This window comes from Cynoglossus semilaevis, chromosome 18, assembly GCF_000523025.1.
Source record: "Cynoglossus semilaevis isolate Cse_v1.0 chromosome 18, Cse_v1.0, whole genome shotgun sequence".
Lineage (NCBI taxonomy): Eukaryota > Metazoa > Chordata > Actinopteri > Pleuronectiformes > Cynoglossidae > Cynoglossus > Cynoglossus semilaevis.
Window position 1 is genome coordinate 13245078 of NC_024324.1, and position 71326 is coordinate 13316403.

At 41.2% G+C, this 71326-nt stretch overlaps 4 protein-coding genes and 1 long non-coding RNA gene across 8 annotated transcripts in view; 2 read left to right on the forward strand and 3 right to left on the reverse strand.

The window, feature by feature from the left end:
- Positions 1 to 8741, reverse strand: part of elp2 (elongator acetyltransferase complex subunit 2) — a 17550-nt gene extending 8809 nt beyond the window's left edge. Inside the window, exons 1-11 of the mRNA XM_008331984.3 lie at positions 8431 to 8741; positions 8237 to 8318; positions 7863 to 7939; positions 7627 to 7771; positions 7075 to 7152; positions 6706 to 6770; positions 6294 to 6360; positions 5706 to 5852; positions 5487 to 5582; positions 4726 to 4826; positions 533 to 664 (exon numbers count right to left, since the gene is read on the reverse strand). Coding sequence (XP_008330206.1) covers positions 533 to 664; positions 4726 to 4826; positions 5487 to 5582; positions 5706 to 5852; positions 6294 to 6360; positions 6706 to 6770; positions 7075 to 7152; positions 7627 to 7771; positions 7863 to 7939; positions 8237 to 8318; positions 8431 to 8562 — 1122 coding nt within the window. The 5' untranslated portion in view covers positions 8563 to 8741. The remainder of the gene's footprint in view (positions 1 to 532; positions 665 to 4725; positions 4827 to 5486; positions 5583 to 5705; positions 5853 to 6293; positions 6361 to 6705; positions 6771 to 7074; positions 7153 to 7626; positions 7772 to 7862; positions 7940 to 8236; positions 8319 to 8430) is intronic.
- A 5454-nt stretch (positions 8742 to 14195) lies between these two features.
- Positions 14196 to 58374, forward strand: ctnnal1 (catenin (cadherin-associated protein), alpha-like 1). The gene is made up of 19 exons (XM_008331989.3): positions 14196 to 14613; positions 38653 to 38842; positions 42314 to 42501; positions 43479 to 43598; positions 45351 to 45440; positions 45693 to 45863; positions 47014 to 47214; positions 48028 to 48114; positions 48422 to 48580; positions 48830 to 48922; positions 50743 to 50893; positions 51745 to 51782; positions 51874 to 51924; positions 52248 to 52402; positions 53251 to 53299; positions 53821 to 53877; positions 55726 to 55845; positions 56444 to 56527; positions 56855 to 58374. The coding sequence occupies exons 1-19, from the start codon at positions 14518 to 14520 to the stop codon at positions 57023 to 57025; spliced, it is 2271 nt and encodes a 756-aa protein (XP_008330211.1). The 5' UTR covers positions 14196 to 14517; the 3' UTR covers positions 57026 to 58374.
- Positions 58181 to 60111, reverse strand: abitram (actin binding transcription modulator). Its single transcript, XM_008331988.3, has 6 exons — positions 59910 to 60111; positions 59693 to 59744; positions 59376 to 59505; positions 59003 to 59079; positions 58837 to 58906; positions 58181 to 58714 (listed from the first exon to the last, which is right to left on the reverse strand). The coding sequence occupies exons 1-6, from the start codon at positions 59989 to 59991 to the stop codon at positions 58577 to 58579; spliced, it is 549 nt and encodes a 182-aa protein (XP_008330210.1). The 5' UTR covers positions 59992 to 60111; the 3' UTR covers positions 58181 to 58576.
- Positions 60112 to 61726: 1615 nt separating this feature from the next.
- sla1a (Src like adaptor 1a) overlaps positions 61727 to 71326 on the reverse strand; it is a 10944-nt gene continuing 1344 nt past the window's right edge. For 2 of the 4 annotated variants that reach the window (XM_008331992.3, XM_008331991.3), the window contains 6 exons: positions 71060 to 71162; positions 70847 to 70933; positions 70549 to 70652; positions 70024 to 70155; positions 69491 to 69620; positions 68749 to 69036 (listed from right to left, as the gene is read on the reverse strand). In XM_008331992.3, the coding sequence (XP_008330214.1) occupies positions 68847 to 69036; positions 69491 to 69620; positions 70024 to 70155; positions 70549 to 70652; positions 70847 to 70933; positions 71060 to 71162 (746 nt within the window). In that variant the 3' untranslated portion in view covers positions 68749 to 68846. Of the gene's footprint in view, positions 66037 to 66409; positions 69037 to 69490; positions 69621 to 70023; positions 70156 to 70548; positions 70653 to 70846; positions 70934 to 71059; positions 71163 to 71326 lie in introns of those variants that run through there. The other 2 variants (XR_003052725.1, XM_017041400.2) reach the window with 2 other exon arrangements.
- The window catches only part of LOC112488545 (uncharacterized), a 1598-nt gene continuing 132 nt past the window's right edge, over positions 69861 to 71326 (forward strand). The window contains exons 1-2 of the long non-coding RNA XR_003052731.1: positions 69861 to 70143; positions 71096 to 71326. The exon at positions 71096 to 71326 is cut by the window's right edge and continues 132 nt beyond it. This is a non-coding gene — a long non-coding RNA (uncharacterized LOC112488545). The remainder of the gene's footprint in view (positions 70144 to 71095) is intronic.

Here is a 71326-nt window from a genome sequence, read left to right on the forward strand (position 1 = left end):
GGTGACGTAGCCATAAATAATAATGATAATAATATGTTTATTCATTCAATTCATTCTGTGCCAACAAAATCAGTGCATCTTTATATGGAGTCAGAGAAGAATGACTGGCCCTGTTGGTACGACATGGACTGTGGTATAATGGTTGGCTCCATTTGAAGCATTTGGTGTTTGAAAAGTCTAAATTAGTGAACAAGATCGCAGGGTTTGCTGTCACTATTAGATTTGCTTGTTGGAGGATAATTGCGCTGCACTTATCTCCGAAGCCGGTTGTGACTCCAGATCTCAGCGCTCGGGTGAGACAACCAACAAAGACACATTGTGAGCCAGTCAAATTGAGTTTCATGGCAGGCAGGAGACTCGGCGCAGATAATTAAACTAATCACTTTCTCACTTACTTACTCTTATGTTGCCAGACAACGGCACTGAATCTATCTTGTGGGTAAACGCCGAGGCTTTTGAGGCGGTGGTACACGTGTTTCCTTTTTAACCCAATTATTTTGTTGATATTAATATTCAAGAATAGGACTCGAACCTCTTTTTCTTGGTCCTTGCACCAGAGATGCAGTGCACCATGAAAAGCATGAGCCAGAATCATGGAACCATCCGGGCTCATCTGGCAACCATAGAAACCCAGCGTGTTGCCCCCGACTTCTCCTACACGCACCTGGTGGAAATGGAAAGAAAACCGTTACTAACTAGAACAATTAACTTAACCACTTTTCCACAACACATTTGTGTCTGCAGACAGACAAGTGAACATCATTAGCTCTGCAGGGAAAAGTCACTCATGTGGCAAAGACAAAAAACAAATGTAGAAATGCATGAACGGCTGCATACAGAGGAAAATCAACAGTGGTTTTTCTTCTGCTACTTCTAGGAGATGACTGTAGCACCTGTCATCACGTCACATGACGCAGCATAAAGCCCATTTGGTTTTCCTCCTGGGTTTTATTTAAAGACAAAAAGCTTGTCTTTAAATAAAAGAAAAAAAGCTTGTCTTTAAATAAAAGACAAGCTTTTTGTTGAAAAAGACAGAAGAAAAAAAACATCCAATTTTTTCTAAACCCCCGACTAACGACGAACGTTACTCAAATGTCAGGGAAGGAAAAAAAAACAGCCAATCAAGATGACAAGTCGGATGAGAAAATTATGCAAAATGGGACTTATTAGAGATAAATAAAGTGTTTTTCCTCAGAAAAGTACATTTGTCTAATACAAAGAAAAACGCGAGCAATTACAGCAGAGCTTAATAGGCCGATGAAAACCCGCAACGCTTGAGAACACACAGGGATTTACATAAATTGGATCAGGGTGAGAGCCTGTGACCCCTGAGTCACATTCACAGTCAGATCACACAGACACAATAAAATGGACTCAGTTCTACTTGTCTGAAAATACACAATAGTATCAGAGATTGTTTCGCTTATGCTACGGAAAACTTTTGATGAATGAGCCGTCGCCTCTGAAGCTGAAACTCTTACACGTGAGGGGAAAAAAAACGCTTTGCAAACAAAATACAACAGACTGAATATCAGAGTTAATCTCTATGTCCGCGAGAAGAAACATTTTTAGTCATCGTTATCACTTTGACTTGCTTCGGAATTTCTGTCTTTATCTCGTTCGTCTCAGCTCTCCTATGATGGTGGTTTTACAGCAAACGAAAAGAGAACAACTGACTGGACCAACTTTCAGAGGGTTTTGTGGACCGCTGCACATTTTGACTGCCATGAGAATCGTCAGACAATTAAAAGCTTTATCAGGCCCCTGAGGTCTGGCAGGTAAACTGGGCCAAAAACTGAGATCTATTTAAATCGTCTGCAGGAAAACAGTTTGAGCTCTGGAGAGTGCTTGGCCGCTCCCACAGCACCACTGTGGTCTTTACCCAGATATGGCTGTGTCATATCTCATCCATCTTTAATTAGCTGTTTTCTTAGACAGTGTTGAGGAAATGTAAAAAGTGCTAAATTTACACTCATTAAAAATCTCAAATGATGTGGATCCTGGTCTTTTATCACGAACAAGAGGAGGCAGATTTGCTGGAGCGTCCAGAGCTGGGAACGTGAGAAAAGCGGCCATAAAGATGTGGGCATCCATTACATGATGCAGCAACAAGTCAGGAGGCCACACGTGAATTCACCAGAGCAGACACACACACACACACACACACACACACACACACACACACACATTTGCAGTCTGTCTAAGGGGAAGTGGTGTCCGCACACATGCATACCATTAATGACCTTCAAACAACGGCCTGGTCTGCTAAGTGATCCACTGACACTGATAAAGTCACGGCTTCACGTTGAATATCAGAGGTGGTCAGGTGAGAAGAGCGCCGGTGAGATTGAGAGAAAAAGAAATGCAACATTAAGCAGATTGATTTTAAAATTCCACACACAAGAGCCGGCTGTAAATCATGTGAAAACTCACAGAGGCAAAGAGCCGTCATCTGTCTTGTTTACGAGAGGAGGAACAATATGGATGCAAAGCGTGCCTTATCACTGGCCGGTGGCAATACGAGGGAGGAATAAAACAAGGACAGCGAGGTAGAGATGACATACATCATTCTCAGAGGAGAGGAAAGAGGTGACGAGCACTCAGAAAAAACCCAGACAGGCCAGAAAAGCCCACACTTTATGGATTTGGAATGAAAATGTTCTGGGTGAAAAGCTCTGTATTGGATTGTGCAAACATTTCTGTGTGAAATTGACATTAGAAAAAAAAATAACCAGACTAAAATTGAATCTCAATTTGAAGGCATTGGTTTTTAACATAAATCAAGGACGTGAATGTATCATTTATTCAAATGTTTTGATCATGTGACTCGTGTCACATTTTTAGTAGAACGTTTATTTGCTCAATAAACTAATCAACCCTTTAAATATTAGTTTTTTGAGTCATAATAGATTAAAACATTAAAAGAATCCAGATGGACCACAAGAAGAAGTGAAGAGGAAACACTAGAAGTTTCACTACTATCTGCCTTTGTGAAAGAACTTATTGATGGGGAAAAGTATCTTGGTGGGTGTCATAGCCCCTACTGGCCAGCAGTAGTACTACAACTAGAACTGATTCTGTTGTCTGTCTATGTTCTACAGTTCTTCCTTGTTTTGTCCAGCTACAAACAGATGACATTCAAAGACATTTTCTCCCCAACTCTCCTAACTCTTAACCATGAACCATGGAAATAGGTTATCTCTCAAACACACACAGAGTGACAGCCCCTCCAGGCACTGTGGTTGCCCGCTGTGGTCAGTCTAGATGTGTAATTACCAGTGAGTCTCGTTAGTAAGATGTTCTTTACGGCGCAGTGGGCCCTGGCCACCCCACTGCTCACCCCACTATCTATTAAATCTCACCAATTACTCTAATCAGTCTGAGGAAGTGGAGCACTACTTTGTAAAAATCAACTAATTAAGACACACAAGGCTGGACATTTTTGTGAGAAAAGCTTTTGTGAAGACCGTCCAGAAAACACATTTTAGAAGAACCAAAGAGAAAAGGGCGTGAATAGAACGTTCTTCCTCTCTGTGTAATTCCAGCGACGCAGGTTGAACAGTAGAGTTGACTGAGAAGCTGTCAGTTCAAAGGCTTTGGCTCCAGTTTGAGGAAGAATAAATTGAGACAAAAGGAACAGAAGTAGAGAGAAAAGAAATTAATATTCAGTACCCTTCCAAAAAGATTTTAAAGATTTTTTTTTTTTGGGACTAATAAGCTGTGGAGGGACTTCAGCTGCCCCTGACTTTAATCCAAACGTCTACTGCTACCTTTCTTTTTCATCTGCCTGCTTTGTCTAATCACACAAAGAAGAATAGAAGACATTAGGACTGGCTTCAGGCCCTAATCACGGTCCCTTTGTCAGAGAGGAGGACACTCCAACGGCCGCTCCTTTCTCTTTTCTCTGCTCTTTGTTGCCCGTCAATGTGGATGTGAATGATGACATCAAAGGTACAAAAACGTCTCTGATCAACTGTGAAATCTTTTTCATCACCTGGGAGCGTGATCACAGTCAAGGTGCCTGCCGTCGCCACGCGAGTGGCATTTTGTTGAATGGGACACGGCGCCGTGTGGGACACGAGTCCCAGCGAGTGAGTGAGTGTGCCTGAGTCAGCAGTTTGAGTCTGGAGAAGTGCACTTCAAGTACATGAAGAAGTAATATGGAGCCATCTGAGATTTTGACAGTCGTATTTAACGGGGGGAAAAATGTGCAGTGCAGCTGGGTGGAAGATTATTTTTCTGCCTTTGCCATCCACACTTGGTGTTAAATTTAGCCCCACTCTGGCACAACAGCAGCTGTTTGGAGCTTTGGGAGGTGAGGTGGAGAGAGAGGGAGAAGTGACAGAAGAGGGGCGAGCAAAGCTGGAGGTGCGGGCAAACAGTAGCACAGAGAACTATAGAATGTAGGTCTAGGATGTGAAAAGAACAGGGGCAGCATAAGGGGGGGGGGGAATCACAGGGAGAAATGTGCTGAGAAGTAGACCATAGAAAAGGAGGACTGTGAGAGACAAAAGGGAAGGTGGGGGAGGACGACATCAGTTGGAATTCATAGTAGTACTGTCCATTTGACAACAACTATACAACACTGGACGAGAAGGACTTCAAATAAAGAGACAATCAAACTAGTAAACGTGTGTGTGTTCCTGTGTGTGTGTCCACAATAGTTCCTTTCACAGAGTGACTGATGCCCATCCCTGTCAACTTTGTATTCCACCCAACACTGACCTGCTCCACCCAGACTCCAGATCCCTCCTCAGGAGCCCAGAGGATCATGGTCTTATCCATGGAACCAGAGAGGAGGCTGAGAGTTTGATGCAGCCTGTCACCTGTAGAGGGAGACAAATTAACAATTAAATATTGCCAAAATTAAAAAGGACTAAATAAAACTAAACAAAACAAAATAAATATCCACATGCTGGCAGCAGTAGTTAAATATCACTGGTCGATGGTCTGATCCTGTGTCCTCAGTATGAATGAGACTGTGATGGTTGTTAATGTGGTCCTGTGATGGACTGAGGAGTTGTCCTGACTGTAGCAGTTGAAGATTAGACTACATTAGCTTACGCTGCATCAGTGGTGGACATTTCCTCAGAGGATCTAAACAAAACAATGTGTGAGGAACAACAACCACGAGGGTGGATGCGACGTGACCTTGATGTTTTTGAGCTTCGAAGGGAACCACAGTTTCAAGAGAATATTTAGCACATCTGCAAGTCGTTCCCCTGAGACCTTATTAAGACGATAACATTTCACACCATTTGTTTTGTGTGTGTGTGTGTGTGTGTGTGACGATGGGAGAAAAACACATTCTGAATGAAACAGAAAAGTGATTGAAGTGGGAATACCTTGAAATTCTAGAAGGAATGATTGTGTTTTGAACAAATGCTGGAAACAAATTGCAGCCCAGGTGTCAAACTGTCAAATGCTGTTCTAAGAACGTAGTGGACGAGGGAAAAGTCTATAGTATGTAGTTAGGAAAAAAGGACCTTGGTGTAGAGGAGGCTGCCAGTGGATCCCATACACCCAGTTCTCATGACCAGCCAGAACTGTCTCAAGAGTCACAGCAAATTTTGTGGTAATGTCTGAAACAGAAAAAAAGGACAGAAAGAAAGAAAACAGAGATTAGTTTGAGTCCACGTTAGACGTCTTGTTTTGTTGTAATTTATGAACAAACTTTCCTAACGTCTGGAGTCTAGACAGCTCACCTGCTTCCGTCACTTCAAAAACGTCCTCTTTCATTCTGATGACGGTGTGATCGTCCTCTGTGTGGGTGTCTGTCCCAGACTTGGCACAGAGTCTCCACACTCTGATGAGACAGTCCTGTGAACAGCTGGCTAATAACAGCTCCTCACCTGAGTGAGTCACAAACAGTACTTCAGAGACTTTCTGAGGAGGAGACAATTCCTGACAAACCTCCAAATAGAACAAGGATGAATTCATCAAAAAATATCACTCAGATTTCTCTACTTAGGTTCTTTTTAGCATCTTAACCACTGTGTTATTCCTTAATGCAGTAGTTCGCGACGTGAAGAACTGCCCCCCCTCCAGGAAGAAGGGGCTCACTGCAATATTATTGTAATTTTATTTTATTTTGTCTGTTGGAATTACTTATTATTTTAGATCAAGTTTCATGGAGTTTTGAAGCATACGCATTACAAAAGGGGGGATGCTGCAGAAAATGGCGGGGGACTCTGATTTACTTAAAGAGAAAAACACCTGTCATCATGACAAAATGACGGCAGATGACGATAAAAACAATAATAAAAAATAATAATAATAATGTTGAAGCCCACCTGAAGTTGTCCATTCCACTCCACGAACCCAGTCCTCGTGTCCTTGCAGTGACATAGCCTTCTTGAACTGATGTGAAGAAATGTAAATGTTTCAAGGTGGAGTTTGAAAAATGAATTAAATATAAGTGAAGCCTTAAAACATGTGTCAAACTCAAAGCCCACGGGCCAAATCCAGGCCGTCCTGTCATGTTATACAGCCCACTAGAGCTTCTTATGTGTAGGGTTGTTTTAAGGTCTGTACTAATGTCTACTGGATCAACCAGTTCAAATTCTTCATTTCTGATTAAATTATTGCCAGTTCTAGACTGTTCTAGAAATATTGATCCTGAACAAGAACTTGGGTTTTAAATTTCAGACCCTTAAGTGATTGAGTTTGTCACATTTTTTAAAGTGTGTATACATCCAACTTTACCTGTCCATTGGACCGGATGTAGAGGTGTACCCTAGAGTCATCACCCCCACAGGCTAGTATGGGAACTGCAACACATAAAGTTTATGTAATGTTTTCCTTATAAATTAATTTCAAACAAAAACAACACGTTCACATCTAATTAATTTCTTAATTAAAAAAACAGCACCATTGTGATACAAAGACACGTCTAACAGACATGGAAGCGTCGGTAAGGAAAATGACATGAAACACTTCAAACCCAAAATGTTCTGTGACTGTGACAGGAGGAGGGCAGATTGAATTGGGAGACATGAGGTGAAAAATCTGTACGTGCCGGTGTGTGTGACACAGGGCTTCAAAGACGCCTGTGTAGGAACATCACAGACTTACCTCTGCTGCCTGGCAACAGCGCCAGAGAGACATCCATCATGAAACCACTGCCAAATGATATGACATGGAGGCTCTCAGCTGAGGAACACACATGGACGTGGGATTAAACTTTCTCATCCACTACAAATGACATTTCACAATTAATTAGGCTCAAATGCGTGGCTTTCTGTCTTGGCGCAAACAGAGTTTTGTTTTTGACGTCTTTCTGAGTGACACATTGGGGTAAAAATTTACAGTCAAATTCATCATTTTGATACAATGTGGACCAAGGCAACAACTCAGATCTCAGAATTATTATGAGGAAAAACTACAGGTACATTAACAGTCTGTAAGCAGCTTGAACATCCAAGTTGACATGGCAGACACTAAGGAGCTCATTTAATATTTAACTACACAATAAGAGTAAAACAACTAATATAATAATATAAAATATAAACTATCCATCGTATCTGATTTTGTTAACAATGCAGACCCTCTTACCAGCCACTAGAGGGCGAATAGTCACCAGTACTGCTTTTTTTGTCAGAATACGTGTCTTTTTTTTTTTTTTACCTTGTTTGTCCTCATGACATAGCCACAGTCTGACTGAGGAGTCAGATGATGAGGAGGCCACCAGAATGTCTGAGTCCTCTGTGTAGACGGCATCCACAGCAATAACAGGACCAGTGTGGCCTTTACACTCCACTGACTGACTGATCTGTAATTAGGGCATGACATTAAAAAAAATATTAATAATTCTTAACAAAGTAAACTTTAGTCGAAACAAGTAAATTTTTTTCTTGACCTACGTTCTCATTCTGAGTTTCCCAGAGGATAAGTCTATTGTCGGAGCCTCCGGAGACCAGATGACTCTTCAGAGCTGAAACTGTAAAAATACAGACAAGCAAAGATTGGTCAAGTAATGAAAAAACAGGTTTGAGAATCTTAAGAGCAAATGTATGTATATATTTAAATCAATGTACAAAAGTTTTTTGTGGCAGGGTCTTTTCAACAAGAAAAACTTTAAACAGATTGGCCATAAAAGATGCAAACTGACAATAAGTCATAATTTCAACTAATAGTTTTTATTAACAATCTGAAAGAAAAAAAACCCGTATAGCTGTTGATGTCTGTGTTGTTTTGACACCTCCACCTCACCACTTTACTTCCTCACTGTACTCACTACTGTCTTCTTCTCCTTTGACCCATTGGACTGCATTCACTCTGCCTGTGTGTCCATTTAGCACAGCGATGTTTTTTCTTTCCTGCAAATGAAGAAACAATATACATTTTTAAGGAAAATACGGTTATTCACTAAAGTTACTCGTCGTTAACAGCAGCTAGCTCTCAAGGAGACATTTCAACAGACATTATTACCCGCGGGTGATACAGAGCCACAGAGTTACATGTCCCGAAGGCAATGATACCGTTTCGACTCCAAGAAACAACGTTTGGTGTCCTGTTGGCACAACAAGCAACATGGCATGTTTCTATCACAGGTGCCGCCATCTTGGAAACTGATGTTGTGGCGTTCCTCGAAAAAGGGCTGTAGTTAAAACACGATACCTTAACTTTGGTTCCGTATCAAGCCACGTCCAAAATTGAATTCCAAAATTGTATTTAATTAATTTTTCCATACAATAATTCATCCCCATCATCATCAATATAAAAAAATATATATTTAGTGTTTTGTTATAAACCATACAAACAACTCCCTCTGCAGGTTATACAAACTAAAAGGTCTTGCTGTGTAATATCCACAAGATGGCAGCAAATGATCACAAATAAGCATAACAGGTTTCTCATGATCTTTATGTCAGTCAAAAAAAAAAAACTATTTTGAACGAACTAATGTAGTTTGTATTTTGTTACTATATTACTAGGTGTAGGTGGTACCAATACCTTTTCCACTATTCTGAACTAACAACACACAAAAACAAAACATAAATAATTTATTAACTTGTCATTTATCAGGACAGCATGTAAAATGGCAGATTAAACCAGTGCTAAAATGGTATCTGATTGTCAAATGCAAACCTGTCATTTGGCTTTGATTTAAAACCACCAACATACCACAGTGTAGACAAAGTCTTTTGTCACATTTTGTTTGTCACTTTTTGAAAGTGTTGACTGGTCACAGCTGAGCTATCTGCCAGCCGACAAGACACAGACGAGATTACTTACAACGAAAGCTGCAGGACATGGTGGATTTCAAAGAACCAGGCAAGAGTCTGTCACAAGGACTTTGTAAGCACCTACTTGACGTGCACATGGGGGAACGTGTGGTGGCATCTGCAAGCCCTTGAGATAATATGATAAATGACAATGTAGCAAAGACAAATAGCAGCAGAACCAATGAGGAGGTGGAAAGAGACGAACAGCTGGGTATTATTTGGCTTTCCACTGAATACGCTGCCCTTTGGTGTATGTGCACAACGAAAGAGTAAACAGATGCACTGTCACCCACACTTGTGTGGAAAATTGATTGTATTTGTCCTGCTGTTGCTCACTTGGTTTTTGTTAGTGAGACAGAATTTAGGGCTGACTTGGCAGGGCAAGACGACCTCTCTGAGCTGCGGCCGATGCCTCCGTGGATCTGATCTCCAGAGAGGCAGCTAGATGATAGCTGGAATGGAGCCAAACAGCTGTGTTTCTCTGGGAGGAAAAAAATAGACTATTATCTTTGTTCTGCCTTGACGAGGCATTCATCATGCTCTTGTGGTGGCGACGGCGGTACCTGCTCGTATAACGGAGAATTAATTTCATCAAATGTAACAGGGCTTTGTTGCGAAGGTGGGTTCTTTCAGAAGGGATCTTGATTATTCTTTTTCTCAAACAAAAGAAAATAGCAGTGTGGATTTGTGTGAGATGTTTTGTGAACATGTCTTTCAGTCGGAGTGATTAATGTCACACTAGTCCCAGTTTAACAGCCTGTGGTAAAGCCTTGTTTTTCTGGGTCATCAAACTCAAAAACTACCCAGAGTAAAACTGCCAATGCATTATGTCATTGTCAACAAGTTCATGCTGAATGTGTGAGGAGCACAGAGGATGGACATTTTGCAAATCATTGTAATTAACATCATAATTAACAAAATTCACTGAAGTTATCACTCTGTTGAAACTTCATTCCATTTAAATATTCTTCAGCAGTCTTGAGCCGTCGTTTAATATTGGGGTGGGGGGGGGGGGGGGGTTTCACCTGTAGGAGAAAATCACACTCTAACACTGGTTGAGACAGGCAGTGTAATTACTGTGATTATACTATTAAACTTTCACAGACAAAGACTATATTTTTACTTGGGCATTTTTGCTCTTTGTAAGACTGAGGGGTGTTTGGCAGTCTGTGGTCATCGTGGGCTAATGTTACTCTTTTTGATGCACGAGATGTTTTGGATTAGGAGAGAAATCTGTGCTGCAGAACTAGAGCGGAATAACATCAGGTTGTCCTGCTTATAAAAAAAAATCAATAGCAGTTCTGGTAAAAAAAAAAGTATTTTTGTTGGAATAAATGAATGGGAATAAACAGACGATGACGGACTGAGGGAATTAATTATGTAATGTTTTTTACATACTATGTCTATATATTTTGTGTACCTTATTTAGTGTTTAAATTTTTACACATAAATTTGTATTTTTTGTCTTTGTATGTATGTGTTATAAATCAAAACACTTGACTGTATTCTCTTGTAAATTACATTGAACATCTCTTACAAACCATGTGGCCTTCACACAAATGAAATGAGCTGGGCAGAGAGGTAGTGATAATGAGTCATGGTGAGGAGTTCATGATTATATAACAACACACTCACTGGTTAAAATTCCTGCCTGGCACTTTGTGGCTGTGCTGTTTGCTTTATGTGAAATTCAATTAGTCTGGTCCCTGAGGAGGACGCCTTGACAGGATGATAGACGGATGACCTGCTTCTTATTGCCAAAGTTTTCTCTTCATATTAAAACTTTTCCTAATACACCGTTTGTAGCTCCGTCGTAGACAACTCGTTCCCTCAAGGCAGCGTGTTCCTTTCACAAGACTCACACAGCGCCCAGAGAATGAAGCTCAGCCAACATTTTATTATCCATTCAGGCTTCCAACTGTAAAACTGTAATTCAGGATCAGTCAGGCCACTTCACCTCAGATTGACCTCCTCTGCCTCTGCGGTCAGTGCTTCATCACTGAGGCAGAGGTCAGCTGCAGGTCTCTGCCAAAGCCACAGGAACTGCACGTGTTGGTTTAAGACTGACCCGCAGGTGTGAGATCAGGATATCCATAGGAAGAGATATAAGGAAAGACGACACAGTGTATGCCATACAAACAGTCAGGTAGGATCAGTGTTTCTCACTCCCACCGCAAATTATCTTTTGAATCCCAAACTTTCAATCTGCTTATCCAATGGGGAAATATGACTGAGTATATTCATGGTTCATGGTGTAGAGTGCAGAATCGCTATCTTTTTAGCTTCAGCAGTTCCTGTCCCAGGAGCGCTACAGCCAGAGGGAAGGATCTAGAAAAAGAGAGGACTAGTCAGCACCTCCAAATCAAGGAGAGAATCAGCAGCAGCTGTTAACAACACAGACACACACACACCGCGCATGAACATCTTTTATTAAAATGAATAATACACTCGGAGTGTGAGGAGAACTTTCTAAAGAAGAGACGTCCAGTTTATGAAGGCATTTTGGCCAAAGAAAACACATTTTTCCACAAAAAATGGAGCGTCCCTATTGGAGGGATCAAGATGACAAGCTTATATTGAATCTTCCAGGACAAATGAGACGCCATTTAGAAAAACTGCTTCACAGCATGGGCTATTGCACAGAATAACAGAGTGAGAATGCGTGCACTATCGTTTCGTTGGGGCCTGTGGATCAGACGCTATTTGTCTCCATGATAACTAAACTATTTCCTTTGAAAAGTTACAGGATATATCGTATTTCTTATCTCACTCTGCCCCTTGCTGCAGCCACAGGTCGATGCAGCGGCATGTGAATATTCACAGCACGACTCCATATCATCTCATCACTTGGAAAAGAGCATCGGAACAGATCAAGAAAAACATGCAGATCTTATCTAGTAACCAGAACAGCCATTCATCAAAGTGGAACGCACTCATACAGTGGCCAAAATGGCTGCATGCCTCCACAATGATGCCCTGTGTGTGTGTCTATGTGTGTATGTGTGTGTGTGTTAAACCTATATAAACACAGAGGGTGAAATGAAGGCATAGCTCTGGGGTTTTAAATAAATATTGGCCGCGCCTAAAAGTGGCAGGCAGTCTGACGAGGACACACACATTCACACACACACACGTGCACACGTTACCATTGTCTCTAGTGCTGACACAGAGCAAGCTAACCAGCCACATAGTTGATGATAAAGCAGCCAGCACTCCAGTAGCAGCTCCATGGTGCTTATTAAGCCGTATCTGCTGGCGGCCATCTGCTGTGTTTGTAATATGAAGTGTTGCTGCACCACTGTGGCCAGCGGCTGCACTCGCAGAGGTTAGAAGTAGCCGCTGAAGCCACTCGAGGAAACTAAGAGTTTGGCAGGAGTTTTATGCTGGGCCGGGCTCCAGGGTGTAATAAAGTACCGTGAGTCATATCAGGGATCCAAGTCAGTGGGTCACAAACGAGTAAAGCTGCAACAATGCTGAGTTTATCATTGTCAGGAATGAACAATCACCGGATATAGGACTGTGAACACTAGAAAAGTTTTGAAGAAAAAATGTCTCTTGAGAGTTAAATGCTGAAATGTCTTGTTCCAAAATCATCATGTCTGACCTAGAGTGAATCATCTTAGCCCAGATGAGTGAGTTCAGAACAAACAAAACTGTGAACAACTGAAAAATGAACACTGCAATTTGACATCATGAGAAATAAAATCACTACAGGCAGCATCCACAGGTCATGTTTACTTCACCTTTAGATCTGAACAGAACTGACACTCCTCCAATAGGAAGAAGAAACATGAGAACTCCAGCATGGTTGTCTGCTCCACCTGTCTTTTTTATCTGCATGCTACATTTGAAAAGATTATATAGAATTTTTTTTACACTCTGGGGCATACACAATTCTTTGTTTTTCAGGGGATCAAATCAGTGCAGAGCTGCAAGGAGAGACAGAGAGAAAACCAAACACGGCTCCTTCATTTTTAAAAGCACCAGAGTCGAAGGCTTCGAAAATCATCTTGGAAGGAATAATGATAAATAATTGATTCTAATCCCCACATGTGCATGAAATTCCCCTGAAATCCACGTGAATGAATTATGCATTTTTAGATGACACGTGTCATCAAATATTCCCTTTTGCACATGTACATACTTGATGAAGCTCCGCACATCACCGATGTTGTCATTTTAAATATGTTACAAAATGCAGCGTTGGCTACATCCCTACTGCTAGATTTAGTACTGACTTAATGCTATATTTTGGCACCTTTAGGAGTGTCGGAGAGCAGAGCAGAGCAGAGCAGCTTTTACAAAGAATTATGACATCTGAAAATTTAGAAGTACTTTGTTGAAGCCTGGTGAAGTTCTTCAAGGTTGGGTCGTAGCTTTATACATAAAGAACATCTACGCCTGACTGGCCTGCAGAGCACAGATCCATATGTTTATAGAAAACATTGATGAACATGGAGGAGAGTCAGTCAACCAAAGTCTGCTGAGCAGAGTCTGCAAGAGTGGACGTCCACTCCACCAGTTCCAAATTAAAAGTGTTAGTGTTGAACACACACTGTAATGCAGTAATAACAGCAGTTCAGCCTATATTTCTTTTCTTCCCTCTCAGTTTCACTTCAACAAAACACTTACAGAAACTCCCCTGTCGACAACACCACAAATCTCAGCTTCTCATTTTATTTGTATTATTATTTTTCTGCTCTTTGTTGCACTGCATTGTTCCTGACAGGGCATTATATCAAGTAATAGGGTTATAATACAAAACTTTGAATGACAACAAAGATTCAATGACACAAAAGAGACGACATAAAACAGAAAAATACACATAAATAACACGCAAACATGCAGCAACTGTTATATTAGTGGAACCATAGAGACGAGCTGCACATAGTTGAAGCTCTGAGCTGCAGAAGCAGCCTGCAGTGACGCCTCAAGGTGTGTGTGTGTGTGTGTGTGTGTGTGTGAGAGAGAGAGAGAGAGAGTGTGTGTGTGTGTGTGTGCACTCTGAGCTGTAGAGCGCGTGTGTGTGTGGTTGCCCACACTGGTGTGCTGCAGTCCGCTCCCTACCGTAGTTCACTAAACTACACGGACATTAGCGGGCGCAGCGGCGCAACCACCGACCCCACAGTGGCTGAAAGCGCGCCTGTGGACGGAGCCAGTAAACGAGTGTGAAGCCCACCGAGAACATAAAGACCGGTGTTAATCTGCGACTCTTGGAGCAGTTTTGCAGCGGCGGAGCAGCAGCTGTGTGAAGAGTGTTCGTGCGGCAGACAGAGAGCTCTCGGCGGGAATGGCTTCATCTCCGTGCGGCAACACCAACTTTGATTCCGGTCTGGAAATCAAAACTCGCTCCGTGGAGCAGACTCTTATCCCCCTGGTTTCCCAGGTGAGTGCACGGCAATCCCAGTGGCGAGAAAAAAAATCACACAGCACGACTTTCTTTATTATTTGCCCTGTTTTGCATATAAAACGCACTTTTTTAGCTTCATAACAGCAGCGGTGCTGTGGGCCAACTTTGATGGTCGTGTTTACCTGCGAGTACAGACACGGTGTTTGTGTGTGCCACGTGTGGACACTGGAGTGTCTACATCGTCGTAACAACATTAAGACACAGTTATTACCAGTAAGTGTGACCGACTTCGGAGACGACCCCCCGGGCTGCAGCACGGTAACATGGGTCAACGAAACTTCAAACATGTGATGAAGCCACACAGATGTTGGTGTTGTTCTGCAGAAAGTTGTGGGTTACCTCACAATAAGAGTTCGCAAACACGGGACCCACATGTTCATCAGTTCGTATGTCTCCAGCCAAAATCCGGGTCCACTCAAGCGTCCCTTTAAAAAAAAAAAAAAAAAAAAAAAAACAGACAAAAAGGGTTCGTAATGACAAAAAAAGACGTGAGTAATAGCTGTTCATAAAATGTAATAATATTCGAATAGATAATTCGTAGTTAAACTTTTAAGCGTCAAAATGTAATATTAAAGAGGCCATGAAGACTCTACATTAGAAACGGATGGTGCTGCCTCTGCTGCAGGCAAACGTTGCAGAGTAAAGCACCAAGAAAACAGGTAGTTTTTGAATGTGTGGTGAAAGTAAATATTTTATTATCTATTATTGTGAGAGACCTAAGGTTTTAACATATAGTAATTGGTATTTCATTAGTGTCCGATTATACTACGCAGTTTGGTTTCAATCAAAAAAAAAAATCAAATTCTGCGTTTGGTTAACACAGGTACAGTATCTGCATATTTATGTCCTGACAAGTTTTGTTTCAACTTTCCAAAGATACTGTATGTTACTGACGTGACTTTTCAGATCAAGTGACTTCTTGACTTCACGTTTCTTTTGTAGGAACACCTTTCATATTTTCATCAAACTGAAAATAAAGTTGATTTAGAAATGGACCAATAGCCAAATGTTTTAGAAGATGAGGTCCAAACGGTACCAATCTTAACTTCCTGGTTAAGATTGGTACCTTTGTAAAGTACCAAACATGCACTGCTGCTGCGGGCTGTAAACATATAGAGTGAATCTGCTGCATTCTGCTTCAATCTTGGTAATATCTAGATTTCTAGTGTTCTCCTGTCTTCTGAGAGAAGCTGGCCCTGATCCAGCCTATACTGTCGTAGAATGAGCGGTATACTGTAATGGGATTCTGCATATTACAGTCCAGTCCACTGTTGAATAGTGGGCCTCAAGGACAATGTTTCCTAACTTTTTTTTTCCTTTTTTTTTCTGAGTGAGAAACTAGTCCCCATAGCAACAGAGCCCTGCAATGCTGAGAGAACAACATTTCCAAGGTCCGTTACCTCCATGAGGTTTTTGTCGTTGTGATGTCACCAAAAAGAAATGGTCAACTAGTCAGGGATAATCGCAGGTCACACTTGACTTCCTTTGGTCACGTGCACAGAGATGATATCAGCAACAAAGCGAACGTCCAGAGAGTTTAGACCGGATTTGCCAAAGTGACATAAAGGAATAAATGATAACTGGTTCAACAGTAATGACAATTTGTTAAATTATCCAAAGGAAAGGCTGAGATATACTTGCTGTTATTCCACACGTGTAACGGTGCTGATTTTACTGGATAAATGAACTAATCCGTGTTCATGGTGAGTCAAAAGAAACTAGTCAGTGTGTCGGTAGTGGTCAGTGGAACTGATGTTTAACCTGACTGTGGTTGCTGTCATTTCACTGTGAAAAAGATAACCCAGTTAAAGGGCTTTACATGCTGATTCTATAGATGAATATTTGGTTACGTGGTTCTAATTGAATTGTGACAACGTCACGGAGTCGACTGCAGTGAGCAGTGAGGCTGTCCTCACGAAGAACAGTCATGTTTTGTCTCTGTGTACACATGTTTATGTAGTGTAGATGTGTGTGATAGGAATCAAACAGGAAATGAAAAAGCAGTGTCACTGATGAAAGTGTGTCTTTGATAAAGTGTCATACACAACCTCCCCTTTGATAACGCCTCTCCTCCTCATATCTCCTTCCTTTTTTCCTTTCTTCTCCTCTTTTATCTCACCTCGCTTTCTCTTTTCTTCCACCCCTCCCCTCTCCTCTCGTCTTGTTTTTTCTCCTCATCATTCTATAATGTTGATAATGTTGATATCCTCAGGCCTTTGTTATCTGCTGCAGTCCCACCAGGGTGTAATTACAGGCCTGGAAGACTCCTTGTCCTTGCAACACACATAACACAAACACATAAACACACACATGCACACACAAAGATACATGCTCCTGGTTTTGTAAGGGCAGAATATGTATACCATAACTAGTTAGTGTCTGTCTTTAACCTTAAATCATTTTAGTTAAAAATTATTATGTTTCGCCATAAATTGTCTTAAACAGGTAATTAAAATTTGGCAATTTGCTCACACAGGCACACACACACACACACACACAGTTTGTTAATGACTTCTTCCTGGATAACCAGTGTTCTGTTTTAACCCAAATAACAGGCCTCTTACTGCCATTCTTTCCCATTAATGGCTTTGTAGCAGAATAAGCCTAAAAATAATAATTACGTACTGTAGTGGAGCACAGATAAATCAAGTATTTTTAAGGGAAGATGAACCAGACACAGGAAGGGTCACTTGGGTCTTGGGTTTTTACCACAAAGCCTTGAGCCAGAACCAAAGACCTGCAGACTAATAACCCCTCCACAGAATGGTGATTACACACAAGCCCGATCATCTAACGCTTGGTTATTTTTTTAAGGGCTTAGACAGGTCCATTGAAAAGTGGGAATTAGGATTCACTGAGAAACCCATTTATTTTTATATATTTTTGTTCCTGCAAATATTCATTATGTCACCGTATATTTGATGCAGTCACATGAAGACGAACGCCTGGTGTGCCAAGTTGTACTGTGAGAGCTGTGGGAATTATTCTGGTTCACTCGAGATGAATAGTGATAGCAGGTCTGAATGGGACGTAATGTGGGCACCTAAAATTGTTTTCATCACTTTCCTACATTCAAAGATAGAAGGGCCCCCAATCCTACGATTGGTGATTTTCCTGAGACTGGAACTCTCTGTTGTGTGCTTTATTTCATGGCTTCTTCACACCACCATGCATACAAATGGACGTGCATTGTAAGAGCTCGTAGCAAGTGTAATGAATTGCTCCGTGGTGGTCAGAAATGTAATGGGCATCACACTGAGAGGCGGGAAGCATGTCTGCCGTTGTGAGGTCCTACCTGTGATGTGGTCTGCAGCCAGCTGCAGGGCAATTAGCAGTGATCTGCTGCTTTAATGTTGATATTCAATTTCTCTTCTGACGCAGTGATTAGTGAAAAAACAGTTCCCTCCTTCAGTTTTTAATCAGAGGTGTATTTTCCTAGTAAAGTGCAGCAGTCTTGCCTCTACAGACGTGGTGGTCCTTCGGCTGTTGTGTATTTTTTTTTTTAAGTAGAAATATGTGGGAGTGAATAAGGGGATACGGAGTAAAATCTGATACTTTCATCACGCTTGGGAACACATCACTTGTGACACACTGGTCTTGTGATCCTGTTTCCTGCTCAGTCATGTTTTTTTTCAGCAGTGGCCAAAGCAGAAGTTTCTTTAAAGATTTTCTATAATCTAGCTATAATTGGAATAAGAAAATCCGTCTGTGTCAGAGTTAGTAAGTGTTACTGTTGTTAGATGCCAGGTTTTTTTTTTTTTTTTGCATTGCGTTCTTAAGCATAATAATAAAAAAAAATCGGGGGGGTGTTGGGTGGCTGAAAAAGGCTTTTCTTTGTGAATTTTAATCCAAAACAGAATAAAAAGTTATATTTATCACCAATTCAGAGCTGAAATACTGCTTTGCGGATGTGATTTACCTGAAGCATTTGCATTCTGTCACATAAATTCCACATTAAATGAATTTCTGACAAAAGATGACTCCATAAACGCACTCCTTACTTAACAGCTCTGTAAGCAGCGCCATCAGTCACATTTTTGTCCCTATTTCCAAGTAAAATTGGAAATCGACTTTTATTGAGATACAAGGCTCTATTTCCTCCTTAATGTTCAGAGTCCTGTGCTGCCATGACATGAAAAATGTCCAGGTAGTGAAGTTGTTTTTTTTTTAATGTACAGACAGAGAGGCAGTGCTGTTTCCATGAGCCTGAACAAATCTGCTTCCTTCAGCTGTAAGATGATAATGAAGACAAATCGTTCTCTGACATCGGGGTGAAGCCACGTGAGGATTACGCCGTTTCACAAACAGGCATCTGAACAACCTCAGCCCAGAATATGTTCACCTCCTCAGACTGAGACTAATAAAGCCCATTGTAGAGTGGGCTTGAGGGAGAGGGATTTTATGGTGTTTTGTGTGCCGTACTATAAACATTTTTGGATATGTGGTTTGTGTAAAACACAGACAAATCAGTGTTAAATGTGGAGGTGGGTGTTGATGATATAAATAAACAGGGATTTGGCTGACATGAAAGATATTATTTATACAAGCCATGGTAGTGCTTAGTAATGACGCCGTGACCTGCATTAAAACCACAAAGCATTATGTTAGCAGGGAGGAGTGCATGAACCAGGCTTTGCCTTAGAGAAAGAGACTTCTATTATATGGTCTTATTTGGAATCCAATTACAGTTGTTGAATTGGCGGCAGAAAAACACAAGCTGTAAAATTAGGTGAATCTTTGAAGCACCCTAAGATTGGGAAGGCTTAAGAAGGCTTCCTCTTCCTGTGCCTGGACACTGGTGTGGCAGTGTCCAGGCACAGGAAGAGGAAACCATGAAGCAGCACATTAATGACCCAGCACCTTCTGAAGATGATGACATTGACATTACAAATGCAATAACTGTAAGAATGCCAGTTAATTAACGCACATCTGGAGCCTTACGTTGCCATACAATAAAGAGAGGAGTCAACAAATAGATAAGATGGATAGAATATACTCCCCAATGTCCGTGACCTTTAACCCCTTAGGTCAATTGAGGCTCTGAATCATTTTTAAAATTGTTGCTGCTTATCATTTTCCACTGCTCTATCAAAAATGCTTGTTGAAATTTGAAAATGTGCATAAAAAGGCACAATAAAACCACGGGGAAAAATTGAAGTCACCCCAGAGGGACTAGAAGACATTTTTTTTGGACGGATGAGTTGCTTGTTTTTGTCAAAAAATGGAAGTTTGATTCTATGAGCAAAGATAAAAAGATTAAAAAGGTGCAAAAGCCAGCATCTGTACTGGTATTGTGATGAGTCAACCAGACCCAAGATGATACATTTTCCAGTGAACTCCATGGACATGTCAGCAGAACAATGCTATGCCTTATTCTGCAAAAAATGGCAAAGCATGTCTAGTGCAAGTGCATGTGCTTGACTATCCTGCTTGACTAAATCTGTCCCCTGTTAATCATGCCTGACCTACCCCGAAGACAGGAATCAGACAATGTAACCATTGTCTGTTGAACAGTGTAACTAATTTTTGTACAGCAACAACATGTAAATGTTTGAAGAATAAAAAACAGGATTTTACCCTGTGGTAAACTGGACTCTCTGTTTTGTCCTTATTGTGGATTTTAGTGCAATATCCAAATACTGTTTTTTTATTTTTTTAAGTTGACTAAATATTTTTAAGCACTCCTTTGCAATGGCTGTCACCACAATGACTTGTCACCTCAGTTATGCTGGTCAGTCTGACACCATCATTTTATGATGTTTTGTAATCACTGGTGAATGACTTTAAGGGCTAATGTGTACACAAACACACCGACTCCTCACTCATGAACAAAGTATATGTTTTTGTTCTCCTTCTAATGAGGGACAAGCTGAGTGTGCACTTCTGTGTCTAATGCCAGCGCTTCATAAATCCAACACTGTGTGAATGACAATGAGCCAGACTCCCTTTGTTTTTAAAAAAGAGAGAGACTGTGGTTTGTCTGCAGGCACCAGCGTTGCATCATCAACATAAAATGAGATGTAACTTCATCAGCACTTCCTTTTAGTGGCTTCCTGAACCATTTTAATTTTCCACATTTTCGTCATCTAGAGGACTACACGCCGCCCAGTCCTCCACCCCTGTCTTCTTCTCCTCTCATTTAGTTAACTTTTCTGCATGCCAGTAGCACAGGGCTTGCATGACCGCTGTTTCCCCCCTCACCCTTCCTCTCGCACTCTTCCCATGATCCCTGTCAGGGGAGTCGTTACAGATCACTGTTCTCAGTAAGTGCTGATAAAAGGGTCCGTCAGTCATGACGTCCCAATGACCCGACCAGGGCATATATACTTACAGATGACGAAGGTGTAAGGGTGTGTGTGTATGTGTGAACATGCATCAACGCATGCCTTAGAACAGATCCAAATAAACTGGCCCTCAGGAACCAGATCAGCAGAATACCTTAGTGGTGAAACAAACTACCTCATCCTCTGGGCATTTAAGTTTTGGACGGTTGTATGTGTTGGTCTTTACTACGAGAAAGCTGGTGCCTCACACCAGGATGTACTGCTATGGCTGAGAAGTTGATAAAATATTGATTCACCATTCTTCCCATTACCAGAGAGAATCAAATGCCATTATCTGTTCCCTTAACGCTCAAAGTAGTGAACCCAGTGTCACCTAAAACTAAGAAGCAATTTCCCTTAAAAGTAGTGTCAATTTTCCAGACCCAAGTCAGGTATAAGATATAAGTCAGGAAGAAGTTCCAAGCTTTTGGTTAAAACTGTTGCTAAAACACAACTAGCATAAAAACACAACAGCTATGTAAACACTGCAGTAACCTTTTGAGGATGAATCAAGAGTCAGTGTGGCCTGTTGCCAGACTGTAGTTACATCACACTTGGAGTTTATTATGAATAAATACTGATGAGACATGCACACCGCACACAGGAAGAGATCCCTATCACTGTGGATGTGGTGCCTAATGTAGCGTGGTGTTTTGTAATAGCCTGTCGGAATGGTAGCTCCAGGAGGATTAAAACAAATGCAGACCAGGTTGTTCCTTTTGACATCATCAGCACCATCTGTGGACACACATGTATATATATATGTATATATGCAGTGTATATGTATATCCATACATATATTTATAAGAATTGAGTGGATTTTGTAGAAATCAACGACAAATAAATACTTTTAACAGGTTTCCATGTCAAATTTTTTATCCATCAATTGAACATCTGATAATAATGTTATTTTTTACTGAATTCTTAGCTCCATTTTACTAGAACATTCTTTTTTTTTGGGGAGGGGGGTTGAATGTTATCCTGTGGTTGTTTTCTGTCTGTGGTATTTTGGCTGGCAGTAGTTCTGATCACGTGACGTTGCAGAGGACAGTTGCTGGCAGTGTGTGGCCTGGCTTTCTCTCGGGGAAGCGCCGAGAATCATGGCAACAGCAGAAAACTTACTGACTTTTAGGGCTGTCTACTAAAAATTCATGACATGTAGCATAAAGTGCAGCAACAGCAGCAGTGTGTCATCGTGACACAGAGCCGTTCTTTATATTCTTTATATATTTGCCTCCCATCAAATCCTCACTAAAGATATTATGTGTCTGTGACTTATTCTCTGGATACTGTGAGTTTCAGAGAGAAGTTTGAGGATTTCAGCTCCCTCTACTGAGAACCTTGGACAAGCAAACATTGATAACTTTCTTATCTCGGACTCAAAGCACACTGCAATATGGTAAATTGTATTATTCAGATGATTCATTCCTTACTTTGATGGATGCCTCCTGTCATTATACTGCTCAGAATTTAGAATGGCAGTTGCTTTGGTGAGAAGTTAACAGGTAACTTCATCAAATGAAACCCTTCCTGTTTTCTTGAAGGCCCTTTCCTGTGATACAGGGAACTCGTCTGAAGGTTTTCATTGTTAATGACCATTTTAATGTCATCAAACAAATTCTTTGCTTGCATGGACACATGGTCTCTTGCGGGTCTTCAGCAGACAATCAGGACATGGTGGACCAATCCTTTTTTGTTTGTCATAATTTTGCTTATTGCTTTTACTTCTTCCTCTTAGTTCTCTCTTGTTCTTGTTCTTTAAAAAAAGAGGGTTGGCTTGACAACGACGACAATGTGAAGGACACAGACACCATAATATTAAACCATTTTTAACTTATTTCATTTAACATTTACTCGTCTTCAGTGTAAAGGCATTACATCTATTAGGTATTCCTGATTTTTTTTACCTAGACCTGTATATTGTTGAGTTTGTCTAGATGCCCTTTAATCAGGACTTTTCAGGTTTTAACATGTAATTATTACCTTTTTCCACTGTTGCTCCACACAATATGCCAATTGTATTTTCCTGTCACACACATCATTCTCACACTTTTTCATTCTATCTCCAGCCTTGAGCTTAGTTTCGACCAACTCTCTCCACTTACCCTCCTGTTTTCCCACTTTTAATCTTAGTCTCTCCAGAGTCCAGTGTCCCCACATCACCCCATTAATTATGCATCCCACTGAAAACCTGGCCACGGGCTACAGGTAGTGCGCAGAGCTGGAAATCTCTGCCTCGCTGCCTGCCTTTCTCTCTGTTTTCCTTCTGAGTTCTAAACTGTAATATAATCCGTGGTCCCACACCTATTCTGAAGACCAGTAACAGGAACAGCATGTAACCAGCTTTACCAGAATAGGACGTCCCCCTTTTTTTGATAAAGAATAATGGAGGGTGATCAAGATAATGCTATTGTTGTTTTGTTTTTATCTGACCTTAAGGGATTTTATTTTGAAAGCCAGCTATTCCTAAGAATTCTAAGAGTTCTTAGTTTTGGAAATAATTGTCTAGCAAACTTTTCTTCTTCTTCTTAAGTGCATGCATTGCTTGTTTACATGATAGGAGTTCACTTCCATCACTCTTCTTATCCACCCAGTGCTTCACAGTGACATGGAGCCAGTGGGTAACAGTTGGGGGCCAGCCAGTCGGGAAACACAGCACAGTGTGTCTTGGTACTTTAACACACCACCACAGCGCCAACCTCTATAAATAAGTTAAAGTCACTTGCACTCTATAAATAAAGTTCTGGTTGTTGTGGGTGTTCAAGCATCTTTTTGAGGTGCTCAGTGTATAAAAGCAAAGCAAGTGACATTTTTAATTTTATTTTAATGCCTCTAATGTAAGTGCTGTATAGGTCGATGGAATTATGATGATTTGTAATCAGGTCAGGGGTGAAAAATGTATTAAACATTTGTTAGGCCTTGATCTGCCATGCTACACAACAGAGCCCTAGTTTGCCCTAAAACTCAACATGAATGGGGTGGGAAGGACATCTTGACTCAGAACTTAAATTTCAAAACTGCCAAATTTAAATTTCAATCTAAATGAATGGCAATTAATTAATTAAATGTTTTGTAAAATGTCAGTCCCCATTCTGTTCACCCTGTGTTTCAGTTGAGTTTCTGAAAACAAAAATATGTAAACTTACAAAAGCAACAGTCAGACACTTAATTAAATACTCAGCCTTAACATTTATCTGTCTAACCATACTGTGGATTCTATAGATGATGGTTAGAGTAAATGGTATTTAGTCTTTAAATAAACCATTACAGAAATCCCAGGAGTAGAATATGTATCATTAGCTGAGTGTTACCTAAGCCTGTGATGAACGACTTACAGAGCGTCACTGTGTCACAACACAGGGCATTATGCAGTCTGAAGGTTGGGGGCTGCATTCCTTCAAGGGCTCGTGTTTCTAGTCCTTGTGTGTGTGTCAGTGTGAGTGCTGCCTGAATCGCTCTCTATGTATTCTTTAAAGGGCAGTGCAGCAGGGGTCAAAAGTCAACGTCCCAGTGGAGGAGACCTTTATCAACTCTACACCGGCTGCTATGCTTGAGTTAGTGCCTTTCGCCTCCAGGGCCTGAACTTCACCTCGCTTCCTTCAGACAATTCCTTCAATGAATCATTGCTCACAGTAAGGGTTGTCCTCGCTGATGGTTTTGATCTGTGCTATGACACGCTTCATTGATTTATTAATGCATTCGTTCACTTTTTAAAATCCCTTTCTTTTCAAAACCCAAACCGCCCAGACCACAACACCGTTGCCTGCCTCAGGGTTTAGATTTTCTCCACTCACTGTGGGGGCAGTTTGCAGTCATGTTGACATACTGATGTCTTATCTTCCCATCTTCCCCACCTTTCATTTTCAAAGCATTTTCAGGGGCGTAGCAACAAGGGGGAGAGGGGAGTGGTGGTATTTGATTTAAAGTTCTGTGGACTAAGTTTTACTTTACTAGCTGCACAGGGATTGCAATTACTACAATTTACCACGTCTACAGTGGCATGAATCCTGTAATTGTGTAAGTTGGATGATTATTTAAAGGTTATTTAACTCTGTGTTCTATCTTGTTATTAAAGGAACAATACCAGTCGGTATATTTAAATGTACTTACGTCGAGCTATGGTTAAAGTTTAATTAGTATTTCTTCATCCGCTGTGTTTGGTGTTGATATACTTTCAGCTCATTAGTACTTTTAGCTTTTTATTACATGGCTCACTCCAGTTTACCTTTAATTTAGTAGACAAAACAATAGAAGACAAGAAGGCTATCAGCGAGCCACCAAATTTAGCAGAGTATCTACTTGGGTTGATACAAATTTGATGATTTGAAGTGCTTTGTCATTTAGAACATTACTTTTGCATGACTGTCGATGATCACATCTAACATGGCTGCCGTAATGTGACAGGTTTTTTTTTGTAAAGACAAGCAAATCTACTCAATGTGTAAAACAGACACAGTGGCTCAGCCTTCCGGCACAAGGAGTCTTATTTTCTTCCCCTGGGGCAGAACAGTGAGCACCTGATGCAACATAACGTAGTGGACTGGACCAGGAAAGAACAGAGCCCTTCTCTCTGAGGTGGCTGAGGTCGGTCAACTTGTGCACGAGTCTGCAGTGACAAGTGCTGCACTTGTGGCATTGAAACTTGTTGTGCCAACAATCCATGCTGACTGTAGAGGATGTCACAGCCTTGAAGCACATTCTTCCTCAACCTCATTTCCTCTCATGCTTTAAAGCACTGACACGACACAGCGCCAACATACAGCCGTACACATTTGTTAAGTCCTTATGGCACAGATACAGTAGGTTTCAGCATTGGAGTTGTGTTCAAACAAATCTCCAAATGAAGACAAATGGAAATGTAATATACCTTATTAAGAAACAATGGCCATTTTTCTCTGTCACTTTGCTCATGCATTTTACAAAAGCAATCGCTGCAAATTTAGATCAAGCGTCGTCGTGTTAGGTAGTCAGAGTCTTCTTGTAAGCAATTGCTGTCACTTTCTTTATTTAATTTATGCAGAACCTGTTATCGCTGTAGGACGTTGTCACTGAGCCCGGCTAAGCCACTTTCACACACTGTTCACCACACACTATTATTTGTCCATTATTTGTAATTACCCATCACAGTGACTGATGCCCCCTTTTTTAGGCTGAGTTGGCAAGCACTCGGGATTATCCTGTTGAGGACTTCATATAATTAGTACGCCATTAAAAGTGGCTAAGTGTGTGGTAAACCCTGAGTGGGAGGGCTTTTGGAGGGGGATACTGGCTCCAATGTTCTGTTTGTACCTCAAGTAATAAGTTGGTTTGCATCTCCATTGGGACATGGAGATGTAAGTTCAATCAAGTTAAGTTAAGTCAAGGGTTAAAGGAAAAGGATAGAACTAGTTTCACTGTTGTATCTAAATCTCTTAAAGATCGAATTAAAGACAGAGTTAGTGGTGTGGGAGTTCTCCAGACTAGTGATGGGCCTCTGGACAATCACTGGCGTTTTGTGGTGACCATTGGGAGGGTTGGCGTACTATGGCACAGAGCTCTGTTGTTCTGTGGAGCTGTACACCTGTAACTTTGTAATAACAGAATTCTCACCCTCATTCTAAATTAGCTGTCCTCCCTTCACCACCATTCTTCTTTGTGTTCTGGGCCACACACTGCCACCTACAGGTGTATTTTTCACCAGTAAACATTTTTACCCTCAAGCCTAACTTGCGTTCACATTTCTTGTCAAAATAAACAAAAAAAAAAGTCCATTGTATTTTATTTTTGCCAGCCAGTGATGTGCCTGACAGGCCTTAAAGACGACATAATAGTTTCAATTGTTATAAACTGAAGTTGTGATTTAGTTTGAATGTTTTCAAATGACAGACCTTTGAAAGCCTTTGAAAGGTTCCATAGATTTAAATGACCACCTTTTTGGCTACTCATCAATCTTTACTTATGACCCTGGACATTTGCAACACAGTAATTGAGTAACAGAATGTAAAATACAATAGGGCCTCATTAGGGGCTGCAGGCTGCCCCTTTCAAGTGCTCTAATACCAACTTTCAACAACACAAGGAAAATGTGGAGGTGGGTCATCAAAGTTTGGAGTATTGATTGTGCCCATTGCCAAAGTGCTTATGGCAGTATACACTTTTCAAAGAGAAAAGAAAGTAGGAATATGTGACTGCATGTATACGCTGAACATTTACAAATGTGCAGGATCTCATCTGCACTGCCCTACTGCCTGGTACACAGATGCTGCAAAATAACATCTGGGACGTTTTGTCAAAACAGGCTTTGATAAAGCAGCTGTCAGCGCCACTGTCTAGGTTGTCAAGTTACCCCCTCAAATCTGTGATTGAGTATGACTGTAAATTACCTGTTCCAGAAGTTTCTATTTAGAGTCTCACATTTACCTCAGAAAAACAAGACGCACTGTATTTACTCTACGTGAGATTCCCTACAGCCTCTAAATAAGATATTGTTGTTGGTTTTCAGCTGCGGATAGATGCCCACTATTTTAGGCGCATCATTATAATCATCTCCCACACCTTGGAGGGGATCATATAGACCAGAGCTCCACTAATGACCCACCCAGGGAAACATAAATGAGAGCAGTAAATATACCTTTAAACCACAAACCTGTAGGGTCTTGTTGGAGAATAGTATTTTTTAGCTCCATTACAGAGTTTTGTAGTCAAATAATACATCTTGTTTCGGTTTCTCTCTGTTGATATAATAATGATATAATCCCTTCAGAATTCAGTGTTTGTCAAGAGACAAACCACAGATCTGTATATTAGTCCTTACTGGTTTGGTTTTCATCATATGCAGAAAACTGTTGTTATATTTGAGTTATATGTTAAATGTGTCTACCTTGACGTTTTTCTAAGGCCTATCGTTACCTAATGTTTGCAAAAGCTGACCTTAGCCGACCAACACCCTCTAATGACTTTACCGCCATAATAAAATTGGCCATTTGGTGTCTCTGAAGGAATAAATTACCATTTAAGTGGCCCACATTTGGTGTCCAGAATGTGGCACTGTGATGGGCCATTTCTTCTGAATGTTGTTACCCAGATTCTGGTTATCTATTTTCAGCCACTGGGTGTGCCCCAAAAAAACTTCTCACTTACACATGACAGTTATATTAGTAGTAACACTTTTATTATGTATGGGATTCAACCAACAAGTTAACTGTTTTTACATATCATAATATTGAGTGTTTTTGTATAAGTGCCGGTGAGGTACATTTTTGGAAAACTTTATTTTTGTTTTGATTCAGAAGCTATGTTTCATCACATCACTTTCTCAGAGATAGATAGTCTCTGGATTGTGGACACTTGTGTAGTCCTGCCTTGGCTAGATTGTCACGTAGGTGGTTCTCAGATGCTGGGTCGTGGCCTAATTTTGGGATTCCGGGAATATATCTGGCAGTTAAAAAAAGATAACATTTTCCCATTTTCTCCATAAAGCCTAAAGTTTAGTTGCGACTCTGGTAACACTTAGGCTCCAAGGCCTTAAAATCTAGTGTTCTCTTAAATTGAATGATTAAAAACCTGTTACCGTCTGTTAATGTATCAGTGGTCTCCCACATTGTTTAATCGGTTAATGTTTAAAAAATTCTCTTGTGTTCACCTGGCATTGCTTCCTCCCCCTTTCCTCGTCTACTGCTTGCTCTTTGCCATTTCCTCACCTATCTCTCCATCACAGCTGTCTGTCCATTTTCTCCTGGGTTCATCATTCTTTTTTATCTGATACTGCTGGTTCCTCCAGGCTTCCTGCATCCCTGCCTGACTGATTACACAGTTGCACTGCTCTCTTTCAAAGATTATGTGTTCCTGTACGTGCAACAACAAGCCAGGTGGTTGGAGTTCTAAAAGGTATTTTATTTAATGAAATAGGTTTACCACTTGATTATCAAGAACAGTTCCCATGGTGCAGCAGGCAAACATTTACATGAAAGGCCTTAATAAGAGAAGACTACTTTTTTTTAAGGAAGATTGACTGACTTGGCTTGTCAGAGTTTGTCATGGTGTCACCTACAGCTGGCTCAGGTCAGTCTGACTCTGGAGCTCGCTCTGCTCAGCACACTCAGTGGGGCCCACTTAAGACGTGATAGATTTCCTATTATTTTTAGACAGCCGTGATGGAGTACCAGGTAGGACACAGGCTGTTATGCTTCCCTTCCTCGCTTGTATTTCCTGAGTGGAAAAAGTACCAGGCTATGGCACAGGAATGATAATTCATCCTGCTGCAAAGCTCAGTGGACAAATGAGAGAAATGTTATTCCGAAACCCGGTGCCATGTTTCCATCCGTTTGTTTAGTAATCCTTGTAGTAGTGGATTTGAAGAGGTTATGAACACTTGAACCATGGCAGAGGACCGATGCGCAGGATCAAATGCCAAGCTATAGTATTAGACCATAATGGAGTTCAATTTTTTATTTGACAGGGAGCGGTCCTTTGGAAAATAAGTGTTACGTTTATTCGTTTTTTACTGTGTGCCAGCTGAAGGATATACCTTCTGTTCTGTTGTTGAACAGAGTTCTTCTCATCATACGATTTAGCCAACAATGAGTCAGTTCGTTTTTAGACAGAGTCTGCTGTCATTTCCAATAATAACAACTAAAATAGAAATATATAAATAAATAAACAAATGCCAAATAAGCCAAAAGTTCTCCATTTCTAGTACACACAAAGGTACACACGTCGATGCACTCATTAATAAATCTTTTCAAATGCTTCCTGCGGTAAAATAACGTCTCCTTTTCTCAATACATTCCAGGAGCTTTCTGGTGAGTCAGCTAATATATTCAAGGTTGATGTCACTACAGAAAAAAGTGATGATGCACACTGCAGTAACAAACGCTGTCATGCTGTTGTTCAACAGAAGCTGGAACTAGAGGAAAAGAGTACAGCAGTTGACATCCTGCTGCATTTGAGTAATACGAGGAGACCTGAGCAAACAGTTGAGTCGACTACGCACGGGCCAGATACACGAGTGAGGGTGCGCAGTGAGACGCCGCTGAAATCTCTGCAGCTCACTAGAGAAGTGAAACTTTGCCCAGGTTGCCGTTGTGCCTTGGGACTTCTGGTGAGATTAGAAACTTAATACTTTATGAGAAGCCACTGAAATGCGTCCAATATAAGGGAGACTTTATTGGACACATTCTCCACTGGAAAGTATCAAAAGCCTGGTCTTATTTCCAGGTTCTCAGCAGTCTAGAGATGAAGGGTTGCTTCTAGTTTTAAGTGTTAACTCACTGTGTAGGTCGCATGTACGTCATGTACTTTAACGTACTGCTTGGAACTGTCAGTGTAATAAATGCTGTGGAGAAGTGACCCTGTTAGAGCGTGAAGCTGCTCAGTCCGTGCTCCCTTATATCTGATGCTCACCACGTCACTGTATTCCCCAGATGTATGCAGAGGTACACGGGAGACAGGACAGGTGAATAGGTGAGATAGCTGGAGGGAGTTTAACCTGGCAGTCACGTTGCTTTCACTGTCCTCTCTCCCCTTTCTCGACAGCTGACCCTCTGTCTTTTTCTTTGTCTCTCTGTCTCTTTCTCCCTCTCTGTTTCCCTCCCACCTACTATTCAAAGAATTACGTGAGCAAGAAGGAATGAAAAGAAGTATTGTGCTCTATTGAATGCAACCTCTCTCTCCCTCTCTCTCTCTCTCTCTCTCTCTCTCTGTGTATTCCGGTGGCTGTCCTTCAGTTCTCTCACACTATGTAACTATGCACACATTGCAGCCTTGACACGCACAGGAGTCAGCTAAGCATGTTTTAACCAGCATCACAGTTTTTTTTTCTTCCATAAGCAGGTGTCAAACCCTGATGCAAAACAAGCAGCATGAATATAAAACAACAACATTCTTTGATTGAGTTTTCCAGAAATCTGCAATACACTATTATAGTCTCTGAAGCCTGTAGACAGTGGCATATAGCAGTGACTCTCAGAACTGCATTTCAAAACACAGGACGTAAAGACATACACAAAGTTGAAGTTCAAGATCAGTGTATTTCATGACACAAACTGTACTTTTTGGGACATTTTTGTTTGTTAATTAAAATGTCCCACATCTTAAAAATCTACCGCAAATAAATTTAAACTAATGCTTCAGTAATTGTCCCAAAAGAAGAGGAAATGAGCAGCAGAGAGGAACTTTTTTTAAAGCAACAGCAGTTGCTGTTTAACTAAATGACATGATGAAACATCACATGCCTTTTGGGCATCAATACACAAGAATGTAAATGAGCTTGTTGGCTGCACCATGTGGAAGTCGGCTTGCCTGTCTGTTGCCCTCTGCTGTGTTCCCACATCCATCACCTGCTCCGGCTCCCTCCAACCCCCAGCCCTTTTCTTTTAGAAATCAGTTGCTATTATCTCTGTCATTTTGTCGCTGTATAGGCACGCACTGATTCGACTTTCCTCTGGCATTATCTGCCATTCTGTGTAAAACCATCTGCGCTCAATTATCCACAACCGCTGCCACTGCCAAAATGCTGCACTCCACCTTTATCTCCCCTGCTAGATAGCTGCACACGGCTATGTGGCTGTGTGTGTGTGTGTGTGTGACTGGTCTACACAGGGAAGTAAAAAATTATTAGCCCATTTCAGAAGTCATCTTCAGAGTATCAGAACTTTGGGATGCTATCAGTGGGTTGGCAGCCCCTCACAGGTCCCTCGCTTCATGATAAACTGATGTCAGATTGCTCAGGAAAAAAATGATGGTGTAATGTTGGAGTAATTTTTTCATGTGCGATAGAAACAAAGTCATCTGTTATATGGTACACAGTAGCGTTCCTTTAAATATATGCTCTGGCGTTCTTTCACACACATACTGTACATTAAATACACGGGTTGACTTATACGTATATTTGAACAGTCTGCTCCCAGACAGACAGACTGCACTGCAGTCACTGTCAAATGTATAATTGAAAATAAAACACAACTTTGGAGCCAAATCCTCCTCCAGTATGACTGTTGGGTCTATACAAGACCAAAATAAAAGGCACCCTCTCCTTATGCAATGTAATTTCATAAGAATGCATGACCAATCAAGACTGTGTAGCTTAAGCTCCCTGCTAAATTGAACGGCAGCCATGTGGTTCTAATTTAACAAGGTGCACCAGTAAACGTACACGCTCTAATTAGCCGACTCTGTTAGTTTTTCCATTGTTTCTGTTGGCAAATGAAAGGGCACAAAATGACCTCGTATTTTCAAGATGTAGCGTAAACTTCAACAGTTTTTCTTAAGAAAACAGTCATACATGTTTAGTATGATGAGCATTTGATAAAAGTTGATAAAAAGAAACCAGGCAGCAATCTCTCTGCCCTCTACTGTCAACACGGTTCTCAACACTCAGTCCAAGTCACCGGTATAATGTAATAGTGCCACGTCCAAGTGTGTAAATTAGTGAATACTCCTTAACTTTACAACAACAACACATTTATCTTAGCCAAAAATGTTTGACTACCTGGTACCGTAGCACTGCTAATCTGTGTGTCAGAACACTAAAAATGATATGAAAGATTTAACATAAACTGGAAAACTCTTCATCAAAGTTAATCCATTTTATTTGAGATCAGATTAATATGTAAAGTCCTGTCTACCTCAGCATTACATATATTCTTTGTGAACTTAAACTTGGACTTGACGACTGTTCAAGGAAATAAAAAAACCTGTCACTTTCTCATGCTCTCTACGCGTACATTTATATTATAACCACGTTGTAGCGTGAAATCACACCTTGTTACTGCACTCCAGCAGTCTGGTCACAGTGAATAACTCACAGTCTTTAACTGAGTGTAGAAAATGGAGAAAAAGGAGTCGTGGAGTACAGTAGGAGTGGAGGGCACTGTGCTAAAGTCACAGGGAGAAGAGAAACAACCCACAGATTCCATAAACTTAATCAACATAATTGTTGTCAAATTATTATTTCAAATCCCGCCTCACCTGCCTGAATTGTCCGTACTTCTTCTCGAAATCCTACTTATCCTGCGCAGCATCAAACTTCTGTCTGCTTTAGTCAATTTACGAGGAATTTGCTCGGCTGTTCAAGTGCATATTTGAACTTATTTTCATCCGTTCCCTGTGTTTTCTTTCTTCACCTCAGCTAAGACACTTGTAACAGGCAAAAATAACGGAGGGGAACCGACAGGCGAAACCTGTGGATAAGACGAACGTCCAGAGTATACTTTGAGGCCGTTGACGCTGCCACAGTGACCTGTTTGTGGTGTAATGGGCTGGAATGAGATCTTGGAGTTTTTCTTTCTCTGTTTTGAGAGGGTAATCCATATGTTACAGAGCGGGTGTAATAAAAAAAAGACTGCTGTCTGACGTGTATAGTGATGGAGCGAGCTGGTGGACACTAACATTCAGACCTAAACATGAAATTCACTCCTCCTTAATTGGTTGTATAAAATTATTTACTACAGTTGTTGAGTTTTAAGGCTGCATGGTGAAAGAGTGGTTAGTACCCTTGCCTTACAACAAGAAGGTCATGGTTCTAGCTCTTGTGAAAACAGATGTTTTCTCTTGTATGCTTGTCAGTTTTTATTGATTTTTTTCAGTCGATCCTGTATAGGGATATGTAGAAAACACTGTTAAAGCTCACTGAAGCTCAGTTTTTTTTTATTATTTTGTTTTAAATAATAACTTGAGTTTAAGGGGATTGTTTTATAGTTCTGCTCAAGAGTCTGAGACAGAAAAACACAGAACAAGAATGAATGATAATGACAAATTTTCCTCCCAGCATTCCCATTCAGTGAAAGTGAATCAGTAGCCATGGGAGGCAGCCACAAATGTTTCCCACTTTTGTTAGTCTCTGATTTATAGTCCGTGACTGTGTCCTTGAGGTGTAAGTCCTGGCTTCCTGCTGGCCAATGGGGTGGGCTCTGTTGCATTGTGTTGCTAAGAATTAGCTGTTGATGTGGGTTTTTGTCTAGGTATTGTAATTATCTCCTTCACTATGGGAAACAAAGGCCTGCCAGGTGAATGGCTGGGGATCAGCGGCTGACGCTGAGAAGGCAAAAAAACACAACAACAGGAGTTCACTGGGCTGGAGTGTGTTTTTATGACTGAATGAATGAAGCACAGGTGTCAACAACCACAGCTTCTCTTAGTCAGGTCACATGGCTGAAGGGCATCAAATGAAAACTTCCCACTTCAGTTATGCACCACCATGCACTTTGTAATTTTACTTTTAAAATTCACCATTTCAAAACAGCCTCCAGTTAAGTCCGTGAAGAAACGACTCTGCTGTTGGACCAACTTTGCACTTGAAGCAACATTTGTGCCCTTTTTCTCCATGAATTTAATGACATATGTAAATCCTTTGTAGGCTTTAGGGGCTTGAGGGGGGGGGGGCTTCATGCTGCTCAGTTGTTAATGCTCATTGGCATTCAAACACTGCTGGTGTTCAGGCCTGTTACTGAGGGGAGAGGGTTTGGGAAACAGAGATGAAGAGCCAACAATGGTAGGACATTTGCAGCGGTTCAACTTCAGCGTCCTATTTGATCACTGTAAACAAGCGGCGTTGAACCTTCACAGCTGAACAGAGCTGACGGTTTTGTTCACTTTTTCATGAAAAGAAACAAAACATGTCGAGTTTATGCGGTTTGCTGAAAAAACAGGCATCAAAGCGGTTTGATTCAGGGCCGTATTTCAAGTTTTAAAAAATGTTTTTTAGATTATTTTAATATATATATTTGACAAGTTTTTAAAAATGGTTTTTAGATTATTTTAATATATATATTTATATATATTTCTCTGTTTGCACAATGAGACTGAACATGTTCTTCCGATACACAAGTCTGTCTGTCTCGTGAGACGACACTGTATCAATATTATGTTCTCTCCACCCTGCCCTGTTCCTGTTTGCACAGCCAAGCCAGTGTACCCACCTACTAATCCTCCACCAAGGAAATCCTAGGCAGTGGTAACTCACTCTCAACCCTCTCTCTTTTCACAGGATATTTTTCTCACTGTTTATCTTTCAGCCGCACATTGTCTTAAACCTGTTAAACTAACCTCACCCTCAGCTGTCACTGTCTCTCCACACAGGGAGATCAGTAATTGGGTTTTTCTGTTGCTCTCCTGTTCAACCTTCTTCCTTTTCCTTCTGTCTACTTGTCACTTTCTCTTCCTCTCCGTTCTTTCGTAGACATTTTATTTTACATCCCCTGCTGTTTGTATTCCTACACACATTCACATGACTAACAAGCTCAGTCAGGCCTTTCTGCTGCACTGTACAGTACGTGATGAAGGCAATGAATGCAAATGAAGTCTGACATTTTATCTCCCACTATGGAACACATTTAGAACCAATTTAGTCTAATAATAATTTAAAAAAAAACAACGTGAAGCCTGCCTTTTAAAATAGTGGATTGAGGGCCACGTGTGGTCCAGACATAACCTCAGCGCGGCCCAGTCTGTGGTCATTTGAGAAATGCAGGGAGACAGTTAGAAGCTGTGACAATTGGCAGTTAAAAATACGATTTCCGCTCAGATAAAAGTGTCTAGACTTTATAGACCTTATAAAAATGTTGAAAAAACGTTTTTTGTTATTTTTTACTGCCAAACCTGAATCTCTGTGTAGGCTTTAACAACTCATATTTTAAAAATGGGACAGCCCCAAGGAGAAGACCAAAAAGATCTTACAGGAAAAATACTGCTAAGTCGGAGCATTCGCTAATGTAGTTTTGGCGAGCACAGAGAGATTGTGACTCTACATTTTTTTTGTCAGAATTTTCTGTAAAAGTACAATGCTAAAACTTTTTTAGCAAGATCCTCTGTCCTAACTTTTGCTGGTGTCCATACTTGAACTGGTTAAGGTGAAAGGGCATTAGTTTAGGTTTATGATCCAGAGCGGATGAAGCCAAGGAGAAGGAGAGGAGGAGAAACCAGAGACTGAGGTATGCAGCCTGGCAGACCGACTGAAGGCAGGCAGTGGATCTGATTAGAACGGTGGACTAGGCAACAGGAAGGAGAATCAGGATCCATTTCCAACTTCAAAATTAGCAATAGTGGTGCAGAGAAAGTGGGACACAAAGTAAACGCAAGAACTGCAAAACAGACTGAAGAGTGGGCCTGGCTTTTTCAACTGTCAGGTGTTTGAACGAATCAAAATGATGAGCAGCAGGTTGATAGTATACGTATGTGGGCCGTTGTCGCCCAGCTGGGGTAGATCAGGCAATTAACTGACTACTGATTTGGTCCATGTCATGAAGAAAATAAATCCTTATTAACGGTTGCCAGATCTCAAACACAGACGTCAATTCATGTTCTTCATACTTTTGTTGTTTTCTTACTGTTACAGAAAGCATTTGTCTGAACTGTTTAACCTACAAACAAACATAGACAGTACATCCCACTTTTATGACAAGATTCTTGTAAATGCTAGCTCTGTAGTCTCCTGGGTTTTAGGTAGTATTGTCGACTTAATTATCTTAGCAAACCAGATACTTGCAGGAAATCAAGAAGGTACCAATGTGTTACATGGTTTGCACCCATATAAATATGTTTTTTTACAGTGTCCTCATTTTCCTTCTTTGAGACTACACAATGTCCAAACATGAGTGTTTTGAAAGTGTCCACCTCTGAGTGGATGAGTCATTGAAAAAGACTGTGGCGGCAGGACAGGAAGCTGAGACAATAAAGACAGAGTGTTGAATAACAGACCCAGGAACTGCTTCATGAGCAGGTCGTAATGCAGAACAGAAGGGGTGTCGGAAAATACAGATCCAAAGAAAATAAATATATACTGACATTATGGGATTACTGCTAACAATGACAAGCTGAAAATATGGATATATTTTATCTGTTGGATTGAGACAGAAACCAAAGGGTGACACACACACACACACACACAAAAACTATTTATATATAGTTGAAGTGTGGAACTGTAGAGTTTTCTTTATGTCAAGCTCCAGTTACAGATTCTAGTACAGACTGCTCACATGGACACAGTCAGAGGTGTCGCTTTAAATCTCTGCTGAACATTATTGATAAAAAAAAAATCCTTCAAAAGTATAGGCAAGTAATAAACTAGCACTAGCACTAGCACACTAGCACTCAATTAGGAAAATAGCATTTAATCAGCTGCAGCACAGTTGAAGAAAATACTGGAATTGAAATGAATTTCCCATGCTGTGCACCCCCTGCAATAGGTTCACGCCCCCTACTTTGATAACCACTGCGTCAGTAGAATGTGGTTCCACATGTGTAAATATTATGATTTACTTCCCTTTAAAGTCAACAGAGCACAGACAGTGTCAGTGACACAGCCCTGACACAGTTGTGATCTCTGATCTGTTACATAAGAAATCCAGTGGTTCAGACTCAGAGTCAATAACGCTGCCTCCCGGTGGAGACAAGTTCACTATTTATAAACACCAAGTTTATGACAAAATACACAAAAGCAATTAAAATATGGACAGAGTTGTCTGACTAAACAGAAGCAACGTCAAAAACTGGTAAAAACCCATCGTTTTACCAACACACACATTATTTATTATTAATAAGGGCTGACCCATGAATAATTGATATCTGTATTTACCACGGAGAGGTCCTTCATATGAAGTAAACAGAAGTGTGAATCAGTGTGTAAACTGTCGTATATGGATGTTTGAGCTGAAAACAAGTCTTTTATCAACGAACACATTATTTATAACCTCCATTCAAAAGTCATTTCTTCCTTGGTAAACGTTCCTGCCTGAAACTACGGACTCAGATAAGATAAGCAAATTAAGTAATGTTCCAGACGAGACTTCCTGGTTATAACAGATGTTTAGATAAATACAGATTTAATTAAATGGGTAAACAAACAGCTGTGGCATGGCGCTGCTAAAACCTCATTAAAATGTTATTATTTACCTCAGAGTATAAGGTGCACCGTGTTCGTTTCTTTTGTCAACAACTGTTATAAATATGAGCCTAAAATAAATCTTATTGGATTCGTAAATGGTTTTAAAAGCAGTGGTTAATTAGAGAACTTCAGAGATATTTCATACAATCGTTTAAAAATCCTCTTTGTTTGAATTGATGCCTGACTGAGCATCAGGTTAGACTATTTATTATAACTGATTGGATTTTTAATTGCCAAACTACGTCTAGTTACAACCTCATAAATGTGCGGGTATTCATCTTTTATTTTGAGTTTAAGTTCATTTCGTTTTGTCTTTAGAAAATAATCCCTCTGACGTTATACAGATAAACTTAAAGTATCCCTAGGTGTTGTTGCAGGGAAGCTGTGAAATATTTGCCTAATTAGAAGATTTTCTATTTTTTATTAATAATTAACTTTTATTTACCAATTGTGTTAGGTTAAAGCCTCATAAATGTGAAAATATTCATTTTTTAATTATGTGTTTGTTTGGTATTCAGAATAAATTCTCTGCTTTATAACCCACCCATTCTCAACCACTTTTTGTTGGGGGTTGAAGGTTTCTTACATTTCTATACTTATATTTATATTGCACAAGGTGTCAGGCAGCGGTGTTCAACATGGGGTCTGCGACCCTTGAACTTTTCAGTTTTTGGATCACTTAATTTTGCCCAGATTTTTTTGTTTTAGCAAGAATCCAACATATTGGTGTTGAATGCATAGTCATAGTCATCACATTGTGTTTTTAGAAATCAGTAAATTTCAGTGTGAGTTTTTCAAAATGACCCTTTTTTTCTTTACTCTTTCTCTCTGCAGATAACCACTCTGATCAACCATAAAGACAAGCCAAAGAAGTCAGAGCGAACCCTGGCAGCCATACACCGGGTCGGTCAGGCAGTGAGTGTGGCGGTGGGACGCTTTGTCGCAGTTGGGGAAGCCATCGCTTTAGAGAACCAAGAACTGAAGGATGAAATGGGTCAGGCTTGTTTCGAGGCACGGCGAGCAGGTATGAACACATCGTATTATCTACGCCTAATCAACGTCTTTACACGTTATATCATATCTCGGCGTCACAAGGTTAATCTGGGCAGGTCAGCCAATAGCAGTTAAGGTATTTCCACCCAGTTTAACAAACTCTGACAGTCTCATAAAGCATCAGGCATCACCTCCAGGCCTCACAGAGTTATCAAATTTGACCAAACTTTGATTAGTGTGGACACTTTGGCTGCCAAACACTATTACAACAGGGGAACTCTAAAGACATTGTTGTTATTAGGTTGGAAGTGAGGGCTGAAAAAAAATTGTTTCTCCACCCGAGGGTACTGTGAGGAATAAGTGAATTAATGTGACTGCACTGAGTTGGAAAGCACTGCTTAATGGATTCTGATAGAAAGGTTTAAAGGGCTGCATGCATTGGGTTTTTTTGGTAAAGCTGAGGATGTTGTCATTTTGGCAGTGTTGCAGTGTGAGGGAGATAAAAAATATAGACAAAACAGAGGTAGAAACAAGATGCAAAGAAAGAAGAAAGCCTGCGTCTGCCAGCTCCTCTTGAACCTGAGGAAAAAAAGGTGACAGCTTTGTCAAAAACACTTTTCTCAGCAATCTATTTGCGCACATACCTAAAAATACACAGTGACAATGCAGGTCAATACCGCGTCTCCTTCCCTCTGTCAAACTTATTACAATTCTCTGTAGCTGCATCCGCCTGCTTGGAGGAACACTTATTTAAAGCTGGCGAGATGTTTCATCACAAACAAAACAAGCGTCTAATTTAGCCTTCTTCAGAGCAAAACAGAAACAGTATCAGCCAGGATAAGGATTTGAACAAAACAGCATGGTAATAGCTTTTTATTGGCAGAACCAAGGCGTGTGGAGTTTAAGCGCTTAATCCTCAGATGGAATTAATTTGTGCAGATGGCAAAAAAAACAAACAAACAAACAAGAGTGCTACGGGGAGCAGAAGCAAACACCAAAGACAACGTGGATGCAAACATTCCATATGTCTGGCCAAGTGAGGGCTACATGTTCACACCTGTGGGGTTTTGGAGTGTGTAAAAATCCACCATGAGTGGTCTCCCTGCCTTATTTTGGAAGTGTTTTCACAGTTTTCCTTCACACGTCTCGTTTGTAGAGTATTCAGAAAATGCGATATTCTCTGTTGGTAACCACAGTTAGTATCTGTGTTAGTACTGGGAACTAGCCGTTTTACCCACTGGATTTCAGGATTGTATTCTAAACAGAAACGTATGAGGACTCGGAACATTTTTATCTATGAACCACAAACTTGCCTCAATTGAATTTTAAATGATGATGAAATGCAATACTGCCACCTAGAGGGTCTATTTCCTGCTAATAAACATTCCCACCAGGCTGCAGCTCAAAATAAAATTAAAATAAAAAATGAAAAGAGTGCCCAGCATCACTGGAGATCTGTGCACCACGATATATTTGCCATGTTTTTACAGTTAAGTTTGAATGATTCTGTCATTCAATTCACCCTGCATACTAGAGGGGGTCCTAAGAGAAAAGCTAGTTAGTGAAGGATTGACGCTCTTGTTAATACTTAGTTACAGGGAGATTTCGGTCAGACAGGTGTCAGCCTCGTGTGTTATAATTAATGAAATGAAGGAAGGCTGTAAGCAGTAGTTTAATTAGATGCTGCCCCTTGTCAGAGCAGCAGAAAGATCCAGTGAGGCAGGTCAGTGGAGACAGCCTCTGTCAGACCCTGGTATCTGTCTCCTTCACTCAGGCTCTGCTCACTGTGCCATTTTCTGGTTCTGCCTTGGAAACGTTCACACTCGACAAACACACGGGGTCCACACGACCATTTGGTGGTGTTTACATCTGAGTAATAGGTCAGGAAATGTCTTTAATAATAAAAAAGAAAACAGGACTTCACAATAATAACCAATTCACTAAAGAGAGTACCGAACAAACAGATGCTACACAGAAAAAAAGTCATTGTCCCTGACATATGATTTTTAAACCTGCCTCATTGCTTTTAATGCAGAAACAACTAAGCAACCAATCACATTGAAGCAACTGGGCATTTAAGCACTGGTGAGAACAGAGTGTCCACCAGCAGTTATTCTGCTGGTGGACTTTTCCTGCACAATCATCTCCAGGGTTTACAGAGAACTGCTTCTACAAATACAAAGGACTGGACAAACTGGTCTGAACAGAATAAAAAAAACTGAACTGAATGACTTTTTTTCAACCAAAATATGAAGAAGATCATCTGGGAACGCACCACGTGGTAATCCCTGATGCAGGAGTTCATGAAAGTTCACCAAGCCTCATCCAACGCTGCTATTCCTGTTGTTATTCTTATTGAACAATGGGAATAAAACTACAAATCAGTGCAGCCGAGTGAAACTAAAGGGAAATAACAAATGAAATTATTTTGCTCTGCGCCCCCCACTTTGAGAGCCACTGGGATGACTTCATCATGAGGCTGGATTGATTGTGGATTGATCTTGCCTCATATCGACAGATACGTCCACTGATGGTGGTACAGCGGTGTGGATGGGTCGGCCGGTGCTCTCCACCCGTGCTGGTGTCACTGGGGTTCGTCTGCTGCCTCTGTGTGCCAGCCCCCTGTGTTTTAACTGTTTAGCAGAGCTGGCACTGAAAAGCAGCCTGCCAAATGCAATCAGTCCTTCTGTGCTGTTTCTTTAAAGCACCAGCCAAATCAAACAGACAGCCAAGCAACATGACCTGATAAAGGCCCGCTGCTTAACCCCGCTTCTTTCCGGGCTTTTCTTTTGTGATTTCCCTCTCCTCCCTACCCCCTTAAAATGTGAATACTTCCTCTTTAAAAAAGAGATTCTCATTGGGGGAGGGGTGTATTTTTGACTACTGACACACATTTAAAAAATTCACTATATCGGATCAGTTGTGCCTAGATGAGCTTTACGTCTCTGTCATAGCTCTCACTTTTCTGACTATTGGACTCTTTACTGTCACTCTTTTTGGGACAATCTGCTGTACCAGGGGAGGGGTGTTGCCCACAGAAGACACTTGATTTATTCTGACATTAAAACCAACCTCAGAGAGTAGTTTGAAAATTCTGTTGCCCGCCCATCTTTCAGTTTCTTGCCTCTAATGTAGGTCCACATGGCAGAAAGAAACCAATCAGCCTGAGGCTGTTTTTGCTCTGCCTTTTCCTGCAGCTCTGCCTGGGGCATCCCAGAGCTCTCCCAGGCCAGATGGGATATGTTAACGCTCCACTCTAATCTGGGTCTGCGTCCCCTTTGGGTAGCAGACCTTCCAAATTACTGTCAAGCCCAACCACCGGTCATTTTCTATTCCAAAGTCACATACATTTTTCTACCTGTCATATTTGTTTATTCGGCGAGCTGAAAATCAAGCCGCAGTGTCGCGGCTTTATCTGTCGGGCTCTTTTCTGGATATAATGAGATAACAAACTGCCTGCTGCTGAACACCGCTGTCTCTGCCGCTCTCTCCCCTCTTTAAGGTGAAGCCATAGCACAGCTCACGGATGTGGGTTCAGCTTTATCATCCCAATCAGACGGACGAGTCACCGTGTTCAGCGATAGGACGGGAATGGTGAAGGCCGCGCGCCTGCTCCTTTCTTCAGTCACTAAAGTCCTGGTGTTAGCAGACCGCATCGTTATCAAACAGATCATCACATCTCGGAACAAGGTGAGACATGGAAATGTGAGATTTTAAGGACCATCTCATGCACTTCCTCTTTTACACAAACAAACACACACACACACACACCTAAGCAAACCTCATTCTCAGTCCTTTATACCCTAATAGGTAAACACGGGCTCTCTGAAGGAGCACTCTGCAGGAAACTGAAGAAAAAGCAGCACATTTAGAGAGCACACAAAAGCAGAGCCACAGCTCGTCTCGCTGCATCGTACCTGGATTTATCTTAGTGGCCAGTGTGATGTAAATGCAGCTATAGAGGGAGCCAAGAATGGAAACAGGGGGCCTAATCATGAGTGGTTAGTCTCATTTGGACAGGCAGTCAACAGCACCCCCCCCCCTCCGCCCTCGACTCCCCCCACTCTCTGTTCTCCATTACCGGCAAACACAATTACATCTCTTCCCTTCCTTTATCTGGCTTTGATAAAAGCTGCTGCTTTAGCTGTGCCGGCTAGCCTGTCACTGGAGCTAAATTAACACCTGTAGTACATGGACAGCTATTAAGTAGAATACAGGTTAGCAGGGAGAGGTACTTAATGGCTGTTCTTGAATTCTTGAATTTTTTCTTGAATTGTTCTTGAATTTTGAATCTGTATTAAATTTAAAAAAAAAAGTCCACTACTGTACTGAACAGTATTTATGTTGAAGGGGACAGGATCTTAAATGGGGCATTTTATGCTTCACTTTGGTGTAAATTGATGTGATGTCTTAATGTAATAAAGTGAATACAGTAAAACAAGGGGGATTTAGTCTATCTGTATTCTTTACACCTGGTTAGAGTTAGTTTGTTCAGCTCATTTAGGTTTGCATAGAAAGACTTCCATCACTTTATACATAAATATAAAAAAGTCTGTTTGTGTTTTCACACCATCTGCCCATTTGCAGCAGTATACCCCTGGACACGGCCAACACCAACCACATGTTGATATTCACAGTAAGAATCTGAATCCTGTCATTCCTCACAGGTCCTGGTAACCCTTGACCATCTGGAAAGAGTCAGCACCTTCCAGGAATTCGTTCAGATTTTCAGCCAGTTTGGCAATGAGATGGTGGAGTTCGCCCACCTCACAGGAGACAGACAGAACGTGAGTAGCCTGCCGACAAACCAGCCCTCTTCTGTCTCTGGTTCAAATGTGCCACAGTCATTGACTCTCTGTATGTCGTAGTAAGTGTGTTTCATCCAACATGGCCCAGAGCTGCGTGTGTGTGTGTGTGTGTGTGTGTGTGCATTATTTGTGGGTTTATGGTAATTTGTCTATTTGTCTGCTGCACTTTGTTTATTCTAGAGACGGAGTCGTCTAACAAGCACTGATTCTATTAATTTTCTATTTTGAATGAGCAGGTTGGTGTTGGAGCAAGATTATGACCATGAATGTGCAAACCCAGAGTAAATAAGTCATTCAAACATGAATTATTAATGCGTGTAACTCTGCAGTTACGAGTTCTTTAAGACCCCAGTTTTTAACAGTCTCCCTATTTACTTCTGACTCAATGAATATTTCTAGCCAGTTCATCCAACCGTGAAATAAATGCACTAAATTGTTCCGACTGATGTTTCTCAAACAATAACATCACGATTCAGCAACAGATACAAAGTGACACTCTGTGTGCAGGAACGTCATGGAAGGCTTATGCAAAGTCAAACTTTAGTAATCTTCAGAGGAAAACTTCGGTGATAGAACTCCACCCTCGCCGATGCCACTAATCCTCAGCTGATAAACATATTCAGGCTCCGCAGCTGAAGTGCTTTGACTGCAGAATGTGATGTAAAGTGCAATGTGTGTGATATTTAGACAGAGAGGGAGGGTCAACAGGCCCCATTTCTGAAATTCAGCAAAGGCCTGTGTTTTGACTCGCACGTCACGTCTCTTTCCAGCTAATGTTCGCCTTCCTCCTTTGCACTTCTGTTTCCTTTACCAGGCTGTGTAGTGTTCACTCCCACACCACCTTTAGTAAATCCTCCAGTTCTATCTATTGAGGCCAAGCGTGCTCAGAGGATAAATAATGATAGATAATCACAGCGTGTTTGTAATCTGTGGCAGAGAGCCAGGAGAGAGCAGTTGATTCAGCTGCTTTTTTCAAGATACTGTATCTACTTCCTTTGGGCCGACCGCTTCTCTTTGAAACACATGAACGAGAGAAGTTTTCATTCGAACAACAAAAATGGAACAGGAACAAAGTAGGACAGAAAAGGTCAGCGATGACAGGTTTCTCCATTAGGGCGGCAAACCTAACAAGGTGGAGCAACAAGAAGAGCATCTACCGGAGGATCAGTCGTTGCTGGGAACGTGTCATGGCTCAGCACGTTGTGCTGATTTACGCAAGAAAATTGTCTCCACTTAAAAGCCATGTTCAGCCTGAGATTGCAAAGATTCAGGCCTGTCACTATCTGAAAGTTCCACAGTCTGCCTGCCTGAGCTCCAAATCTCCCTCAAATCAAATGAGAAGGAAACTGGAGCGACGATAACCAGAGAAAGTGCTTGAGCAGCTCAAGTGTTTCATACAGTAAGAAAGGAAGAGTATATGTATATATGTAGATTCCAAATATATAAAAATCTCCAGTTGCAATAGATAAAAAGGACAGATTTGAAGACAATAGGATGACGCGCAGCAGTTGTATTTGAAGGATGTTGTCAGGTCAGTTTCTATTGATGCTTTATTAATCTAAGGTACAGATCACCAGAAGAGTAATATTAATTAATAACATCAATGTTAACCTTTTTAGCACATCTGATGATGACATGTTTATCATCAAATGAAAAACAGATGAAAAGACATTGTTTCCCAGGATTCCCATTATCATCTGGCTTGTCTTCATTCATGTGTTTGTACCGCAGGACTTGAAGGATGAAAAGAAGAAGGCTCGCATGGCTGCAGCGAGAGCAGTGCTGGAGAAATGCACCATGATGCTCCTGACAGCCTCAAAGGTGAAGCCGTCACCAAAGTGCCTGAGGACAGGGCTGGTGGTTGAATTATCTCTGGACTAATGATTTAAAGTCTTCCTAGGTTTTTCAGTTCACCGTCTCTAATCTGTTGTAATCAATAAAAGGCCGAGTCGCACAGCCGGACTCTACAAATGATAACTTTGGTTTTCAAAAAAAAACATGAAAAAATAATGGAAGTTGACAAGAGTAGTAAAGGCCACAAATTTGACATTTCACGTTGAATTCTTTCCAAAGACTTGCCTGCGGCATCCAGACTGCGAGTCGGCACGGATCAACAAAGACGCCGTGTTCCACCGAATGCGCTGTGCCCTCGAGCAGGTCATCGAGATAGTAACCGAAGCGCGCAGCAGTGCGGAGAGCAGGATCCTCTCTGCCAGCATCTATAACGGCATCAAGGACTTTAAGGTAGGATGAGAAAACAGACGAGATGGTCATGACCGTAACAGAAACATCAGGTTTACCATGACCTATATTTCAGATCGGGTTCTGAAATACAAAGAAAACCCAAGAAATACATTTTTAGGTTGTGATTCTTAAAGCGGTGACATAAATAGTTAAAACTATAAAGTATTTTTTTTGTTGAGTTGCTCAGACTCACCAGTGGCCCACAGGTAAGGTGCACTAGTGCAATATTACTTAAAGAGAAAAAAAACTTGGCCCAGAGGTAAGGTGCACTAGTGCAATATTACTGGAGAAAATCAAGCTTTTTTTAATCAGATGTTTGTCATCAACATGTACACTAAAGAAGATTAATGAGATGAGACTTTTAGGATGGACATGTCAGAACATAAGCCACGGTAACTCTTCCCTGAGGGCTGATACAGAACAGTACTCTGTGTGCTGATCTAATGTGTGCTGATCTGTTTCCTTTCTATTAAATGTAATTCTTGAATTTGAAAGCTTGTCAACTACATTGTTTCCACTAAAATACCGAGCCAGGTTTCAAGGCTCACAGCAATGACCAAACACCAAACTGAACTACTCCTTTAACTTCTCAGTTAGCCACAGAACTGTTCTCTAATTTGGTGGAACACTTAATAAACGTTATGTCACATTTCCCTCCTCGTGTTCAACCAAAGGCAGAACTGTACTTTTTATCTCAATTCATTTTTTCCGTTGACAGGAAGAAATAAAGAAAATCATTTTAGTTACATAACCTTGGGATTCTACATATTTTAATAAAAGGCTTGGAGTTTATAAAAGCTTATGTAAATCTTTAGAGCAGAGATTGTTACTACTGATAAAAACACAAAATGTGTCAGTGTCTAACTGGCAAAAAGCATCAGTTTTAGTGGCTGCGTACTCAAAATGTTGCCTGTAATTCACTCTCTGTGGGTTTAATTTCCAAAGTCTAAGGCTAGACCAATACACCACACTACTTGTTTTATAAAAGTGAGGTCAGGTGCTTGGCGATAATAGGATAGTAAATTGTTTTTATGCACAGCACATGGTGGAGTAAAGCTTTCGCCTGTCTCTCTTCTCTGCCACCCTTCAAATCAATCATCCTGTCGTTTCCCTCCTCTTTTCCTCTTCCTCTCTCTGCCCACTCACACAGTCCAGTGTGGAGTCCCTGCGGGACAACCTGTACGCCTCATCACCCCAGAGTCTGAGCAGCCAGCTGGAGGCCCTGGTGGAGAGGACAGAGGATTTCACAGACTCCGCCTACACCAGCCACGAGCAGCGGCAGGCCATCCTAAATGTCTGCCAACAGGCGCGTCAGGACACACAGCAGCTGATGCACCACTGGATTGAGGTGGTACGTCAAAAGAACACTGATGGACAGTTATTATGATAAAGTTAAGGCTTAAGGACTAATAAGAAAAAAGGCCATATAAAAAGTCAGATTAAACTAAAGTGTTCTCCAAGCTGAGTCTCCATACAGACAGGTTTACATCATTTCAAACTATAGCACTTTCCTTCTCACACTCTCAAGTATTCAACTCGAATTCTTTCACATTTTACTAATTCACCAAGGCTTTTCTGGTGCAAAGAGAAACACCACGTGGTTTTTCTCTTTCAGCAGAATCTCCTTGGCCTTCATTAGTAATGGACTTATGCAACACAAGTCAGAAGAATGCATTTTTTAAAACTTTCTTTCCTCCGTGCTCAGTTGCAAAGCAGATGCTGCTGCTTCATTAGCGTACAGTAGCATCTTGGCTAACCTTTACAGTTGAAGGTCATTGTGGGATTTGAAAAGGCCAGAACACTGCAGTATTTTTATACAAAAAAATGAGGCTTCTGCAAATAATTACCATCTGTAAAAATGGCTATTTAAATTTAATTGTTTTGATTGAGGGGTCTCAAACTGAGGGTCACTGTCAGTCCAGGTCAGGGCCATGTCAGCACTTGATGTTCAATAGAAAAACAGACATTTTAAATATAAATACTATAACATTATACTGCATTAAACAGCTGGTACATGAGGCCAGATAGGAGGGGTTTCCAGGACACTACTTCACGGTTTTCTGCTTTTCTGAAAATGTTCCATATAATAGTATATAATGTGTTCTAAAGAGTACTTTATGTGATAGTAAAACCAAATTGTGTCGTGATTCTCCCCCTGGAGCAGCAGTCTGCTCTTGCCAAAGAGGCTACAGAGGAAATGGAGGTGGCCATTCTGAAGACGAGCCAAAGCGTCATTGACCTCAGGCGTGAGGTAAGAAACTGTCTGTCTCGACTCTGCCCACCTGCCGTTTGTGTCGTTACAGATGTTCCCAGTGACAGAGACGGACGGCTCTGACTTGATTGTCTGTCACTTGCTCTCTGCTGCTGGTTTCCTCCTCTTTCTTTCCCCATAAATCCTCAGTTCACCTCCTGCTGTCTTCACCCCATCCTCCCTCTTTCTGTGCCTTCTCAGTATTCACTCTCGCATCTCCCTCTCTCTCACCTTTGTTCCCTCCCCTATTACTCCCTCCTGTCCTTAATCTGTAATTTTATATTCAATTTCTTCTCTCTTCCTACAGCTCCATAAAGCCGCTGTCGCTCGTGCGTCCGACTTGCTGAAAGTTCACGGCGAGCAGTTGCCTTTGCGATCCCTCAAAGCCGCAGGGGCCGAAGGAAACTTGGAAGCGGTGGCCGAGTATTCACGCACTCTCACTGAGCAGAAGGAGCAGCTGGTGGAGGTAGGCATGCCGGCGAAGGGAGCCGGGGATCTGAGGTATTACGTCGTAGGACTGCAGAAATATTCAGTACTACATCGTGTGTTCAAAAACATGGAATTCTTGTGCTGCTGTCTCTTTGTTTGGAGAAACGTGTTTATAAAAATACACCGCTGAATGTTTTAGAGAATGTACTTTGGATAAAACAAATAAACATTCTACTGAAATATTTTGTAGTGGTTTTAACAACTCCTTTGTTTTGTTTTGTTTCAGGCCTGTCGGCTCCTGTGTCACATATCCGGGACAGAGCCTCTGGAGATAACCTGTATACATGCTGAGGAGACGTTCCATGTCATTGGTCCTCAGGTAATATCACAGTACTTGAAGTACTTCAAAAGAAGAAGAAAAAGCATCAACTTCTGATGGGTTTCTTGGCTCTGACTGAATGGTCTGTTTTTAAGGCAGAAAACTGTTGCACTTGGACCTTAGTCTGACCAGACAACTGTGATCAGTGTCCTAAAAATGCAATGATACAAATGTTATTATGTTGTAAGAGTTCACAGATAACACATACTTCCAAATAATGCTTGAAATATTTAAAAGTTGATCAGAACAAAAGGAAAAATATGTCAAAAAACTGATTAGAAAATTGAAACAATTGGCAGCTGGAAGATATTTGACCCTGACTACTGGAAACAAATGTCCAATGTAGGGACAGGATTAACTGAAACTGAGTCAAAAAATAAATTAGTCATAGAAATTGGAAAATATAGCTTAGTTTTTAAAAATAAATTCAATTAAAATTATTTCAAGTGCTAGAAAAGTGTTTAAATTAGGGGTGAAGTAAAGGAATGTTTTAAATGAGTTTTAATATTAAGCCTCTTTGATGACGACAACACAAAAACAGGTCAATTTCAATTCAAACAGAGACCATTTGAATTCAAAACTCTTGTTTTTTAAAGCCTGCGGTCACAGTGGTCGAGATTCAGAAATCCAAAGATAAAGTCAATATTCTCCATCGATGCGATGCAGAGAGGAAAGGCCTATGTTTACCTCCTACACCTGCTATCCATTCAACACAGCTAAGAACATGCTGTCCACCTGCTCCTGCGATCCCACATCTAATTATGTTTGCACTTGGAAACCGTCCATGGCAGTAATTATCTAGCTATGTAGAATGTTCCTCTCCTGCGGTACTAATGTCAGGCCCCGCATGACTCTGCAGTAATGACTCCGCACCTAAGTTCAAAGGTCAGTCAATCAATACTGCTGTGGTGTTGGGGGGCTACACTGGTGGTGATATATCTGTCTGCTCAAAGTAATAGAGGGCGGCCCAGAGGGTAATTGGCTATTAAATACTACACCGTGGTGGTAGGAACAAAATATGTGTGCATAATATTTGTGTTCTCTCTTTTTAAAAGTCTGTCTCAGGAGATTTACCATACTGCTGTTTTCAGCAACTTATTCTCAACTGATGATAATTTCATTCTGACATAATTGATTTACTTGACGTGTTGACGTCAAAGAAGTTTAAAGAACTTTGACAAACTCCTAAACAACTTTCAACTTAGGTCAAATTAGATTTAAATGTGGCATATGGTAGCTTCCCAAGAGGGAAGTTGGGAAAGGCAGGAGTGGCAGAGAAGTACATGATGTGTCTATGCAAGATGTATAATTTCAGTAAAGGAAAAGTGTCGGATGTGATCTGAAGCAGGAGGTTGAGATTTTATTAAAAAGTGATGAAAATGGACAGGATTAAAAATATTGGAGAGATGCCTTGGAAGATTAGAGATTGGGGGACGGGGGGGGGGGGGGTGGCAAGAGAGAGAAAATCACCCCACAAAAAATCACAGATGTAGTAAAGGAGGCCATTAAAATGGTCAGTGTGAAACAAGCTCTGTAATAGAGCTTGTGAAGATCTGCTGTAAAGACCAGCAGTAGCACAAGTAGCATAAAGTAAATGTGGTAAAGAGAAAATCCAGGTTTCCTACGTCAGGGTCATATGAGTTGAAGCTGAGTTCTTGTGTGCGGTGTTGATTAAATGTCTTTTTCTGCCTACATGGTTTATTAGCTCTGGACACAAGTGCCTCTGTCCTTTGTCTACATAATAATGTTATGTCTCTCCATAGTATCAGTATAACTTAATAATTCTTTCTTTCTGGTCAATTTATCCCACTTTTGCTCAGATTATGTCGGCGGCTCAGACACTGGCCCTACACCCGTCCAGTAAGATCGCGAAGGAGAACCTGGAGGTGTTCTGCGAGGCGTGGGAGTCGCAGCTCTGCGACATGGCCCTGTTAGTGAGAGAGATAAATGACGTCTTTGAAGGCAGACGAGGTGTGTGTGGGTTTCTTTTTTTTTTCTTTAATTAATGACGCCTGCGTACATCTGGTTGAGTTGGTGTAAGGACACACAGGAAGGAGAGGAGAATACGCTGCTGTCAATGTCATTTACTCTGAAACAAGTCAATGCAATAATAACCATTGAAATAAATAGCAATCAGTGAGTTGCGTATCCTTAACAAGAGTTCAAGATGAATCACTGCAGTCCGCCAGGGCCCGTCTTCAAAATGTAATCATCAAGGAGTGGAGGAGGTATTAGTTGGTGTCAGTGCCGTTAAAGTCAATGTTTCCATAACTCTTCTCTATTCAACACTGAGTCATCTCATTTGAAAGTCCAAGAACAGGACATTTTAACAAGTCATATTTTTGTATCCTCACTGGATAATGGTCAAATGTCCCTCATATTTAAATAGATGGTATAGGTTTTAGAAGTCTCAAATACATCAATGTCCTATTGTCTTTGGTGACTTGTAGTTACGACTTGAGCTCGAACATTGGGAACTCTTCTTCAAAACTGCCCGAAGTTATTTCAATTTATTTATGATCAATTAACAAAATATTTAACAAATAAAACTTTAGGAGTTGTACAGATTTATGAAGTTTACTGCTATATAATCAAATTGAGTTGTTTTTTTTTCTTTACGATGAGATTTTAAAAGGGTCAGAGGTGGACAGTCGTTAAAGAGGAACAACTGCGGTATAAATATATACTCACTATGATATAAAAACAGACACTGTGTCCTAGTGAAGCCACAATCATGAATATTCCAATAAATACTGAACAGTTCATGTTTTAGTGTTTATATGGAATGTGCTCATTTAATCAACACAATCCTTCTCTCCCAGGAGACAAGAGACCTTATTTGTCCCTCCCTCGACCGGGGGTGAGTGTTACACCGTGACTTATGAAAATTCAATGCCACAGTTGTGTGGCATGTTTCTTTTCTGATGAATCCCTTGTCTGTTTTGCCACAGAAACACTCGGCTAACCTGAAGACTGCCAAGGCTGTCAAGCTTGATGCAGAGGTAGCATGTAGCAGAAAGTCCTTTGACTCTCAGCTCCATTCATCACATCAGATATTGCACCCTGATCTGACAGCGGTTTAGTTGTCTCTGTGTCGTTCCTGTAATGAACGGACAGAGATTGTTTCGTAGCGGGGCTTATATTTTGCCGGCCAGCAGTTTTCACACGCTGTGCCACAGGAAGCAGAATTATAGAAGTTGCTGATTAGAGAGGTTCTGAGCATGTTGACAAATTAAAAACAAGACTTCCTGTATTAAATAAATGACATCCATTCCTCTCTGGTCTTCCTGTGTGTTTCTGTGTGTGTGTGTGTGTGTGTGTTCAGGAGCAGACAAGCATGGCCAAGCTGGGGCTTGAACTCCGTCTGCTGTCATCAGACGTGGACACAGAGGTGGAGAAGTGGGAGGACCAGGAACATGACGTTGTCCGGCAGAGTCAAAGCCTGGCCAGTATGGCCTACAACATGTACCTGTTCACCAGGTCGGCTATTGGTTCCAAACCAACACATATTCCAATCTCACATCTGTTTAAAATGTTTGATCGCCCACAAAACCTAGCCTGGGCCACTGAATTGCATAGGTTATCAACTGAACCTGACACCAAAGATTTGTTATCCATGAGAAGCTCAGTTACAATGCTGCTTGCCACCACATGGTGGCGGTAATGCATCAGTCAGTTCTTTAACACTTTGTACTACACAAATTGGGCGTCAAGGTCAAAAAGGTCAAGAACACCTATAAACACTTAATCACCGGCCACAGAAATGATCATATGTTCAGCATATGCTAAGTCTTTTTGTGTTGTTAACGACAGACAACAAAGCTCGCCATTGGCCAGTTGGTTACAAACTACTAACTACTACAATAGATGCAAAGCCGCAGCAGAAATTGTAAAAACTCTGCTTTTAATCAAAAGTCAACCACACTGCTTTACAGGCTCGGATGACATTTAAAAACGAACACTCATAAGGGTTTCAGCCAAGATGTCAAGAACTCCACTCAAGCTAAAAGCCAAAAAAGAGACATCGGTTCTTGACCAAAGATCTAAAGTCAGGAGCCAACAGTTCTAGGAACTGAAAGAGAAGCGTTTTGCTATTAGCATCAAACTCCTTCAACTCTCTGGGTCAATAATCTCATTGTGAACGCGGCTCTGCTCCCACTGGTACCAGTCTGAGAGAAGCTGAGAGACAACGACTCATTGTGACAGTGAAATCATTGCAGCTCATGGAGGTTATTTGTCCCGTTGATTGCCGTGCACATATTTTGTCCCCATCCAACTCATCACTGTTTCCTTTTTCCATTTTCTGTGTCCCATATCGATGTCACCAGAGGGGAGGGGCTGCTGAAAACAACGCTAGATCTTTTTCATCAAGCTGAGGTATGAACGTCCACACCTGCTAATGCTCTCTCCTCTTTAGGTCTGTTTTTCTTTTACTCCTAATAAATAAACCAAAAAACACATCCAACGGCTCACAGAGCCAACAGAGCACAACAACAACCACCTAATAATAGAAATAGTACAGCGCGCCTTTTTCGGACTTCTTCAGAGACTTGGAGCGATAATATAATATACAAGGTTTAACCGAGGATTTTATCCTGTTAAATTGAAATTGTTGCCAATAACGTAAAGTACTTTGTAAAATCCTGGACAGAAATGTCAGCCAGGATTTATTCCACTGGCAAAGAAGCGAGGGAGATAAGAGAGGGAAAGAAAAGAGATGGAAGGACATTTTGATAAGCAGGAGAGAAAAGTGAAGCCCCAAAAATATCTGTCCACGTTGCTTTTGCTTATGAATGCCTTCCCAGCAGCACTGGAGAAGAATGTTAATTTTGTTTCTATCTGTGAAAATTTTTTTTAACTTGTGTCTCGTTTGTTGTGGTGTGTGAATTACTTTGAAGGTTCTTTCTGAAGAGGGGCTGCAGCTGTGCTCTTCCCTGCGCACTTTTTCCACTCAGGTTTGTACTCAACACATCACATCAATCTTACTCCAGAACAGGCAGACACACACACCATCACTGCGGTGGACAGCGATTGGTCATCGGTATTTACATAACCCAAATATTTTTCTCCCAAGGTGCATTGTAAAAAACAAATATCCTACTGCATATTATAAAAGTAAAAATATATGTGATGTGTTACTCATGTAAACAGCAATAAAGTTACTGCAGTGGAATGATAATAACAATCACAGTAAAGTAAATAAATAGATATATTTATATACAGGGGAGCCCTGCTTCACAGCTGGAATCATCTGAATCACTGAGATGATGGAGAAATTAGCATAAAAGTAAATAAAACCAGGGAAGAAAAATATGTTTATTTTCCCTTTGATCAAGCCACAGTGCTGCATCTGTGGGTACACACACACACACACACACACACACACACACATAAGAACCTGTGCCCACACCCTCTCTATGCCTCTTAGAATAATACACACCCGTATCACACACTGTGGCGTGGCCACGGTGGCAGGTCTGCTTTATAAATCACACAGCCAGAGCAGGAAATTAAGGCTGTCACACACTCTCACCATCGACTCTCCCTCAGAGTTTGGATGCAACAAAACAAATGAAGCCTCGGTGCTCCTGCCCTCCACTGCCTCCTTCCCCAGGTACTTCAGGTGTAATTAGAACGACCTGTTTTTGACAACCATTAACGACTGCCATTTGTCACCGCTGCGTTCAGGTGTACGTCTGTACACACGTGCAGAGAGGAACAGGAAGCAGGAGTCAACTGCCAACAGGCCTGAGCTCTTGAACACATCTCCATCTCCCTGATCAATGACGTCAAACTAACCGGTGCTAATGAAGTACATCCTTCTCATTCTGCAGTTTCAGTGTAGCCTGTGCAGGTTTTCCACTGGTTTCTGCAATAGTCAAAAAATCTGACTACAGATTTACATCAGAGTTCTGTTCCTACAGTGCGATAGAACTCTTTTCGTGCTTTTCATTCTGTACAGAAGTCACTCACCTACGCTAGCACATCATAATGGTGGTAACATCATTATATAGGACACATTTGAATAGTCTGACCTTCGCCTGGAAGCCATAATGAAGGGCAAAAACAAATCCCAAAAAAAACACAAAACCGAAGAAAGGGAAGGTAGCCCAATAAACAAAGCTATTCATCACTGCTTTAGTGACGACATGTTTCGGAGAGGGGGGGTTGGAATAACGAAACAGCCATAGTCCAAGGATGTCGTAAACTGAGGAGTCAACGTTGACTGAGTCAGAGTTAATTTTTCTTTGATGCTAGCAGATACAAGGGCAAGTCAAAAGGCACTGGAACGGATGTAGGAGTTTAGAAGGTGTGTGAATGAAACAGCATAAATACGTTAAGACATTTCTCTCAGAGGTCTGTGACCGTCTTTCGTCCCTATATCCTTGTCAAACATCGCGTTGCATAACATTTACTTTGATCAGGTTTTTCCAACCTTCAAAACATCCAAAACCCTGGGCAAACATCAAATTAAAAGAATTGGGAAGCTATTGAAATGCATTGGGCTTCGTAGCAGAATAGGTCAGAAGACATTCTTTTATCTAAAATGAAACTCGACAAGGCCAGAAGTCAGAGCGTACTTTCTAAACATGCTGAAAATGGACTTTATTGTTAGCATCCAAGCATTACGTCAGCTGGTTAACAAACTGAGGCTGTATGTTGTGTAACCAGAGGTAACGAACATGAACTCTTACTGACTATTTTCTGCTGTGCAGTTCCTGTGCGTCCACCACGTCAACACAGAGTCTCTAAAAGCCGTCTTTTCTGTCCTATAAATATCCAACTCTTTCTCTCTGTTCCAGCTGGTTGATGAGGAAAAGACGGTGGTGATGACAGAGACTGACAAACTGGTGGCTCTGTGCCAACAGCTGCAGATGGGGGCCAGGACTCCAGTACAAGGCAAGACTGCCACCTTCCAGAAGGTAAATGTTCTACATCTGAGTGTGTCTCTTTAATTTGTATTTCATTTGTTTCTAAATCATAAGATTTCTCTATCTCATGTTCTCTTCATACACATTTAATGCCTAATACGTCCACACTTACTGAACTCAGTTAGCTGTAAAGGCATCAACGGACAGACAGGTGTAACAAAGCAAAAACAGAGCACAGCAAACATCCGTACTTCACTAATGACTAAGTAATCTGCACGCAGGACCATTATTGAACACATGGCGTCAGATTAATGAAGGTCTGAGAAACTAATGAGGATCATCCACAGGGATGAGGTGTCTGAGGTCACCTTGTAATAAAGGCAAAGGTCGGAATCAAAAAGAATGTGATGAAAAATAGCATTTCCACTGCTGATTAATGAGAGCTTTTTGATATGTATTGACTCCTGTCTTTCTCTCTCTCTCTCTCTCTGTCCTGATGCTCTCTTTATCATTCATCACTGACAATGCAGTATGTCCCTTCAAGGTTGCCAGAGCTTTGGTGATGAAATGTTAATTTACAAGTCAAACTGCGTAGACGTGTCAGTTCATTCAAAGCTAGTGAAGTATGATGACACCTCTCTGTCCACAGGTGGACTCGTCCATTCAGACGACAAGAAGTGCCCTGGCTGTGGTTCTTTCCCTTCTTCCATTCTGTAACAAGCTAAACAAAAAGGTGTCCATGTCTGATTTTTTTTTCTTCTGATACGATGATGCCACAAATTATTACTTTATTACTGTAAAGATAGAATCACCAAAGAAAAAAGGCAATAGATACTGCAGCTTGTTGAAAACTACCCACAAAAACTGCAGTTCGTTTTTGTTTGTTTTTTTGCATGATTGTTTCTCATTAAACTTGTGTTTTTTTAATAAAGTCACATCCACATTTTCCTAAGAAATAATGTGCTAAAAAATAATTGCTTTCTTCAAAAGCAATGCTGCTACTACTACAATGCTACACAGAGGAGCTGTAACTGAATGAGAAAATGTATTTTGTTTTCAGTACAAGTCAGAGAGAAGCAGCCTGGGGTCTCCACATGACTGGAGGGAGAGGCAGGACACGTCCACACCAGTCAGAGAGGAGGGGGCGCTGAACGGCAAGAGCAGCAACGGCTTCGGTGTCAAATCACTGGAGCAGCACATGGCTGCGCTCAACCTGCTGGAGAGCAAGTAATCCAGGAAATGGTCGTCACCTCGTTCTGATCACTTCCTGATCAAGGAGCAGCACATCAAGACCACTTCAACTTCCTGGAAACCAGGAAATGTCTCACCCACCCTTTGTCCTCATTCATCCACCATGCAGCACAGCCAGAGGTAGAGCTTAAAAAGATGGTTTAGGGGCAGTAAACGTTTGCATGCTGGAGGATGAGGGATCAAGAGGGTTTTATGGGAGATTTTCTTTTTATTATTTTAACTTCAAGCACCAGTTCCACCTCAGGCCACTGGAGGGAGACAATCAGCCAACAATAGACTTTTTTCCATTTCCATCAAAAGTGAGATCTGGCACACACCTCCATATTTTAATGACTTCATCACTACTACAGGTAAATCAGGACGGATATTCTCAACACAGCCATACATTTGTCTTCACTATGTGCCTCTGCTCGTCCAGTCTCTGTGGTGTTCTGTAAATTTGTTGCACATTTTATCTAAAACAAAAATCAATTTAAATCCCCTGATGCATGATGCCACCATTGCTGAACCCTTGTGTTTGAGTCTCCTAATATTAACTGTGTTACATAAATGTTATTAAGCGTCATTGTGGCTCATGCTGTACTTGCATCCGCCACCTCACATGCTAACAATTTCGTAACTGTAAGAACAAATGTCCATGTAATTATTGTCTGATTTTCCAAGCGCCATAGAAACATTCCTCACGTGCCATTTCAGAGACAAAATGCAAAAAAGAATCATAATTTATTTAATGCCAAATAAATCTGCTTTAGCTTCCTATAAACGCCACTGTTAAAATATATGAAGTTGTCTGACCTCTGGTGTTCACGACTGGTGACGTGCTTCTACTCGACCCGGGGTTTGTCCATGAATATCTGCTGTTTTAACGCTGACTTTAGCACTGAGCTGCTTCACTTTTCAATGTTGAACCTTGTTCTTTGTAAATTCTAATAATCAGTCACTTTCACAAGTGAACAATAAGTGTGAACCGGCGCCGATGTCAAATGGATCCTAGAAGTGTACTTGTAATGAAGACTATCATTGTGAAGCCGCCGACAGTATGTTATGTTTAGAGGTATGTGGTATATTCTGGTACTTGAATCGTGTATACAGTATATAGTACTCATCCTTGGGTACTAACTTTGGTACTTGGTGATGGTGTGATGATGACGGAGACAGTTATTAATAGGCCGTAAGCTTTAGGAAATGCTTTGCAGCTAAGGATGCTGGGTATTATAGCGGGTCAACAGAAGTGAAGATAAAAAAAAAATCTAGTTTTGGATTGTCTATAATTTTGACAACGAAAAAGCTTAAAATGACACTTAAAAAATAAACAATATTTTTATTAAATCCGTGTTGGTTGAGGGTCATTTATAAAAAAACTTGTAACTTAATTTGATGTAGTTAATTAACTCATTCACAAAGCAAAACAAACACCTTTAGAAACACTGTCAAGTAAATACCATATTCCAGGATAGCTTCTGTTCTTGTGCTCGAGTTGAAAGAATGAAGAGTTCTTGCCTTACAGTTCCAGCCTAAAAATGGAGGTCTATCAAGAGGACTGTGACTCAGCAACGCGTCTCTTCGACACAATGTTTTCAAACTCCTCTCTGCTCAGGAGATTCTCCGTTATGCTCTTGCTTTCCTCAAATTTTGGCAGAATGACAGCGATGTAGCCTTCAGTGGACGGCTGGTCAGAGTTCACAGGGTTAAAACATATCCGCATCATCTATATTGAAAATTCTGTATACAATGTATTAATAATTTATTATTCTAATTTATTAAGCTCCTTGTTGTTTGAGAAGAACTTACCTTTTCAAGTAAGAGACTTGGTGTTTCCAAGATTCTTTCATTGACTTCGAGAAGACGTCCTCGTATGCAGCTGAAATTGAAGTTTAAATATCTACCTTATGGAATATTTAACACAGTAATACTTAACTACATATGCATGTGTTTGGTAAACAGAAGGCTACCTTACCTATAAATTGTGTATTCCGTTTCATCCGTGCATGTGATTCGACACAGAGGCGCAAAATCTGTCAGAAACTGTCCACCCTGTCACATGGGAGGAAGGAAAAAAAATAATAATAATAAAATACCACAATCAGATTTATAAGACCACATTGGTAAACCTTAAAACTTTATTATTTTAGCAGATCTAACTCTAAATTAAAAATAATTAATAAAAATTCCCTATATATCCACATAATCTATAAATTACACTCTAAACTCTAGCTATCATTGATCATATCTAATTTAACATAACCTGCTTAGAGTAAAATAATCAATAAAGACAAATGACAACTCATATTTGTACACAGAGTAGATGAAAATGTTTTTGTACAATTTACCCTCTTGGATTTTCCAGACACTTTATTCTTCAGCCGACTACAGCCGTCGCTGATCTGATAGTTGATGCTCTTGATTGTTCGTCCATTCTGAAGGATTGGGTGAGTTTCTGCTAATGTGACAACGCATATTCTGCAATCACAGATGTATTCATCAGCGCGTACCGTAGCTAACAAAGTCCAGTCGGTGAGGATGTGTCGCAAGGTATAAGCGAATATGTTTCCGTGAAAAGGCGATTATTTTATGGTATTGTACGTCAGACGAACCTGTAATATTTTTCTTTTATATAAAAAATGACTCCAACCACATCCACCATTACCTGTTTGAATGCTGTAGGACGCAGTGATCCTCACACGGTTTCCCTTTTAAATCTAAATATAGAAAATTCAAAACATCAAGTTCATTTTAAGCAACAACAGTAAATCACTGTGTTCAATCAAACAAACTCCGTGCTGCATTCAAGTGCCAAGTCAATTAACGGCTAACTCGCCGTTCACATACAGTAATATAAAAATAAACTCCAAGTTTGTACTTACCGGCTCGGTACCAACGTGTAAAATATCGGTCAATAACAGAAGGAACATTGTCTTCTGTGCCTGTCTGCTTAGAATCCTCCATAAAAGTTATCAAAAGCACGAATTTAAGCTTAAATTAAATTCTAAATTGCAGCGAGAGCACCGGTCGTACACAGTTGCCTGGCGGACATTAAACTGTGTGACACAGTACCGGTCCATCTCCTAAACGGTCCGGATACATCAACGAAACGAACAGTTCCGACCATTCTATTTCTAGTTATCCAGCAGACGAGCAAATAGTATAATAATAACAATATATACATTTGGTTTGTTGGAATATGTGTTGTTGTTTCTACTACTAACACTACAACAGGTATTGCCATTACCTCGTATACACAGTTGTTTTACTACATAGCATTAGATCAGAATTAAAAAAAAAAGAATTATGTTGTTACAGAGTAGCTCAATCACACAATTTATTGTTTTGCAATTCAAATGTAGGTATTGCTTAAAAATACTTGACTTGTGTATTATCAAATCAGGGTTTTGTTGTGGTTTTCCAAAAAAAAGGGGAAAAAACACATTTATTTGTTTTCAGCATTTTAGGACTTAAGAGGATTAAGAATATTGGTCAATCTGAGCCAAGACTTGTGGTGCCAGTTTATTTACTCATGATCTTGATCTTAATTTTTACTGCTGGCTGTGCTTCAATCCTCACAACAAATAGCTTTGCCCAAAAAAATTGGCCGAACGCTCAACCAGTTTAAATTGGCTGCAAACTTAGACCACTAAACCAAGTTCAATTGGTCCAATATGCTGTTTAAAAGGAACTACTGGCTAACATTTGGCTTAAATATGACCAAAAGTATTGATACCAGCATTGATAACAAAAACAACAACAATAATAAAGAGAAACAGAAAAACAAGAGATACCTTGCAGAATAGAGCACTGGCACATTTACTAGGAATGGAGCTAAATAGTAACTAAGGCAGCAAGAAGCAGCTGAAACGTATTAGTGTGGGGAATCTGCCGCAAAGCAGGAAAACACCGAGAGTGAAATGATTTACAACAAAGAAGTTCCACCAAAATAAACGAGACGAAAATATTACATTGTTAATGTGTCCTGTTTGAGGTCTCTGTGGTAAAAGTCATAATAAAACATTAAATAATGACATGCGTAATAATTTTATTGTAACACAACAAATGTTAATTGCAGCAATATATTTTCTGGCAAATGTTTTTTGTGCTTCGCTGATATCTTTTACATTGTCCGCTAGATGTCAGGCTTTTGCTAACAATATATGAGCCCGTACCTGACGAAACAGTTGGTTAAATTAGAAAAGTGGAAATGCACTGGGGAAGTATGTTGGGAGTCTGGATTAAGGAATGCTGCCTCCCTAAATGTGACGACCCAGGCTGATCACATACCAAACATATCTGACTGTGATGTGCACAGTGAGGACGATAGGGATGGCACTTGCACAAGGCCCATTAGGTGAAGATGACTTCATCTTAGTCACATGACTGGGTGGAAGGAAACACATGAGCCAGACAGACCCAGCTGGAGTTTGGGGGCACGATGACTTTTCCATGTTCCTAATCACGGCTACCGAAACGTGGAAAAATGTGCTGTCAAGACTTATCGTAATGAGTTTTTCCATTACTGCTGTGTCTGTGGTCGGTTGAGTGTGCAATTAACGCAGAGCTGGAACACTACACCACTGTGGAGACGTTGACCAGAGAGGGAGTATTCCAGTGATATGCAGTTTGTTTGTGTGTCGATCAGGATTAACAGCTTTAGTACAGTCTTACTATCACAAAAAATGCAAAACAAAAAGCCTCAAAATGCATGTTTATTCCCCAGAACACGCTGCCAAGTGAATATTTTGTTCTAAAAACTCAGAAAAACATAATAACATAAAAAAGTAAATATCTGAACATGTCAACATATGACAATATGACAAAAACAAGCAAGACCATAATTTATTTATAAATTCAGCCTAAAATTAGTCAATATTCTTAATTAGCTACAAAATAAATGAAGGCAAGTCTATAAAAAGTACATTGAGTTTTGTGTCCTGCAGTATTTTGGCTAAATTTTGCCACATAATGTGGAGATAACAGTTCGAAGCTTGCCGCACAGTTCAGGATCAGTTAGCAGAACAGAAATACCCAATTGTTAGCCAGAAGTTATATGATTGGAAAAGCGCTAAAATGGACCAAAAGTATCGTTCAGTCAGGATCCTGAGCCTCGTGCTGTCTTTCACTGAAAACCTCTGATGTAACTGATTGCACTTTTGGCCCCTGATTACAGTGAACACAACTTCATCTGCACCGTGGAACGAGACAGTCGTACATTGTTACTGCGCTGGACACTAAACCTCCTCCTGTTACTGTAGCTTCCAGATGAACTCTGTGGATTGTGACACAGAGTGTGTTTATTTTGTCCATTGTGCAAGAGTGTAGCTGTCAGGCTGAGTTCATTCTCATTACTGCGCACTGTTGGAATAAAACACTCCTCGTCCTGAAGACTCAACTTAGAGGTTCACTTGCTGGCTCTTAGGCAGGCATCTCCAGTGTCTCCAGCTATACAGGCACACACACACACACACTCCTGCTCCACGTCAGCTACTGCCACAGTGACCCGCTGTTTCTCTCAGTCCTGCTGTTTGGCTGTGACTGTTGCATCCTCCACATGGAAGATGTCCAACCTTCAGGTGTCCTCTTGTGCCAAAAGGAAGAGAGACGCTGTCTCCAAAAAGGACAATTCCAGCAGGGCTTATAGGAAACACGCTGCAGCATGTGGTTTTCATCATTATCTGGACGGCACACATCTGGGTGAAGCCAGGATCAGAAAACTGAAGGGTTTCTATTGGTGGGGGAGTCTGTGGCAGTTGCAGGAGAGACAGATGAGATATTTCAGTGTTGTCATGCAGACTGAGAGAGTTGTTTGAAGGAACAGAAGTGGGTTTTTTTTGTTTTTTCTTGTCTAGGTAGGTTATCACCAACTCCCTGTGTCCAACAACAGCGACTACTGAATCCCCTTGTTGGTTTGGACACCTGTCACCATCATGACTGCAGCTCATCACTCATCAACACTGACGAATCAAGGTTGACGGCAAATTTTGATTGATAGCTAAATGACAAATAAACATTTGGTTTTTGAAAGGGGGCGGGACAAGTGTCCATTTTGATTGGAAAATCCAGTTTATAAATGTTTGTTTGTTTGATTCATTAGCCTTTAGCGAACTCCTTGGAAAGGGGCGTCGAGCTATTGCCAGCTGGTAAGTGAGGCGTTGGCGACCCCTGCTAGAGAACTACTGGTGTTTAACAGATTCTGTGAAATGCTGACAATTGCAGTCAGTCAATATAAAATAACCTTTGAGCTTGAACTCTTCAAATTACCGATCAATTCTGGGGTAAAACATGTATTGATTTGGATGAACTTTGATTAAGATGTCACCCAGGGAATGTGCACGGCACAGAAACTTGCAGAAGGAACTGGGCTGTGGGAGTGACGCGGGTCCATGTAGGGTTACTGAGTTGACATGTCTATCAGAAGAGCAACTTTCTTTTTTTCTAAATGGCTCCCACACCCACTTATCTAAAGTTGTGTTCACTGTAATCAGAGGCCAAAAGTTCAATCAATTACATCAGAGCTTTTCAGTGAAAGACAGCACGAGGCTCAGGATCCAAAAATGAGTGTGTGTGTGTGTGTGTGTGTGTGTGTGTAAATCAACTTTATGATCTGTTCCCTTTTGCCAAACCCTCTTCCCTAGAGAATCTTTCACATCTAGTGGTGCTTAGTCTAGCAGATATACCACAAGTAAAGCAGTAAACAATTAATGACTTTGTAATTGCATTTGTTGTCACCATGTCATGATCAGACCAGACTCTCTCTATCTATCTATCTATCCATCTATCTATCTATCCATCTATCTATTTCCTTGTTCTTTTGAAGGTGTACGTCTATAGACAGTTGAGGAAATGCTGATGCTAAGCTAACTGACTAATCACTCCAGTTTAAAGGTCACATGTCTGTGTCCCTGGTCAAATCTATTTCCCTCAACAACAAACTCACTCACTTTAGTGAGTGTACTATAAACATCGTGGACTGGCAGGTAGTGAGCATCAGACATCTGCTTCAGATAAAGTCTAAAAAGACATCAGTGTTTAGCAAACGTGTCCACAGTTTGAAAGAAAAGGATCAAATGTCCCTGGCAGCAGATGTTGCCTCAGAACGTCTCCCTCCCTACTTGTCGAAACACTCGTACACCACTGTGATGTTTTGTGTCGAAACATTTTTGCACAAAAATGTGCGGTGTCTTTTGACAGCATTTGAGAAATGCTAGGTCTTCACCCCGTGGTGGCGTCATTCTCTGCTCCGCCCGTGGAAATGTGTAAACAACAGGAAGTGGTTTTCTGTGAGCTGGTTTGTTTCAACAGCGGACAGGACACTACACCGTCACTGGTAGGACCTACAATGTCCAGGCTAAGACTAGAAGAGCCGTCGCAGTACTTCAAGACTTCTGGTTCCATCAATCATATCTGAACTCCTGCCCGGGAGACAAATATTCACTCTCCTCCTCCAGTCCATCCATCTTTACTTATCTCAAGTTCCTTCCTGATAATTACTCTTAGTGTCAGCCTGCTGGCAGTTTCCCAAAAACACAACTGCATCGACCATTCTGAAAAAGTACTTCACATGATGTAGTACTGCAACATTAACATAATGAGAAGAATTGTCTAATTTCTTTAACTTAGATGAAACTTTATTTATCCCACAACGGGGAAATGTAATGTTGACAGAATAAAATAATAATAATAAAAAATAGAAATGATTAAAGACAACTATAGATACAGAAATATACATATATATTCCTCCATATATCCTCCATGATATCTGCAGGGTGCAGCACGTAGTTGTTGAGATAAAGGAGCTCTAAGGTTTATTTTGTAAGAGTCTTCAGACCACAGCTGAAGAGCTGCCTTCATTAGCATGTTTCTGCAGAAACACAAAACAAACCACCATGATGTAGCTTTTTCTAAACAGTACATTGAACCAACAAATGAACCAAGGCTGACTTGAGAACTTTGTTCCCAAATTTAGCCCAGGGAATGGGACAGGAGGCGACTCTTTAATGTGTAAGGAACAATAAATATAAAAGGAAAGTAAAGTGAACTACTTGTCATTGTGACTGCACACAACCAAATGTGACCTCTGCTTTTAACCCCTCACCAAAGTAAACAGTGGGCAGCTTTAAGCGCCCGGGGAGCAGTGTGTGGGGACGGTGCCATGCTCAGAGCACCTCAGTGGTAACTTGGAAGCTGCTGTACTCAAACCTGAAGCTTTCCAGACCCAAGTCCGCCTCCTTAAACACTAAGAATATTCATTATAATAGTTCTTCTTCAGTAAGAGTTCTTCTGTCTTGATCCTGGTTTCAAATTAAATACAAACTAATTCACTAATTCACGTCATCATTTCTCTGTAATAAAAAGAGGAAGTCAAAATTAAATAATAACACAAACTCAAAACTTTTATGTTTGTTTTTGTCTTTACCTGGATATTATCTGATGGTTTGACCTCATGTCACGGCGGTGAAACCTGACAGGTCTCTAAAGTTACGTTGCCCATATAAGAAGAAAACAACTGGGATTATTTAGGTTTACCAAGAAATGGCCTCATAAGACACGGCAGGGAACGGCTAATGATTTTTCTGCGAGCAGACACGTGGCAGACAGCTGCTTCAAATTGTCCTCCACTCCACTTTCTACCTCCGCTGTTTCCTTGTAGCCCCGCTGCCGACATGATCGTCTTGGCTCAGACTCAGCTGGCTGATCAGCCACAGCTGAAACATGTTGTTGCTTTTTATCCAAATAAAAATTATTTAACTGTTTCCCAGAACAACTGATTCAGTTCTGCCTGACCCTCGGGTCCTTGTCTTGTTTGTTTGTTTGTTTGTCACCCGTCAGTGATTTACACCCTGGTGATGACACTGAATGTCACTGGTGTAAAGGTGAAAAAGTCCCTGAATGTTCCTTGAATTTAAGTCATTTTTTTCCACAGTGTTGTTCCACATCTTGTTTGTTTTCTCCTGCTGTCTGGACGTCCTTGAATGTGTCTCTTGGCTCTGGTCGCCGGTTCACCTTTAANNNCACACAACCAAATGTGACCTCTGCTTTTAACCCCTCACCAAAGTAAACAGTGGGCAGCTTTAAGCGCCCGGGGAGCAGTGTGTGGGGACGGTGCCATGCTCAGAGCACCTCAGTGGTAACTTGGAAGCTGCTGTACTCAAACCTGAAGCTTTCCAGACCCAAGTCCGCCTCCTTAAACACTAAGAATATTCATTATAATAGTTCTTCTTCAGTAAGAGTTCTTCTGTCTTGATCCTGGTTTCAAATTAAATACAAACTAATTCACTAATTCACGTCATCATTTCTCTGTAATAAAAAGAGGAAGTCAAAATTAAATAATAACACAAACTTCCTCAAAACTTTTATGTTTGTTTTTGTCTTTACCTGGATATTATCTGATGGTTTGACCTCATGTCACGGCGGTGAAACCTGACAGGTCTCTAAAGTTACGTTGCCCATATAAGAAGAAAACAACTGGGATTATTTAGGTTTACCAAGAAATGGCCTCATAAGACACGGCAGGGAACGGCTAATGATTTTTCTGCGAGCAGACACGTGGCAGACAGCTGCTTCAAATTGTCCTCCACTCCACTTTCTACCTCCGCTGTTTCCTTGTAGCCCCGCTGCCGACATGATCGTCTTGGCTCAGACTCAGCTGGCTGATCAGCCACAGCTGAAACATGTTGTTGCTTTTTATCCAAATAAAAATTATTTAACTGTTTCCCAGAACAACTGATTCAGTTCTGCCTGACCCTCGGGTCCTTGTCTTGTTTGTTTGTTTGTTTGTCACCCGTCAGTGATTTACACCCTGGTGATGACACTGAATGTCACTGGTGTAAAGGTGAAAAAGTCCCTGAATGTTCCTTGAATTTAAGTCATTTTTTTCCACAGTGTTGTTCCACATCTTGTTTGTTTTCTCCTGCTGTCTGGACGTCCTTGAATGTGTCTCTTGGCTCTGGTCGCCGGTTCACCTTTAAACGACTCATTCCCTGAGGCTAAGAACCAAGTGGTCCTGCCCTGCCGACAGTGGAAAAGGTTCCCTCCCACCTTTTCCACCTTGTCAGGATGCTCAGCACATCTTTACGACTGCAGCAGTGAGTGATGTCAAAAGTTTCCAAAACTGCAGAGCAGTAAGACTCTGCATTTGTCCACTCACTCATCAGTAGGAGCTGGCAGACAGGGACAATAATACAGAGTCAGAAATAGTCACTTTTTACAGTTTGATTATTTGTCAAATGCAGAGTCAATGTCATGATTTAAAATCAGTTTAACTCATTGGCTCCGTGGGCAAAACAGGAAGGGGGGTTGGAGGAATTTCTTTGAATTTTCAAAGTGTACCAAATTTGAAATTCTAGTTCTCTGATGAAAAATGAACATCTGAGGCTGATCTTGATTTGTTTGGTTAGGAAATACTGACTAGATTGAACCTCACAGAAACACAGAGCCAAACATATTATTAATTAGCAACATTACACGGGTGGAGAAGGCAGAGCTGAGACTGATCAACAACAAAGTATGAAGGAATTTTTCTTCTTTGTTTTCTGTCCTTGTCTTTTATAATAAAGTCCCCGAACTCTCCGTCTCCTTATTGGTTCAGGTCGAGTGCCGTGTTTTTCTTGGTGCGTCCGTCCCTGGGAAGATCAAACCAAACTCTGATTTGAAACCCCTTTGTCTCAGCATAAAGTCACCTCGTGACCTTTGGTGGTGTGAGACGAGACACATCTGTGTGGGCGTCTGGTTCTTCTGGAGTCTGAGCTGAAACCTCATCCTTCCATTACCCCACTGAGAGCTGTTGTTTTGACTGCACACACACAGATGTGATGATTGGAAGCGTGATCAAGCATCTTCTTCCTGGTCTACATTGATATTGGCCTGGATGCTGCACGGTCCCAGGGAGTAGCTGTTGTTTTTAGATCCTCCTGCTTAAATATGGATGAACAGATGGACCGGGGGGAGGAGTGGGAGGAGGGGGAGGAAGTCCTGTTTATTCTGGGCGTGTTTGTTGTCCCCAAAAACGAAACAGCTTCCCTTAGGTTTGACTTCCGTAGGTTTGACGGTCATTTGTCCCTCAGAGGGTTAATCCTACAGTTATTTTCCAGTGTGGTTCCACGTGTGAGGAGACGCAGTTGGAGTCGTGAGTGACTAATGCTGACTCTACACCAGTCACTGCAGGATGGAGCAGCAGTTGTTCCATTAAAAACACACACACACTTTTCTGTGTGCTACTGGCCTTTTACCTTAACCACCCAGGGAAATATGCCTAACTCCAATCATTACTTTTACTGTAATTTGACTGTAATTTTAATCCTAACTCCAAACTAGATCTTGACCCTTAAAATACTCGTTGAGCATCTCCAAAAAATGTCCGCAAAACAATGGTATCTTCTGAAAAAATAAATGCATAAATAACAGCACACACACACGCACACGCACACACACACTTCCCCTATTTTACAAGACTTTCAACCCAGCTTGTCTTTACCTGAGGAGAACGTACCGAGGTCGTCTTGACTCATCACACACTTCCTGCACGTAACTTACGGTAACTGTAACCTGGGAAGTGACTACGGAACAGTTTCACTTCCTCTGAGATTGTCAGAGGAATAAACAGGTGGGGGCGGGGCGGGGGTGGGGGCGCACCTTTTTTTTTCCAACGTGAACTTCATGTACAGATAGTAAGTTCTGAGTTAATGCAGGGAGAAGTCATTATTCATATTAAAATTGCACTATTGTCCTCTACAGCTTTGGGTCCCTCATTATAATTGGACGAGTTCAAATGGCAGCACGGCACTGGATAAAGACGTGGTCTTTTGCTGCCACCTTCAGATGTCACTGTTCTCAAGGTTGTGTTCAGGGAAAGAATAAACCGTTTTGCACTTCCGTTTCCTGTCCTTCGTGCGTGTCCTGGGATGGTCCTGGTCCTCAGACAGGGACAGGTAGGCGGCGATGCTGTTTCTGACGCCGTAGCTCACAATGCTGTCACTGCAGCTGTCGGTGCTGACCAGCTGGTTCCTGGAATCAGAGGACAGCCACAGAAATAAGATACACAGTACCTTAGAGCCCCCCTCCAAACAGCATCTAGCAGGGCTGCACAGATCATTTTGTTGTGCTTTTTTTCTCTTATCCTTGACCGAAATTTTCTGCGGCCCTCCTAGCACCCCTGATGGCCCACAGGGGACCATGCCCCAAGTTTGACAACCACTGCTTTAGAGGCTACGTATAGGAATAGGAAACTTGGATGATTGTGTCCAGCCTAACAGTATGTGCATACAGACCTGCAGACCACGTTACCCTCTAAATAACACATAACCTGCACTAACCACTGAGCAATAGCGCCTCCACCTGGTCTACTTCAATACAATATGCAGCATCTGATTTCTCTTATCTGAATGTTCTCTTATTCTCTGTTACATTCAAAACACCAACAAAAATAAAATAAGCCCTTTTGTGTCGACAGAGTAAGTACCTGTCCACTTTCTTCCAGTCAAAGTTTCGTCTCATGACCACAGGTGGCGCTATGGGCTCGGCATCCCACTGCGTCGCCGTGCCGGACAAACAAGGTGAAGTTAACATACAACACAGGCCATCTGCAGCTTCTGGAAAAATCAACAGGTTGGTGTGACTACAGGAAGTGACATCATCAGGGTGGGTCAGGTCGTGGTGTCACTGGGACAAAACGTCCGGTCAGGAATTTCTACCAAATGAAGAAATGTTTTCCGGTAATAGAAACAGAATAAGAACATTGAAGTCATCAACCATCGTCACCTCAGGCAGGCGCTCAGTGACTGAGGTGTTTTCTATCAAAATGATTTGTCACGGCAGGAAGTTGCCTGTGTGTAAAAAAAAATATAGAGAACTGATAAGAAACAGTTCCGTTTTAGATGCAGGTTTTTTTGGGGCGTCGACTGAATGAGCGCACATGATCAGACGGCTCTGTCTGTGCGCAGCATGAGCTGTGTGTGTGTGTGTGTGTGTGTGTGTACTGCTGCCTCCACCCACCAGAGTAGTGGCTGATCATGTCTTCAAGGCACTGGAAGGTGAGACCAGGGGAGATGAAGTACCAGCTGTTGTCCAGTCTGTGGATTCGATAGTGCTTGATGACCTGGTGCTTCACTGACAGTGAGTATGTGCCTGAGGAGAGGAACATGAACAAGGTCAAGGGTCAAAGGTCACTGCTGGAAATGACATGGTACATTTTAATTGACTAAGCCAAGTGTTATGCAATAGATTTTTATGCCTTATGATTTTTTTTATAGAATACTTTGTCTATAGCCAGTGTAAAGGGTTGGAAACAATGGAAACAAAAATCAGTCCAAGCTTGTACTAAAAATGTTGCAACGCTTCAAGTTTTACCATGTCTCCAATCAAAGTTGTTTTTGCTCAGATTTTAAATTGATTTATTTTCGAGCAACAGCTAAATAAAATAAAACTTTCAACTCTTAGATGTAATGATAAAACCTCTGAACATCATTCCTTAACATGTTTTGTTAAAAACTTAAAAAGTAATTTTTTTTTCAGTGCTACCTCGCTCCTTCATGTTCTCCCGCACCAGAAAAGAACCCACTTTGTTCTCAGGTAGGAGCAGCAGCTCCTCTGCGTTTTTTCTCTGCACCCCCTCGTAAAGCCAGCTACAGAAAAACAAGAACAGATTCATTTTCATTTTCCACTGCAAAAAAACAAAACAAACCTGAATCATCCAATAATGACGGCATCTGACATCGAAACCACTGATGTTCAGGTGTCGGAAAAAGACACGGTTGACGTGAAGTGTACGTTCACACACACTCCACCGCACTTTGAACAGTAGTGCTGGTTGATTTACCCATGGTAGACTGTGGCCACGTGACTGTGGGGTATGTAGTTCTCCTTTCCTGTTCCCACAGAACAAACTCTCCACCAGTAGTCCCCGCTGTTCATGACAAGACAAAGACGGAATTAAAAGTTGACCCTTAGGCACTTCTTCATTCCATCTCTAATTCTTCATTTTTGTTTGACATTCTCACCACAGGGGTGCGTTTGTCAAACACGGCCGTACCGTTCAAGGACTCTGAGTTTCTCCCCTATCCTGTAGGTGGGCTCGCTGATTTGAGGAGACGGGTAGTCCTGAAGCACGACCGCCAAAATGTCTTCGTCCAACCCTGAGAACAACATCACGATAACATGGGTTTGAAAACAGACGTGTCCACAACAAGGAAACGATCAGTCGATGGAACGTTTTGACATATTTGTCCGACAGTCAACAGAATTTGGTGTCGAAATATTGGATGAGTTTCAGCTGTAACTGTAAAGATTTACAGGATCT

Coding starts and splice junctions, on each gene's coding strand:
- abitram (XM_008331988.3), bottom strand. CDS start 59,991: ATGGAGGATTCTAAGCAGACAGGCACAGAAGACAATGTTCCTTCTGTT. Junction 59,745..59,909: donor TACACGTTGGTACCGAGCCG/GTAAGTACAAAC, acceptor TTCTATATTTAG/ATTTAAAAGGGAAACCGTGT. Junction 58,907..59,002: donor ACGGAATACACAATTTATAG/GTAAGGTAGCCT, acceptor CTTCAATTTCAG/CTGCATACGAGGACGTCTTC.
- ctnnal1 (XM_008331989.3), top strand. CDS start 14,518: ATGGCTTCATCTCCGTGCGGCAACACCAACTTTGATTCCGGTCTGGAA. Junction 14,614..38,652: donor TTATCCCCCTGGTTTCCCAG/GTGAGTGCACGG, acceptor TTCTCTCTGCAG/ATAACCACTCTGATCAACCA. Junction 47,215..48,027: donor TGCACCACTGGATTGAGGTG/GTACGTCAAAAG, acceptor CCCCTGGAGCAG/CAGTCTGCTCTTGCCAAAGA.